The sequence below is a fragment of the Bubalus bubalis genome, chromosome 7 (assembly GCF_019923935.1).
Source record: "Bubalus bubalis isolate 160015118507 breed Murrah chromosome 7, NDDB_SH_1, whole genome shotgun sequence".
NCBI lineage: Eukaryota > Metazoa > Chordata > Mammalia > Artiodactyla > Bovidae > Bubalus > Bubalus bubalis.
Window position 1 is genome coordinate 31,383,231 of NC_059163.1, and position 72,089 is coordinate 31,455,319.

Genomic DNA, 72,089 nt, shown 5'->3' on the forward strand with positions numbered 1-72,089 from the left:
AGATACCAAATGGACATTTCATGCAAAGATGGGCTCGATAAAGGACAGAAATGGTATGGACCTAACAGAAGCAGAAGATATTAAGAAGAGGTGGCAAGAATACACAGAAGAACTGTACAAAAAAGATCTTCATGACCCAGATAATCATGATGGTGTGATCACTGACCTAAAGCCAGACATCCTGGAATGTGAAGTCAAGTGGGCCTTAGAAAATATCACTACAAGCAAAGCTAGTGGAGGTGATGGAATTCCACTTGAGCTATTTCAAATCCTGAAAGATGATGCTGTGAAAGTGCTGCACTCAATATGCCAGCAAATTTGGAAAACTCAGCAGTGGCCACAGGACTGGAAAAGGTCAGTCTTCATTCCAATCCCAAAGAAAGGCAATGCCAAAGAATGCTCAAACTACCGCACAATTGCACTCATCTCACACACTAGTAAAGTAATGCTCAAAATTCTCCAAGCCAGGCTTCAGCAATACATGAACCGTGAACTTCCAGATGTTCAAGCTGGTTTTAGAAAAGACAGAGGAACCAGAGATCAAATTTCCAACATCTACTGGATCATGGAAAAAGCAAGAGAGTTCCAGAAAAACATCTATTTCTGCTTTATTGACTATGCCAAAGCCTTTGACTGTGTGGATCACAATAAACTGTGGAAAATTCTGAAAGAGATGGGAATTCCAGACCACCTGACCTGCCTCTTGAGAAATCTGTAAGCAGGTCAGGAAGCAACAGTTAGAACTGGACATGGAACAACAGACTGGTTCCCAATAGGAAAAGGAGTACGTCAAGGCTGTATATTGTCACCCTGCTTATTTAACTTATATGCAGAGTACATCATGAGAAACACTGGACTGGAAGAAACACAAGCTGGAATCAAGATTGCCGGGAGAAATATCAATAACCTCAGATATGCAGATGACACCACCCTTATGGCAGAAAGTGAAGAGGAACTAAAAACCCTTTTAATGAAAGTGAAAGTGGAGAGTGAAAAAGTTGGCTTCAAGCTCAACATTCAGAAAACGAAGATCATGGCATCCAGTCCCATCACTTCATGGGAAATAGATGGGGAAACAGTGGAAACAGTGTCAGACTTTATTTTTTTGGGCTTCAAAATCACTGCAGATGGTGACTGCAGCCATGAAATTAAAAGACGCTTACTCCTTGGAAGGAAAGACATGACCAACCTAGATAGCATACTGAAAAGCAGAGACATTACTTTGCCAACAAAGGTCCGTCTAGTCAAGGCTATGGTTTTTCCTGTGGTCATGTATGGATGTGAGAGTTGGACTGTGAAGAAAGCTGAGTGCTGAAGAATTGATGCTTTTGAAGTGTGGTGTTGGAGAAGACTCTTGAGAGTCCGTTGGACTTCAAGGAGATCCAACCGGTCCATTCTGAAGGAGATCAGCCCTGGGATTTCTTTGGAAGGAATGATGCTAAAGCTGAAACTCCAGTACTTTGGCCACCTCATGCGAAGAGTTGACTCATTGGAAAAGACTCTGATGCTGGGAGGGATTGGGGGCAGGAGGAGAAGGGGACGACAGAGGATGAGATGGCTGGATGGCATCACCGAATCGATGGACATGAGTCTGAGTGAACTCAGGGAGTTGGTGATGGACAGGGAGGCCTGGAATGCTGCGATTCATGGGGTCGCAAAGAGTTGGACACGACTGAGCAGTAAGACTGAACTGATTCTTAAAAACCTCGGTTGCCTTCTCTGTATTATCTAAGGAATATTATCTAAGCTCCTTAAGATAATTCCTTATCTAACCCTCCCCTACTTTACCAATATTATCTTCCTACCCTTGCTTCTGGCACTAGTGGTAAAGAACCCACTTGCCAATGCAGGAGATACAAGAGGCACAGGTTCGATCCCTGGGTTGGGAAGATCTCCTGGAGGAGGGCATGGCAACCCACTTCAGTATTCTTGCCTGGGGAATCCCATGGACAGAGGAGCCTAGCAGAGGTCCATAGGGTCACAAGGAGTCTGACAAGACCGAAGCAATTTAGCACACACCCACCCTTGCCTCTGGATAAACGTTTAACTTGTTTGACATTCCTTATATTGCCACACCCACTCTTCCCTCCTGATTTTACACAGATCTTCCTTGCCCTCTGTAAGTAGAGGTACATGCTTCTTTTGAGGTCCCAGTGTATCCTGTTAATGGCTGTCCCATAGGCAGTTAATGGCTCTAAATGTATTATATGTCTCTTTCACCAATGTATCTACTCCTAAAGTTGACATCTTCTAGTTTTTCCTTTTAACAGTGCACAAAATTTACTTTTAAAAAATAGTTCTCATGTCCCTACCTCCTTTCCCCACCCCCTTTTTCATTTAACAATTTCCCTTTTTATTAACATTTCCTCTTTCTAAAATCCTACCAAAATTTGATCCTGTGGCCATCAGAGACCTTGAATAGAAGTGATTCAGGAAATTTGGACTGAATATGAAGCTTAAGGTATAAACATTCATTTGGCTGCAGTTTCTTTTTGTGTATGTTCAAGCATGATATGATTAGAAACATAAGTGAAAGTGAAAGTCGCTTGGTTGTGTCTGACTCTTTGTGACCCCCATGGACTATATGTCCATGGAATTCTCCAGGCCAGAATACTGGAGTGAGTAGCCATTCCCTTCTCCAGGGGATCTTCCCAACCCAGGTCTCCCACATTACAGGCAGATTCTTTACCAGCTGAGCCATCAGGAAAGCCCCCAAGAAACATAAGTACTGTATGTTTAAAAGAGCTTGCTTAATAAATATGAAGAATTCTAGGAGCTAATAAAATTTTGTTCAGTCTTAAGTTTCCCATGAGGTCCAAGGATTTCTAGCTTCAGGGAGTCCAGGAGCCCAATGACATCATATGTAAAATATTGTGATTATATTCTAGGGAAGAAAAAATCTGACTCCATATTGGTGTGTTTCTTTTACTTTAGCCTTTGTAGTCTATTCAGGGACGGGGGAGCCTGGTGGGCTTCCGTCTATGGGGTTGCACAGAGTCGGAGAAGACTGAAGCGACTTAGCAGCAGCAGCAGCAGTCTATTGCTTTTGCTACAAGAATGTTGCATATGGTCTGAAATAAACAGAAGAGCCCATTCTCAAGTTTCTGACCTTTAAAAATGTAACATTTTTCTATTCATATATTGCAAGGGAAAGAGCAAGACAGATCTCCTGATGTTTATCTGCTTACATCTATGATTGACCTCTGAATCATTCATACCTAGAATAGACTCAGCCCGGGCCAATTAATGGCTTCCCAGGTGGTGCCAGTGGTAAAGAACCCACCTGCCAGTGCAGGACTGAGAGATGCAGGTTCAATTTCTGGGTCAGGAAGATCCCCTGGACGAGGGCATGGTCATCCACTCCAGTATTCTTGCCTGGAAAATCCCTGGAGCCTGGCAGGCTACAGTCCATAGGGTTGCTAAGAGTCAGACACAACTTAAGCGACTTAGCACATTCACATGGAGCTAAAATCTGCAGAACAGAGAATAACATTTGCCTTTGTATGTATGTGCTTGTGCGCTCAGTCGTGTCTCTTTTGCGACCCCATGGACTGTAGCTTGCCAGGCTCCTCTGGCCAAGGGATTTCCCAGCCAAGAATATTGGAGTGGGTTGCCATTTCCTTTTCCAGGGAACAGTTGTCTTTCTGGAGCTTTGTAGGAACTTTGTGATCTGACCTACGAGGATAGTTGCAAAAGCAAAGGATTCCCACACTAAGAAGTTTGTGACAACCAACTACACCCCCTCCTTTTTTAGTAAACAAGAAGCCTACATTCTAACTTGGGTAAGGTATTTCCTTGGACACCATCTTCTTGGTCTGACAGCTTTCCAAATAAAGTTAAATAAAGTTCCTATTCCTTACCTCAACAACTCCTCTCTTGATTTATTGGCCCATCCTGTTGTATGAGCTTGGACTCGGTAACAATTAGGCCTATGTTATTGTTCTGAGGGGAAGGTCTGTTCCTTTCAACAAATTCTCTACCCTAGAGTTTTTATAGTCTCATGATGCATAATACCACATCATATTTCATTTTTGCAATTAATTTCACTCACATGCCTAAAAGTGAAGAGAAACCTAAAAAGCTGTGTTTTCAGAGCAGTGTTTCACATGTTTTACTGATCTTTTAGGTGAGCATCCTCAGAGGTGTCTCTTAAAAATACAGATTCCTGGGTCCACACCCAGGATTGCTAAATAAGCAGTTGTGGAGGTGGGGCACAAGGATCTGCATATTAAACTTACCAATTGGTCCCTAGGCATTCTGGTTTAAGAACCATTATGGTAAAACCACAAAGAAAATGAACTCTTTCATGGGGAGTAAATTCATTTTTTTTTTGATGGATTAATGGTAACAATAAACATTTACTACATACCATGTGCTATCCTAAATGTATGTGATTTAACTACTTAAATGGTTATATAACAATCATATATTATTCAAGGTGAGGAAATTGAGACAGAGGTTAAATAGACCAAAGACACAAAGTCAGTGGTAAAAGTGGGATTTAAATTCTGTCCTAACTCCAGAGATCAAGCTCCTAATTGCTACCCTATATTGTTTCACTTAAGAGAGTACATTTTTATTACTTTCCCCCTAAGTTTTTATAGTTTTAAAAAATGTTCATTCTTAATTTTACTGTTATTCAAAGCTTCCCTTTGAAGCAAATATAAAAGATCAGTTTGTCTTCACAAGTGACTAGCTTAAAGAATATATATGAAAGAAAACATTTTCTGGAATACATAGCTAAAGCAACTACATTCAATTAAAAACTTTGATATGAGACTAAGCAAAATTTAAAACATGTTTATATTTGTTGATGTGGGTGGTGTTAAATTTTCTATACTGTTTCTATGTTTAAACTTGTGATGGCAGACAACAAATGTTTTTAGAAGAATCAATATTTAAAATATTTTTTAAAACTTTGATTATTACCTGAAACAATATTGTTCACATGGTTTGAACTCTAGTTGAATTTTACATGATTTTTTTGGATCACCTACCATCCAGACAGTGGTTACATGTTCATCATTGTGACCGGAGATTATATACTGATTTTCGCCTTTCCTGAATTATTTTGGTAGTGTTAAATTACTTTAACATATTAAAATTCTTTTAATTCATACAACCAGTAAGAAAAAACAAGCAACTCTTATCTACTTCTCAGATACATCAACTATTTTGTCAGGTTTGTGAATATATTTACATTACCTAAGCTACTTTTTAAAATCACAGAAAGTAATTTCTCAGTTTACCAAAAGTTTTGGCCTTTAAGGTGGTTTTAGAAGTCTGACAAATTTATTTCTACAAGAAAAATTAAAGGGATATGTTTATTTAGCTCCATAAGTAAGACAGGTGAGAAACTATGGCTTAGAGAATTGACTAGCCCAAAGAAAGCCAGTCAGCTGGCTAGTGGCAGAGTAAGTTACTGGATCACTATTTTGACATTTTCTTCTTTAATTTTTAATATTTTGCATTTTCAATAGCTGCCTATAGCTTACAACGGTGACATAAAACCAACAGGTTGTTGCTTTTTGTTGATGCCTGATATTGGTAATCTATTTTATTGGAACTCTTATCCATGAGACTCTACAGTTCATGATGTGAGTCTATGAAAAATGGTCATGTTGAATAGTTAACAATTTATTATTCATGTGTTAGGAAAGTATCCAGCACATCTAGGTGCTCTTTAAATGTTTCTTAAGTGAATACAAAATTTGGAAGATGTAACTATTAAACCCAGTAATTTCCGTTCCTTCATTTACTATTAATTCAGTACCATCTTGTCCTAGTTATTAGAATGAGTTCATATTTAAAGTGTTGTGATCATTGAAAAAGGAAGAGTTCCAGAAAAACATCTATTTCTGCTTTATTGACTATGCCAAAGCCTTTGACTGTGTGGATCACAATAAAGTGATTGATTGATTGAAAGATGAGTAGAAGTCACACAAAAAAGGGAGGACTACAGTCTAAGACTGGTCAAAATGGACAAAAAGGGGAGGGCTATGGTCTAGTAATGCTCAAAATTCTCCAAGCCAGGCTTCAGCAATACATGAACCGTGAACTTCCAGATGTTCAAGCTGGTTTTAGAAAAGACAGAGGAACCAGAGATCAAATTTCCAACATCTGCTGGATCATGGAAAAAGCAAGAGAGTTCCAGAAAAACATCTATTTCTGCTTTATTGACTATGCCAAAGCCTTTGACTGTGTGGATCACAATAAACTGTGGAAAATTCTGAAAGAGATGGGAATTCCAGACCACCTGACCTGCCTCTTGAGAAACCTATATGCAGGTCAGGAAGCAACAGTTAGAACTGGACATGGAACAACAGACTGGTTCCCAATAGGAAAAGGAGTACGTCAAGGCTGTATATTGTCACCCTGCTTATTTAACTTATATGCAGAGTACATCATGAGAAACACTGGACTGGAAGTAACACAAGCTGGAATCAAGATTGCCGGGAGAAATATCAATAACCTCAGATATGCAGATGACACCACCCTTATGGCAGAAAGTGAAGAGGAACTAAAAAGCCTCTTGATGAAAGTAAAAGTGGAGAGTGAAAAAGTTGGCTTCAAGCTCAACATTCAGAAAACAGATCATGGCATCTGGTCCCATCACTTCATGGGAAATAGATGGGGAAACAGTGGAAACAGTGTCAGACTTTATTTTTTTGGGCTCCAAAATCACTGCAGATGGTGATTGCAGCCAGGAAATTAAAAGATGCTTACTCCTTGCAAGGAAAATTATGACCAACCTAGATAGCATATTCAAAAGCAGAGACATTACTTTGCCAGCAAATGTTCGTCTAGTCAAGGCTATGGTTTTTCCAGTGGTCATGTATTGTATGTGAGAGTGGGACTGTGAAGAAAGCTGAGCGCCTTAGAATTGATGCTTTTAAACTGTGGTGTTGGAGAATACTCTTGAGAGTCCCTTGGACTGCAAGGAGATCCAACCAGTCCATTCTAAAGGAGATCAGTCCTGGGTGTTCTTTGGAAGGACTGATGCTAAAGCTGAAACTCCAATAGTTTGGCCACCTCATGCAAAGAGTTGACTCATTAGAAAACTCTGATGCTGGGAGGGATTTGGGGCAGGAGGAGAAGGGGACGACAGAGGATGAGATGGCTGGATGGCATCACCGACTCGATGGACGTGAGTTTGAGTAAATTCAGGGAGTTGGTGATGGAGAGGGAGGCCTGGTGTGCTGCAATTCATGGGGTCGCAAAGAGTCGGACATGACTGAGTGAACTGAAGTCTCTAAAGGAATATGTGATACATTTGGAGAAATATATCTTAATTGCTCTCCTCTTACTTCAAACTTAGAATATTAATTTCTTAACAAGCATTTTTACATAGACAAGTACACTTTATTCTCTATGTTCCTGTAATGAACAGGAATCACTATGCTATTTGTTGTAATTTGTTTAGTATCTGCATGTCAGATGTGGATCCTCACAACCTATAAGAACCAATACCTATGAGGTGTGTGCTGCCTAACAGGCATTGTCCTAAGTGCTTTGTGTCATGTGTATGTGCTTAGTCCTGTCTCACTCTTTGTGACCTCATGGACTGTAGCTGGTCAGGCTCCTCTGTCCATGGAATTTTCCCGGCAAGAATACTGCAGCAGATTGTCATTTCCTCCTCCAGGAGATCTTCCTGACCCAGAGATTGAACCCAGGTCTCGAGTCTCTAGCATTGGCAGGCAGATTCTTTACCAGTGTGGCACTTGGGAAGCCCCTAAGTGCTTTAAGCTTCCCTTGTGGCTCAGCTGGTAAAGAGTCCGCCCACAATGTGGGAAGACATGGGTTCAATCCGTGGGTTGGGATAATACCATGGAGAAGGGAAAGGCTTTAAATATACTAATTTTTAAAGTTTTAAATATACTAATTCACTTTACCCTAATAACTATGAAGTACGTACGTACATACTACTATCCCCAGTTTAGATGAAAAGACAGAGAGAGATCAAGGATCTTGCCCCGTCACAGGTATTAACTGATAAAACTGGAGGAGGAGTCTGGGTAAAGCGTGCTCTCAAATTAGAAAAACCACTTTCCACCTGTATGTTTCTCCTTTATTGTCACACTATTATCACTCATAACACTTCTGACACCATGTTTCCCCACCAAGTAATTCTCTGCAACACCAGCTGGAGGTAGCATCAGATCCCATAGGTTAAGGCCTCAGTCCAACAAGACTGCCCCTTCCTCACTTCAGATGCCAATCACAAGCCCAGGTTGCTACCTGTGCTTCTTTTTGTCCATGAGTGCATGCTAAGTTGCTTCAATCATATCTAACTCTTTGTGACAATATGGACCATAGCCCACCAGGCTCCTCTATCCATGGGATTCTCCAGGCAAGAATACTGGAGTGGGTTGCCATGCCCTCCTCCAGACCCAGGGATTGAACCATGGCTCTTTAACATCTGCTGCAGTGACACCTGGGAAGTCTGAGGTCCCCACAACTCCCTCCTTGGGTTTGATTCATTTGCTAGTGTGGCTCACTTCATGTTTACACGTTACTAAAGGACATGATCTGGAGGAAGAAATGGCAACCTACTCCAGTATTCTTCCCTAAGAAAATTCCATGGAAAGAGGAGCCTCACAGGCTACAGTCCTTGGGGTGACAAAGTAAGACAAGGCTGAACATGCATGTGTCCACACACAAAGGACATGATAAATGCAGATAAACAGCTGGATAAATAAGTACACAGGGTAAAGACTGGGAAGATCCCCTTTACAGGAGTTTCTGTCCCCATGAAGTTGGGTACCTCACCCTCTCAATATGAGGATGTGTTCACATCCTGGCATGTCCCCAAACCTCCTACTATTGGGATTTTGTGGAGGCTTCCTCACACAGACATGACCAATAAACTTCATCTCTAGCCCCTCTGGGAGAAGGCAATGGCACCCCACTCCAGTACTCTTGCCTGGAAAATCCCATGGACATGGATGGAGGAGCCTGGTAGGCTGCAGTCCATGGGTCTCGAGTAGTCAGACACGACTTAGCCACTTCACTTTCACTTTTCACTTTCATGCATTGGAGAAGGAAAGGGCAACCCAGTCCAGTGTCCTCGCCTGGAGAATCCCAGGGACAGGGGAGCCTGGTGGGCTGCAGTCTATGGGGTCACACAGAGTTGGATATGACTGAAGTGACTTAGCAGCAGCAGCTAGCCCCTCTCCCCTCTCTGCAATGTCAAGGTCTGGGGCTGAAAACTACAAGCTTTTAATCATGGCTTGGTCTTTCTGGTGATCCGTTCCCATCCAGAAGCTCACCTAGAGTCCTCTCATTGTAACAAATGATATTCCCAGTGCTCCTGTTACTTAGGAATTTACAAAGGTTTTAGGAATTCTGTGCCAGAAACAAATATATGTATTTTCTATTATCTAACAGTTCTTAACCAATTACATGTATATACCTATACCTAAGGTAGGTATAATAGTACCATACAGAATAAGAAAATGAGTCAGAAATCAGGTACTTAACTCAAAATCACCCTAGTAACTTAGTTCCAAGACCTGTACTTTTTCTACTATATCAGAAAAGGAAATACAGGATAGGGCTCTTAATCCAGAAAGGCTAGAATGAAATCCCTGTTCTTCCCCTTAATAGCTACATGACCTTGAGAAAGTTACTTCTCTTTGCCAGTTTCTTCATCTCTAAAGTATGGATACTAGAAGTTACTACATGAGTTGTGAGGAATAAGGAGATAAATGCTTACAAAAGTATCTTTTCACTCAATATAAACTTCCAATTTTCCTTTTTTATTTATAGGAATTTGGCACATGCGCTATGCTGGCAGCAGCTGTAAGCCAGAGGTTAAAATAATGAAGCCTCAAGGTAAGCCAGCTTGGGTCCAAATCCCAAACACATTGTCCTTTAGAAATTTAATCTGGAATTTTGGCATCCTCATCTCTGATAAAGTTATGGCAAATGTTTTAACAAATATTAACCACTGACATCTCTACATTTCTAGCAGCCAGCACAACATTTAATGCATAAACAGTTAAGAGGTCCTTTATGCTCCTTCACTAGTCTTCTCATTTTCTCCCTGGCATCATCCTAAGAATTTTTAAGTTCACCATGTCATCATCTTTCCCCTACTGTAAAGATCAGAATAATTATATATATTAAAAAAAATCATGTAATTTTGAAGTTACCACTTACTCAGTAGTAATCTTATCAGATTTTCTGCAAGTGCAAAGTACAAAGACCAACCAACAATATGGAAGAAGAAATGGAATTTTTATCTTACCACATTAAGCACTATGAAAAAATATTCACTATTGATGTAATTAAGGCATATCTCTATTTTCAACCAAGTTCCTCTTCTTTCCTAAGCTTTTCCCACAATAAAATGTACAAAAATACTTAACATTAAACTCATTATTAGTAAGTTTCCTGCTCCAGAATTATACTTTAGGCAATGGAACATCAAAACTACTTTATATCCTAGCTTACAAATACGATGCCTACCAGAGCTGCATTCTCTTCACTTTATGTGAAAAATTACAAAAGTACTCTAAGTATAAATAAAAGACTGATACATGAGAAAAAAAAAGTACTCTAAGTCTGTTGCTCCACAACTAGCTATGTAATTTCCCCAGGCTACTGTTTGACAGAATAGTGGAGAACTTTTTTCCATCACCACCTTTTCCCACACATCTTCATATTGTTCCCACAGTTCTCTGTATGACCTGATTACAAATTAAAACACAAATAAATTGAGCAATAACCCTCAATAGGGTTATATAGGAAATTTTCCTATTGTCAGAATTTTTAACATTTAAGGCTAAGCATTAAGTATTAATACACTCTCATCACCAGTTAAAAATAAAAATTTATTAATCCAAAATTATTGCCAGAAGACTTAAGCTAAGCAAAAACTTTACTTAAGCTTAATGCTCTTTTTAACTCCTGCACGAATGCCAGACAGTTCACCAGTATAACGTTGCTCTTCCCTGCGAACTTCACGAACCTGGCCTCTTCGGCGAATTTTGGCTTTTCTGAACTTCTCCCGGTGTTTGACTCTGGGATTCCGATCAATTTTCTTTCTCCTAGGTGTAAGTCCCCTATTTTTAGCAATCTGATAAGTAATGGCTCTCTTTGCATTTTGATCTTCAAGAGCCTGTTCTTCGGTACTATTTTCTTCTTTCTTTCTCTTTAATTTTTGTCTCTCTTCCATTTCTTTATAGTATTTCAGTGCAGCTTCTTCATCAAAATCAGAATCATCAGAAAGGTCTCTAACAGCCAAGGCAGCAGCAGAAGTCTCTGAAACTGATTTTGGCTTGGCCTTCATAGATTTTGCTTTTAAATTCAGTTCTTTCTTTCCAACACCATCTTTAAGTGTGAGCAGATAACGAATTTCAGAGGACAGCTTCTGATCCACAACCGACAACTTGTTGATCAAATTTCGGTAGGTTACAAGCCTTTCAATGACAGGATGTCCATGTGCTGGGACTCTCCTAGCTTTCAGGATCAGATAAAAACTAATGTTGGAGCAGTAGTTCAAATAGAGATTGTATTTGGTCCTCAGGTATTGGCTTCCTTTTCCAGGGGGGATGATCTTTTGCTCCACTAACTGTAGCAATGGCTCCAGCTCATCCTTCATCTCTGCCAACTTAACTTTCAAGTCGTCTATCAGCTCCAAGAGCTCTGGAGATTCCTTTCGCAGCATTTTCAGCTTCTCTTTCACGGAAACTTTCGCCAAATCCTTCACGACACGTGTCTCAGCCTCATTTACCTGAGGTACTGGTTTTGCAAAAGCCTCCACCCAGGTAACTCCAAAATCGTCCTCTTGCAGGGCCTGGGCTAAGCGCCGCTGAATGAGCTGTGCCTCCGCCTCCTCCTCTCTTTCCTCTTCCTCTGCTTCTTGTTGACTCTGCCGGCCTCGGGACTTGGAGCCATAGTCCGTGTCGTAGTAAAGTTTTTTCCTCTGACCCCACGACAAACTGGGATCCACAGAAGCCTCAGTCTCACTCTGCACGGAGCTCCCACCATCATCATCGTCACCCTCCTCACTCTCTCCATCTTCATCGTCCTCATCGGCAACATCTAGGGCAAGCACCTCCTCCTCCTCATCGCCATCATCCTCGTCCCCACTCTCTATTTCGCTCCAGCCCTTAGCCAAGGCGGCCCGAGATCGGGCCTCATGGAAATCATCTACCTTATCTTGGTAGTAGCTCGAGTCTCCCGGTGAGGGTGGAGATTCTAAGTCCTCTCCATCGTCCTCCGCTGGGTCGCGACTTGCCTTAGCTCGCACAGCTGCCCACTTGGCCGCTCCACGCGCGCGCCGCCCGGATCTTCCCACCATAGTTCGCGGTCTCAGCTTCTACACCGACGTCAGGCTTTCAGCCCCTCTGACCTCTGCGCACGAGCCACGCGCTCCAGCAACACGCCGCTGTAACAAGCACGCGATCTCTCACCACGCTCGTCCTGCGGGGGCTCCAGTCGGATGCGGCAGTTTCACCTCCTTCCGGTCCCCAGGATGCTCTCCGCGGAGCGTTTGAACCAGAACTTCCGGTTGGTCTTTCGGGCCTTTCCGTGTGGGAACAGTAGGTAACGAAGTTCGGTTCCGGGACCTCTTTGGTCCTGTTCTTACTCTCGCGAGCCTGGGCGTGGCTAGGGTGACCGCCCGGTTAACCGCAGGTGAGGTAGCAGTGATCATTAGAGGGCGCTTTACCTCTACGCCTAGGAGAGGCAGCCAGGCGGGGGGGTGCCGTGAGTTGTCCTGCTCCTGTACGAACGTCACCGGCCCGGAGCCGAGTGCAGGTGTATAAGATTTTCTTGTTTGCTGAAGTTTTGTTTTCGCCTATCTGTCAGGAAGTTAATCAGATTGTTTTTGTCTACGCAACGTCCAAATATGACATTTCTGGGCACTGTAGGCGGAGGTGGCGGCGGCGCCGCGGCTGACTGGAGCAATCGCTTGCGGGCGCCGGGAAAGGCGCAGGCCTCCGGCGGGTGGCAGCTCGTCTCCAGCCCCCCCCCCCCCCCCCCCCCCCCCGCCCGCAGGGCTCGGTGACTTCAGGGGATTGGAGTTCCCGAGGAGTTTCTGAGGGGTGGTGACAGTGGGGAGGCAGAGCTGTGCTCTGCAGTCTGTTTCCGAGGAACTCAAGTTGCCTGCAGGAGGCGCTGCGATTTCTCTTCCTTCTAGTGGAAGAAGTTCTTCAAGGTATTTTGGAAATGACACATGTTAACCCTCAGGAGCGGGCCCTTAATAAATTCTTCAGCCCTTAATAAGCACGAGGCAGCGTGTTAGGCTCTGGGAGAACGATAATGGGCAGGAGCAGACGCTGTTCTCGCAATGGTGGAACAGGTGGTTTAGTTAAACCAAATCATCACGCGAAACGTGCCGGATCATAAGTGGTATAAGTACTGTGAACACTTATCCTGTGTTTCCCACCCTTCAGCTGCTGAGGACACTCCACGTGCCTTTCACATCACTGTCTTTTTGTACACGCCATCCAGCCCCCTTACTAAGAAGAGTTTAGTGCTCCCGGCCAAATTTGAGAAATTCTGCTGTAGTGAAGAGACAGTCTAAGCATCACTTGTTGGACTTTTTTTTTTTAACTCCCTTACTGCCTTTTTCTCAGCTCTTTTGTATCACGTCGTAGATCTCAACAGAACTGTGGTATTGCAAGCACGCAGCACAGCGTCTGGCACAGAGTAAGTGTTCAATGAAGATTTGTTTAATGAATAAGTATTGAAGTTACAGTACTTGATCATGTGTTGATCTCAGGTGCTAAATAAATGGAGTGAATGCTGCTGCTGCTGCTGCTAAGTCGCTTCAGTCGTGTCCGACTCTGTGCGACCCCATAGACGGCAGCCCACCAGGCTCCCTCGTCCCTGGGATTCTCAAGGCAAGAACACTGGAGTGGGTTGCCATTTCCTTGTCCAATGCATGAAAGCGAAAAGTGGAAGTGAATTCGCTCAGTCGTGTCCGACTCCTAGCGACCCCATGGACTGCAGCCCACCAGGCCCCTCCGTCAATGGGATGGAGTGAATAAAGGATGCCTAAACCTGCGAACATCCCTAAGAGATAACCTGAGCTGGAATGGATTTTAGAAATCATTAATTCCAGTTCCAGTATCTTCATTGTCTACATGTGGAAACAGAGACTTGGGAAGATTAGGTTAGCAAATTTAGCACAGAAACCTGAGACAGGACTCCCACACCAGGCCCTCACACCCAGCTGTTAGCAGTCCTTTGCCAGTTCAATGTGAATGAGTTTCATTCCTTTTCCAGAGGGTAGGCTGTACTGGGTGGATGAAAGAAACTTTAAGAGCTCAGATGAAAGTATTTCAAGAGAAAGAGTGGTAATAAGGGAAATATCGGTCAGATTTGTCTGTAGAACTTTTTCTAGGTCTGTAAGTGTGAAAGGACTGCCCTGCAATCTTAGAGTAATTCAGGGTTTTAAGTTTTCAGACATTACATATCAGTTCATATTCACTATATATTTTAGACATTATGCTTCCTTCAAATGTAGCTAGTTTAAAGTTGAACTGTAATAAGTTGTTAAAGTTAATGGTGACATACAGGTTCTTTGTAGAAAGTGCAGTCTTATCAGGTTATAAAAAATAATAAAATTTTTTAGAAAAGTGACATTTTGAACTAAAATATTTTTAAAGTGCTACAAGTTATTATAAGCATTTAAAAACCTGTACAGGATTTTAGGAATTTAATGAATAAAAAATGTGTAAGTAAAAGTCTTTATGTTCTGATGCTAAGTGCAGAATTCATTTTTGAATGTAGACTTTAATAGGTTTTTGTCATCAGCAAATATTAACTGCTTATTAATTGTTGCAGAATGCTATATGCTGTAGTAGATTCAAAGGTGAATTATCCATAGTCTCTTCTAATGAGTTGGTGATGGACAGGAAGGCCTGTCATGCTGCAGTCCATGGGGTTGCAGAGTTGGACATGACTGGACAACTGAACTAAACTGAACTTCTAATGAGGAGCTTCCCAGGTGACACTAGTGGTAAAGAATCTGCCTGCCAATCAGTCCTGCCTGCAGGAGCATGAGAGATGAAGATTCAGTCCCTGGGTGGGGAAGATCCCCTGGAGAAGGTAATGGCAACCCACTCTGGTATTCTTGCCTGAAGAATCCCATGGACAGAGGAGCCTGGCGGGCTACAGTCCATGGGCTCCCACAGAGTCGGACACCACTGAGCGACTACATCTTCTTCTAATGAGGTAGAAAAGGAGATATGCATACAGATTATACTAAAATACAAGGCAGTATGTCATGTAAACACAGTGCTGTGAGAGATCAGAAGGGTGAGAGATCATCTCTGGATTTTGTTCTGGAAATATTGCTTAAAAGAGTATGGCATCTAAGCTAGGACTGTAATTATATCTTTGCTTTAAATGTATTAAATTTGCATTTTATCTAAGTAATTTTTTCTGCTCATTTTTATTGCTAATTATTTAAGAATTGTAGTCATACTCAACAAAATGCATATATTGTTATAGAGAAGATAGAAACTTATTTTGGATATTTTTAATGGGAATGATCACATTGCTCTAATATTTATTTGGTTTGTACTATACATTACATTTCCTAACTATATATGAAATAATGCAATAATATCCAGGGTATATTCACAGAATGTTGTATTCTAACATTCTCAGATATTTTTGATGAACAGTTCAGAAGTCAGTTCTTCAATTCCAGCAGTTCCTGTAGTATAAACTTCCATAACCGGATCTTGGAATTACTTGCCATTTAGGTGAGGAAATTGTTTCCTTAAAAATTTATATCACTGAAAAGACATATTAATGCTTTATTATATCATAAGGCTATGCCAATTACAAAGAAAAACGCTGAGTCCTTAGAAAATGAACACATATTAAATAGCATTTAACCATTATATTTGTGGCAACTGTCATGCATTGTCAACTTGAATCTTTGTTACATTATTGTGATGCCTGACTCAGGAGTTTGCAAACTGGACCTAATGAGAGCCAACAGATTTGGGAGTTTTTGTTGTTGTTGTTGTTTTTTCCTGTAGGAAGTAGGGGTTTATGAATGACACACTAGGTTATATTAGGATACTTCCTTCAGGGCATGAGTTCAGGTTTTTAAAATTCTACCACCAGATTAGCTTAAACTGATCTCACATGCTTGTGGACTATTGCAGCAGTAATAGCTAGCACTGAGAGTGGGTATTATGTTCCAGTACTATTATAAGCTCTTGACATTCAACCCTATGAAGAAGTACTATGATAATTTCTAATTTAGGATTCAAAGGCACCTGCAGTTTATCTTTAAATAATTAATTTATGACTGTCCTGGGTCTTTGTTGCTGTGTGGGGGTTTCTGTAGTTGCTGCTAGCAGGGGCTGCTCTCTAGTTGCAGTGCATGGGCTTAGTTGCTCTGTGGCATGTGGGATCTTCCCAGACCAGGGATTGAACCCATGTCCTCTGCATTGGCAGGTGAATTCTTAACCACTAGACCACTAGGGAAGTCGAACCAGATTTGAATCCGGACTGGCTTTGGAATTTCCACAATGCTGTAGCTAACTGCTGTACTGTATTGGCTTTCAAATATTCCCTTAATAGGTCTTTTTACTTCCAGTCTCTGCTGTACATTTGATTCAGCATCATGAGATACGTCTTTCTAGAATGCTATTAATATTTCCATCATTCTATACCCTTGCTCAGAACCTTTCAATGACTCTCAGTTACTATCAAAATAAAGTTCACAGCATGTATAGAATGCATAGCCCTCCCACAGTTTGCCTCAAGGCAGTCTTTCCAGCCGTACCTTTCATTGAATTCTCTACCACTCTTTATTCTCCAAATATTGCTTTGCAGTCTTCTCCTCTGTTTTTAGCTCTTTTCAGTGTTCCCATATTGACTTATGTAAGAAATTTACAGATAACTACAGACATCCAGGGACGGGGGAGCCTGGTGGGCTGCCATCTATGGGGTCACACAGAGTCGGACACGACTGAAGTGACTTCGCATAGCATAGCATACAGACATCCTTTTGGCTAACAAATTCCCACATAGATCCATAATGGGACCTGTATGAGGCTGTTTCAAAAGCTGTTATTGAAAGCATGGTGTTGGAGACAACCTGGATTCTAAAGAGAGATCAATAAATATCACGGGTAAGCAGCATGGAATTTGGACACATAAAGTAACTATCCATCTTAGTTTGCTTAGTACAGCCCTGTTGAACTTGTTGTTTCAGTGTAATTGTTAATAGCACCCCTTTTGTGATTTAGAGGATAAATTATATGGGTATCTTAACTATGCAGTAATTGGAAAAAGTGAAAGTTGCTTCGTTGTGTCCAGCTCTTTGTGATCCCATGGACTGTAGCCCACCAGGGTCCTCTGTCCGTGGAATTCTCCAGGCAGGAATACTGGAATGGGTAGCCATTGTCTTTGCCAGGTGAATCTTCCCAACCTGGGGATCCAACTGGCATCTCCCACATTGCAGGCAGTTTCTTTGCTGTCTGAGCCACCTGGGAAGCCCCAGTAGTTAGAAACTGGATTATATATACATAGAGTAACATGAATGGGTCTTAAAAACAGTGTGCTTAGGAAAAAAGGTTAAAAAAATGGAGTATGTAATAAGATGTGCAACTATACAACAGTACACATTTTATAAGAACATATGCAAACAAAATAATGTACATTAAATACAAAAGAAGGTTGCTTACGGAGGAGCAAAGAATGGGATAAAGCTTGACGATCAGAAGAATTAGGAGAGGTACTTACTGTGGACCAATAATGATAATGTGCCAGGAACTGAGGAGGATAGTTAACTGTTTGCATCTGAGGTTCAATTAAAAATAAATAAGCAGACAAAAAATGACTACACATCTCTAACTTATAAAGTCCTTTAAAAAATTCCCAACATCTATAGACTCAAGTTCATACTCCTATGACCTGACTCCTGCATACATCTTCAACTTCTTGCCGTACTGTCACTGCTACCATGTATGGCATAGCCTTGCATGTGTATATACTACGTGTAATATATGTAAATATTAGGCTAAGAGCTAAAATCTTTATTGTATAGCAAATGAGGGCCGACTAAAAAAGCTTTATGTGGATTGTGTTTCAAAAACCTTTATCATCAGAGCTGTAATTATCATTTTATCAGTAGTTAATATAAAAATAATTGTATCTACAAGATTCCTCATTAACCTGGTGCAGGCTATGTTCTTTCTTGCTGCCTTTGCTTTATTATACATATTGTTTTCTTGTGCTTTCTAGGGAAGTCTTACTCATCATCTAAGACAAATGTCTTTTTTTTTTTTTTTTGCTGTGCCATGCGGGATCTTAGTTGCCTGATCAGGGATGGAACTTGTGTCCCCTGCAGTAGAAGTGCAGAATCTTAACCACTGGATCCCCAGGGAAGTCCAAGATTGATTTTAAATGTCACCTTAAAAGCCTTTCCTGCCTCCTCAGGCAGGATGAAGAACTTTCTCTTTTTCATTTCCATGCTTCATATCTTTATTTATACTTACTGCTTTCCCTCCATTAAGTGTATGAGCTAGGTTAAGTCTGGATCAAGTTGTTATTTTTTAAATCTTTAAAATCTAGGTCAGTATTTGAGAAAATATATTTCTAAATACAATGTCAGCATACAAAATAGTAGCCTTTAACAATGACTTACAATGTCTTTTGAATTGCTCTGGTTATCAACACAGGTTTTTTTTTTTTTTAAAGTAACGTTTAGAAAATGAAATAGTTGATATATGCCTTTTGTGAACTTAAGCTAATAATCCAACACATATTTACTTTTTATCCCAGTGTCACAAAGTTATGGTGACTAAATTTGTCAAAGAAGTAGTTTTGTTTTTTTAATGCTCAGAATAGTAGTAATAGTAAAAATAATTGATATGAGGTAATAATGGGAAAATGTATTCTTGGTAATGTAATACACTCACAGAAACTCCTTGAACTATTTTTTGAGTACAAAAAAAGAAGGATTATTTTTAGATATAAGAAAGAAAATAGAAAAGGTGAAGCATAGTTGCCATCTGCTTTCATTTCTGTGGGAAACCACTTACTCTGAAACCAGTAGGTTATAGATTCTTTTGCAACTAAGGTCTGTATCTATTTAAAGACACAGAAATCCTAAAAGTGACTTGGGAGTAAAATATAGAACTTACCCTGAAGTATGAGCTAAACATATGAACTCTTCTAATTCTTTAATTAAAAATGACTAGGTTTGGTAGTTGTAATTACAAAATGAAGAATGTAATGAAATTGTGACACTACTTTTCCATACAAATTCTAATCCTTTGCAATTACTTTCTAAACATTATTTTAATCCCTTTTTATTTTTTCTTGTCATGAGGAATCTTGTAGATATAATTATATATATATATATACACACACACACACACACACACACACACACACACAAAATACATATATACACAGAACTGTTGATTCAATGATACTTACAGCTTTGATGTTGAAGGTCTTTTGAAACACAATTCATGTAATTTTTTTTCTCTTTAGTTGATCCTCATTCTCGAAAGTGTAAAGCCCTAGCTCTTAACTTAAGTCACGGCCTGCCTTTATCTGACCCCAATTCTTATTTTTCTAGCTGCTGTCCTACTACTTTCATTAAAGAACTTTACATTCTAATAAAACTGATACACATTGTTCTTTTTTGCTTTTTGAGATTTCTTTCCCTTGGCCTTTGCTTATGCTGCCCCACATCTCAATTCTTAGACGACCTACAAGGCCCAGCTAAAATCATATCTTCTCAGGGCTGTATTCTCTGATACACTTCCTTCCATTGGCATCTAGTAGCCCTTTAACTGTTTGTTAGGAATTTTTTTTTTAATTGAGTATAATTGATGTACTTTATTGTGTAGTTTCATGTATTCAGCAAAGTGATTCAGTTTTTTTTCAGTTATTATATGTTAGTACAAGATACTGAACATAATTCCCTGTACCAGATAGTAAATCCTTATTGCTTATCTGTTTTATTTATAGTCATTTGTATCTGTTAATGGAGAAGGCAATGGCAACCCACTCCAGTACTCTTGCCTGGAAAATCCCATGAATGGAGGAGCCTGGTAGGCTGCAGTCCATGGGGTCGTGAAGAGTTGGACACGACTGAGCGACTTCACTTTCACTTTTCACTTTCATGCATTGGAGAAGGAAATGGCATCCCACTCCAGTGTTCTTGCCTGGAGAATCCCAGGGACAGGGGAGCCTGGTGGGCTGCCATCTATGGGTCGCACAGAGTCGGACACGACTGAAGTGACTTAGCAGCAGTATCTGTTAATCCCATACTCCTCTAATTTGTCCCTCTCTCCCTCTCCCCTTTGGTAACCATAAGTTTGCTTTCTATGTCTGTGAGTCTGTTTCTGAATTGTATGTAGATTTATTTGTTTTACTTTTCAGATTCCACATACAACTGATATCATATAGTATTTGTATTTCTCTGTCTGACTCACTTCACTATGTGTAACATTCTCTAGCTCCATTCATGTTGCTGCAAATGGCACTTTTTCATTCCTTTTTATGGCTGAGTAATATTCCATTCTCTCTCTCTCTATATGTGTGTGTATGTGTTTGTGTGTATGATAATGTATATATACACATACTCCAAGGCTTCCCTGGTGGCTCAGATATAAAGAATCTGCCTGCAATGCAGGAGACCTGAGTTCCATCTCTGGGTTGGGAAGATCCCCTGGAGAAGGAAATGGCTACCCATTCCAGTGTTCTTGCTTGGAAGATTCCATGGACAGAGGAGCATGGTGGGCTATAGTCTCTGGGATTGCAAAAAGTTGGACACAACTGAGTGGACTGACACAACTGAGCAGATTAACACAATACATGTATATCATATCTTCTTAAGTCAGTAGTCTGTTGATGGGCATTTGGGTTGTTTCATGTCTTGGCTATTGTAAATAGTGCTGGTATGAACACTGAGGTGCATGTATCTTTTTTTTTTTTTGCATGTATCTTTTTGAATTAGAGTGTTCATATTTTCTGTATGAACATATGCCCAGGAGTGTGATTGCTGAATCATAAGATACCTCTATTTTTAGTTTTTTTTAGGAACCTGCATGCCATTTTCCTTGGTGGTTACACCAATTTGCATCATCACTTATAGTGTAGGAGGGTTCTCTTTTCTCTACACCCTATCCAGCATTTATTATTTGTAGACTTTTTGATGATAGTCATTCTGGTGTGAGGTAACATCTGATTGTGCTTTTGATTTACATTTCTCTAATAATTAGCAATGTTGAAAATCCTTTCATATATCTGTTGGCCATATATCTTTGAAAAAAATGTCTATTTAGGTCCTATTTGCAGATTTTAAAGTATTTTCTCCCTTGTGTTAAGACTTGATATGCTTAAGTTTTCTCCCAGATATATCACCATTCATCTCTGTAGCTTTTATAATATCTAGTACAGTTACATACACATAGTAGGTACCAATAAATAGCTAATCAAATACAGAGTTAAATTGAGTTCTGTTAAATTTCAGTAAAGTATTAGAAGTTAATAAAAATAACTTAAGAATTTGAGTTGGAAAATGTGACATTTATCTGTATCTTTTTGATATTAAGAGATAAACAGACTTTATGCTAGGATCAAGGAGAACCACTGGAAGATTTTAAACAGGGTAAGATTAGAGAATTGAAGGAAAAAGATAAGATTATAGAGAAGTTAGTGTGACACTGCTCAGTCATCTAGGTGATGAATTTTAGTGTCTAAACTAGGACCTGGAAATAAAGATATAAAAAATACACAGTTTAACAGCTATTTAAGAGATGGTTTTATAGGACTTAGTGTCTGATTAAGAATGAGGGGGTGAGGAGTGATAGTAACTCACAGATTTTCTTGCACAATTGAGTGGATGATGATACCCTCTACTAAGATAGAAAACTCAGGAGGAAAGAGGTTAGCAGGGGCCAGCAAACAAGGGAAAATAAGTTTTGGACATGTTGCATTTGAGATTGCCTGTGAAGAGATTTAAGTGTCTAATCTCTTCTGGACAGTATGATATATAGTTTTGAATCTTAGGAGAAAAATATGAACTAGAGCAAGAGATTTGGGTGTCTTCAACATGAAAAAATACTAAAAACAACAATACATCTGAATAAAGCTTCCATGTGTGCTCAGCTTACATTTTTATCATGCCCAAAAGTTTTAATCCATGTCTGGACCTGGATTCTCCACTTGGTATTGTCAGTAACATTGAATATTTGGAGTGATATTAATTATGTATCAGGTACTCTGCTAGGCATTTTAAGTATATTATCTTATTTAATTCTTACAATATATCTATGATAAGGGTGCCATTATTATCCTCTTTTCACAGATGCAGCTCAGAGATGTGAAATAATTTGCTTGAGATTGTCTAATTGGTAGTTAAACCCAAGCCTGTCTCATTCTGAAGTTAGTTTTCATAACTATTTTATTATACTGTCTCTTAGTCTACATTTTATCTCAGTGAAAAACTTATAGAGTCTAGACATATGTATTTCTGTTTCAATATATCCTGAAAATACTTGAACTCTGAGATAAAAAGTCTATAAGACTAAGATTATTCAGAGATATGGTATCAATTTCAACCTATACAATGGCAGAAAAATGGGAAAATCAGGAGGCATCAGCCATATTATATCTCTATTTTGGGGCCTGGGAAAGCATGTTTAGTAGATACATTCACAGTACTGGGAAATATGGTAAAATTATAATTAGAGGATATCATTCAGAGATTGATCTATTTTTCATTATTTTGGGGTAGGTTTATTCTGGTTTTGTCTTCTGTGATTTTGGTAAAATTGTTTATTTACTGTAAATTGCTTTATTTCAGTTTATTTTTGTTTCCACTAATTGCCATATCAGAGCATTACTTCACATTGTGATTACTAACTACTGCAATTAATGTTTTATTATACTATATTTAAAATAACAATGAACTCATCATCTATTTTTCATATAACTGTAAATCACTGATAATATTGTGTTGTTATATTTGGAAACTTGTTTCATGTTGCTTAAGAACAGAATTGAATGCAAATATTTAATAATCAAATGTTATATAGTTATCTATGCAAAGTCATTACTCTACAAGCATATCTTATAATAATGCTAAATTTACACCCATGTAAATTATTTTAATTTTGCACAGCATACAGCACTGTACTAGGTGCTTAAGGGTAGGTGTGTTGAAACTTATGTAATATATGGTCTCCGGACTCATACTGCCGTATTGAACTTTCATTTCCTCCAATAGTTATGTTTTCTCTCAGCTCCAAATTGTTGACATTTTATTTTTTCCTAGACCATCAGTCAGTCAGTTCAGTCACTCAGTTGTGTCTAACTCTGCGACCCCATGGATTGCAGCATGCCAGGCTTCCCTGTCCATCATGAACTCCTGGAGCTTACTCAAACTCATGTCCATCAAGTTGGTGATGCCATCCAACCATCTCATCTTCTGTCGTTCCCTTCTCCTCCAGCCTTCAATCTTTCCCAGCATCAGGGTCTTTTCCAATGAGTCATTCTTCATATCAGGTGGCCAAAGTATTGAAGTTTCAGCTTTAGTATCAGTCCTACCAATGAATATTCAGGACTGATTTCCTTTAGGAAGGACTGGTTGGATCTCCTTGCAGTCCAAGGGACTCTCAAGAGTCTTCTCCAACACCACAGTTCAAAAGCATCAACTCTTTGGCACTCAGCTTTCTTTATAGTCCAACTCTCACATCTATATGTGACTACTGGAAAAACCATAGGTTTGACTGGATGGACCTTTGTTGGCAAAGTAATGTCTCTGATTGTTAATATGCTGTCTAGGTTGGTCATGGTTTTTCTTCCAAGGAGCAAACATCTTTTAATTTCATGGCTGCAGTCACCATCTGCAGTGATTTTGGAGCCCCCCAAAATAAAGTCAGCCACTGTTTCCATTGTTTCTGCATTTATTTGCCATGAAGTGATGGGAGTGGCTGCCATGATCTTAGTTTTCTGAATGTTGAGTTTTAAGCCAACTTTTTCACTCTCCTCTTTCACTTTCATCAGGAGGCTCTTTAGTTCTTCGCTTTCTGCCATAAGGTTGGTGTCATCTGCATATCTGAGGTTATTGATATTTCTCCTGGCAATCTTGATTCCAGTTTGTGCTTCATCCAGCCTGGCATTTTGCATAATGTACTCTGCATACAAGTTAAATAAGCAGGGTGATAATATACAGCCTTATATATAATATAATGTACTTCTTTCCCAATTTGGAACCAGTCTGTTGTTCCATGTCCAGTTCTAACTGTTGCTTCCTGACCTGCATACAGATTTTTCAGGAGGCAGGTCAGGTGGTCTGGTATTCCCATCTCTAAGAATTTTCCACGGTTTGTTGTGATCCACACAGTCAAAGGCTTTGGCATAGTCAATAAAGCAGAAATAGATGTTTTTCTGGAACTCTCTTGCTTTTTCCATGATCCAGCAGAGGTTGGCAATTTGATCTCTGGTTCCTCTGCCTTTTGTAAAACCAATTTGAACATGTGGAAGTTCACAATTCACGTACTGTTGAAGCCTGGCTTGGAGAATTTTGAGCATTACTAGACCATAGCCCTCCCCTTTTTGTCCATTTTGACCAGTCTTAGACTGTAGTCCTCCCTTTTTTGTGTGACTTCTACTCATCTTTCAATCTCAGCATAGATAGTACTTCTTCTGGGAAGATTTCCATGACCCTTCCTACCTCTCTCTCAACATCTGTGCTCCTGTGGCACTTTGTACTTGACATCATGTAAACTTGTTTGATTAATGGTTCTACCTATTTTGTTCACTTGAATCCCTACCATGTAGAGTAGATGCCAAAAGATGCTTGTTGAGAGAAAGAATAAATGAATGAACGATCATTTGAATTAGGGGCCAGGTAGAACAGGGAGGCCTGGCGTGCTGCGATTCATGGGGTCGCAAAGAGTCGGACACAACTGAGCGAATGAACTGAACTGAACTGAGGCAGCATTGGGCTTCCCTGGTGGCTCAGATGGCAATGTGTCTACCTGCAATGTGGGAGACCCAGGTTTGATCCCTGGGTCAGGAAGATCCCCTGGAGAAGGAAATGGCAACGCACTCTAGTACTCTTGCCTGGAAAATTCCATGGATGGAGAAGCCTGGTAGGCTACAGTTCATGGGGTCGCAAAGAGTTGGACACTGCTAAGCGACTTCACTTTTTTCTTTCTTTCTTAGGCAGCATTAGCCTTGCAGACCACATATACATATTTGCCATAATGGCAACTCTATTTCAGTGTCATGGAGAGAAAATAAATTTAAAATTTATTTTAAAAATTTAAAATATATAGTTGTTTCCAATTATATGAGAAATTATTAGCCAAAAAGATAGCTATATTAATTTCCTATTTGTACTGTAATAAATGTTGGTGCTATAAAAATGTTATTTGGGAAATAATTATTGCACACCTTTTGGATGAAAGCAACTTATTTGAAACTCTGAGAGAGATTCAAAAGAATTATATAATAGTCTTGAAAGACTATTTAAATCAGACATTAAAAAAAATTTTTGACTAGATATTCCTCATCATGAATTTATGCTTTCTCCTTGTTATTGAGGGAAACACACTTAGTACAACATTTACACATGCTGTAAAACCTCTGAGTAGAAGAGCTAGAAGATGAAAAAGTTCATTTTCTTAAACATTTTCCTAACTGAGCCTCTATAGTTCCTTTTGGTGCTTTCTTATATCCTTTTATGGGTGTCCAATTGCTACCGCTCTTTATTAACCTCTCTCTGCATCTAGAAAGTGTTAATTTAGTATGAGATAAATTGTACACAAATGAAGAAGAGTGATAACAATGTAAAGTAACACGCCAATTTGTATAAAATGATAAATTTATTAGCAATGAAGAAACAGTAATGGAGTGAACAGAATGGGATGCCATTAAGCAGAGAAGACTTATAAAATTAGTTTTAAAGGTTTTAAAATTTTCTAAAAAGGTTGACAGGAAGAAAATCTAAATTTTTGGTGAGGAAAAACAGAGTAAAAAAAGATTCTGAAACAGGAATTAGCAAATCATATATAGGAAAAGGAAAGCAGACATATTTGACTGGATCAGAGGCCCCCCATGAAAATAAATTAGACTTTCCTTAAAGCAGTGAGGGACCAGACCACTGGAGTTAATGGATTAGAAGGAGCATATTGTTTGAGGGGTTTCCTGGAAACCTTGTTTATTATTGCATCTCTAAAATTATCATGAAATCTAAACCGTTTTTTTCAAATGACTTTTTGGAGATAGGGTGTTTGTAAATCAGGGACAAGCCCAGAAGGTAGTGTGGTGAGGAGGAAGTGCTCTGTATATGGTCAAATATCTGACATGTAGTATCCCAAATAGCAGTTCTGTGAAAAGCAACTGCAGGTGCGAGTTTATTTTAAAACAGACCACATCACAGGTGCAATTCTCTTTACAAACATTTAACCACAAACCACCACACTAAAAGTCTATGTGGAAAGCTATTGGAAAAAAATTTTGTTTGTTTTAATTTTTAAAAGAGTTGAGGATGAAATTTCTTACTAATATTTTGAATTCTTTTTAAATTTATTTTTGCCTCTGATATCTAAGATATAAATTTTATGTATGCTGTGATTGGACAAAGATCAATATTTGAAGAAATTCTGTATGCAAGAACCAAGAAAATGTCAATTAGAAGAAATTTCTCCATATAGATGTAAAAAAAATACTATTGGTGACTTTTGGTTTTGTGGGAAGTAAAAGAGACTGGAAGTTAAGAGGCTTAATGCTCCATCACCATTAGCTTTAGAATGACTAAGATTGATTCAAAAATTCAAAATAGATTCTAAACTTGTACAATTCAAATAGGAAAAAAGTTAACTCATGTAAGGAAGTGTATGATGTCATTACTATGGTTCTCTCCTTCACTTTGCTATGGCTCTGGGGGCCTTTTTTGTGCTATTTGTCCTATTCAGGCCAAGCTCTTTTCTATCTTAGGCCTTTTGCCTGCCGTTTCCTTTCTTCTTGGGGTAGTGTGTGTCTGAGTCTGTGGAAGGCAGAATAAGGTCTCCTTAAAAGTGTGCATGCTCTAATCCCTAGCACTTGTGAATCTGTTACCTATTACATAGTATGTGTGCTGTGCTCAGTCGCTTCAGTGGCATCTGATGCTTTGCGACCCTATGGACTGTAGCCTGCCAGGCTCCTCTGTCCATGAAATTCTTCAGGTAAGAACACTGATGTGGGTTGTCATGCCCTCCTCCAGGGGATCTTCCCAACACAGAGACTGAATCTGCCTCTCTTGCCTCTCCTGCATTGGCAGGCGGATTCTTTACCACTAGCGCCACATGGGAAGCCCATTACATAGCAAAAGAGATTTACAAATGTGATTAAAAGTATGGGCCTTACAATGGGGAGACTATCCTCAGTTATCTGGAATGGGCCCAAGGTAATCACAGGAAGCCCCTAAAAGCAGAGAACTTCCCCTAGCTGGAAGCAGGAAGGATATGGGCGAAGCAGAGGTCAGAGACATTTTGAAGCATGAGAAGGAGTTGACCCACTGTTGCTGACTTTGAAGATCAAGGGGACCACTTGTCAGGGAGTGCTGTCAGCATCTAGAAGCTGTAAACGACCTCAGGCTGACAGCAGGCAAGGGACTGGGGACTTGAGCTCTAAAAGTGCAAAGGACTGAATTCAGCCAACAACCTGAATGAATTTGGCAGTAGATTCTCTACCAGCACCTCAAGTTAAGAGTCGGGCTGGCTGACCCATAATAGGTTTCCACATTGTGAAACCAGAGCAGAGGAGTTAGCTTACCCAGACTTCTGAGTTACAGAACTGTGAGATCATTCATTTGTGTTTTTTAAGCCACTCAATTTGTGATGATTTGTTAATAGCAGCATAGAATATTAGTACAGGCTCCTTCTCACTTATTCCTGTTTCAGCCTAGATGTGACCTCTTCAAGAGAGCCCTTTCCAGAGTGTCTCTTCTAAAGCAGGCTACCTCAGACCTCCACCAGATGCTGTCACACTACCATTGTCCTTCAGTATCTGTGGGGGGTTAGTTCCAGGACCCCTTGGGGATACTAAAATCTGCAGATGCTCAAGTCCCTTATGTAAAATGGGACTTATATAAAATGGGTCTGAATTGCAGATGTGGAACCTGTGGATGCGGGCTGTACTTTGGTTATCTGCTTCATTGCATTTATCACAAGCTGTGATTATTTTATTTTCCTTAGCTGTCTTCTCCACTACAGTATAATCCCTGGAAAGCAGGGCCAGCTCAGCTATATCTTAACACCAAGGATGCAGCATAACTGGATACATATTACATTGGCAACATACATTTTTAAAAAAAATTGTTTTTGGTGTATAGGCATGCCTTGTTTTATCATATTTTGCTTTATTGTGTTTTCTACAAATTAAAGGTTTGTGGCCACCCTGCATTGAGAAAATCTGTTGGTGTCATTTTTCCAATGTTTATTCATTTTATGTCTTTGTGTTACATTTCATTAATTCTCTCAATATTTCAGACTCTCCACCAGCAAAAAGACTACAATTTGCTGAAGGCTCAAATGCTGGTTAGTATTTTTTTTAAGCAATAAAGTACTATTAAAAAAAAAAATTGTCTTCTGGCTGCACCATGCAGCATGTGGGATCTTAGTTCCCTGACCAGGGATCAAGCCTGCATTCCCTGCCTGCAGTAGAAGCTCAGAGTCTTAACCACTGGACTGCCAGGGAAGTCCCTAAAGTACTCTAAATTAAGGTTAGTACTTTTTTTTTTAAAGACATAATGCTATTGCACACTTAATAGACTAAATGATAGTATAAACATAACTTATATGTCCTGAGAAACCAAGGCATTCATGTGACTCACATTTTTGCTGTGGTCTGGGACCAAAGCTGCAATGTCTCTGAAGCATGCCTATAATAGGAAACGAAGTAATTCCAGTGCTGTAGTAGAGAATTTGTGACAAACTATAATGTATCAACAGGATGGAATATTTTATAACTACTTCAAAGGTTAACATATATTCTATATCAATTTCTTTGAAATTGGTATACGAAATCTACAAGTGACAAAGAGGTACACAAAATAGTTTGCACAAATGTATGGTTCTATAAAAGTGAGTTCATATAAACTTTTAAAGATTAGAAGTTAATTTTGGAAATAAAGTTTAGTATTCTTAATTCTGTCCTTAATTCTAAGTGTTTGCTTAACTTCACATTATGCAAAATGTGAGGCCATTATTTAATTCTTAATCTGCAAAATAGATCCAGCGTTAAGATTCTGAAAGGGAAGAGATGGGCATGCACTGTTTGGAGTGATAATTGGTCTTTCTTTGGCAGTGAAAATATTTTAAATTTAATAGGAATATATAAGTTTTCAAGGATAATATAACAAACACATACATACTACTACTTGATTCAAGAAGTAAAGCATTACAAATACAATTGTGGTTGCTTGTTTACTTCTTACCATTAATAAGCATATCTTTAAAATTTTGTTGATAATGATTCTCAGTAAGTTAAAGTTGCTTTTGTAGAAGTGCTCTGCAGGTGTTTGGGGAAGTCCAAAACAACCCAGCCTGGAAAGCTTTCACCTTCCACGGGAGAAACAGTCAACAGTGGATCAAGGCCTTTAGCTTGCATTTGTCGTAGAAAAACTCCCTCTTTAATCTTTGTGAGTAACTTTATATGCAATGAATTTGTGAAATTTTGAGTGACTATGGGATGCTTTGGGACTTCTCAGATGTTTAAAATTAAGCTGACAACAATTATATATTTATTATTTATAAATATACAAATAATTTTCCACTTTTGAATGCTTTATCCTGCTTTGCTTCTCTTGGAGATAATTTTTGTAGTCACAGTTAGTGATTCTTGGATCTTTCCTTCAGTGATAATAGGATCTTCCCTCAGTTTATTTTCCTATGTTGATTCAAAAGTTACTTTGGTATTGTCTAGTGTCTCAAAGGTAAAGAAGGTAGATATACAATATATAGAGAGAAGGTATAAAGACTGTGTTGCTGATAACTGTAACATATTTTAGAAGTTATGTTTTTGGAGCTGATTACGCAGTCCTGTTCATAACCAAGACTTGTTCTTCAAGTTCAAGGACAAATGGGAATAATGAATTGTTACAATGAATGCAGAATTCAATCCTTTAGAAGGAAAATCAAGAGAGTTCAGCCACTTCTTGGATTTAAAGCCAAGAAGCCTATTAAAAAATACCATCATCCTTTTAAATGTTTAACTGGCAAAATGCCAGGATATTAAGGCTCCTTTTATGTTATGAAAGACTTTCAAGGAGAGAATATTAAAGATAGAGGCAAGGAGAGACAGGATTACTTATGATAAGTATTCATGCTGTCCTTGCGCTTCCCAGATGGCACAAGTAGTAAAGAATCTGCCTGCCAGTGCAGGAGATTCAAGAGATGTGGGTTTGATCCCTGGGTCAGGAAGGTCCCTTGGAGGAGGAAATGGCGACCCACTCCAGTATTCTTGCCTGAAAAATTCCATGGACAGAGAAGCCTGGTGGGCTACAGTCCATGGTGTCACAGAGTCAGATATGACTAAGCGATTGAGCACTAGGTTATCCTTATGGATGAAATGGAGAATTGTAGTTCGTGTGATAGTATGGTATAACTTGATGGTATGAGTTAACTTGAAATTAACTACTATACCCAAATGTGTTTATTAATGGATCTTGTTAGCTTGGAGGTGAGACTTCAGGTGTAAGCCATAGAAATTTTTTTAGCAGTATGCCATTGTACATTTTTATTAATGACTTAAATGAGGATTCTGATGGTGTATGTACTAAGTTTGTAGATGCTGTGAAGCTGAGAGAAATAACAGATGTGCTAGGTTTCAAAACCTGGATGCAAAAAGAATCTAGTTAGTTGTAATGTTGGTTTGAGTTTAGTAAGAAAAAACTTAGGGACCAGTGCTAAATCTCATACCCAAATCCCAACTGTTTAAATGTGAAGAAGTAATTACTTTACAGAAACAGTGCAAACACTTTTTTAAAAGAAGATTTTAGTTGATTGTACTGGTTAATAGAAGCCAATAGTGTAACATAGTTGCCAAGAAAGAGATACTATAATCTTAAGTAGCATTTACTGAAAAATGTTATAGTCCCTCTATGTTTTGTACTTGGTCACATAACACTTGGACAATTGTATACATTTCTGAAAATTACACTTTAAAGTGTAATTTTAAGTGACATTGACAATATAGTCTGTCCTAAAAGAGACTAATAGTAGGAAAAGACTTAAAATTAGACACAGTTTTCAACGCCTTATGAAGATGTTCTCCATTCATCCTTTGTTCAGCTTATATATTTTAGGCATTTGTGCTTAGTTCTTGGAAGTGAGCAAGACAATGCAGTTCTCAAGGAGCTTTTATTCTAATGAGGAGGAGACAGATGCTAAATAAACTAAATAAGATTTTGAACAATGATAAATTTTATGAAGAAAATAAAATAGAGTAAATGACAGTGACTAGTAATTAGGATGATTAGCAATCAGGGAGATTCTCTCTAAGGCAATGACATTTGACTTGAGACTTGACTGGTAATGAGGGGCCAACCATGCAAGGATATGGGAAGTGTCAACTGCAGAGAGACCAAAGTACAAAGGTCCTGCCCAGGAGTGACTGGAGGGTGATGGGTGAAAGGGAGAGTTGTGGGCAATTGAGGAGATAATGAGTTTGAATTTATTCTAAGTGTAATGAGAAGCCAGTAAAGGGTTTTAAGTCAGATATATCTCATTTACCTTTTAAAAAGATCACTGCTCAGTGGACAATGAGTTATGGGGGTAAGACAATGTAGAGAAAAGTTTGGGGCTATAAATAGTTTAATGAGTTATAAACATGAAATCACTTTTTTCTCCCAATCATTGCTTCCAGTTACCATAATTAAATTTTCTTTGCCTTACAAGGTTTTAAGAAGATTCAATAAATTTGATCATTTTCTATTATTAAATGTGTAGTTTGTTTGCTGTGAAACTAAAACAGCTCAAAATGCAGTCTATTAAAAAAAGTCCTTGCATGCATGCTCAGTCACTTTGTTATTTCTGACTCTTTGTGACCCTTTGGATTCTAGCCTGCCAGGCTCTGCTGTCCACAGGATTTTTCAGGCAAGAATTCTAGAGTGGGTTGCCATTTCCTCCTTCAGGGGATCTTCCCGACCAAAGGATTGAACCCATGTCTCCTGCGTTTCCTGCACTGCAGGTGGATTTACAGGTGAGCCATTGGGTTAAGTCTAAAAACTTACATCTCATACTTTATAGAAATACTTATTTTTTACAAGAGGATGTTAGTTAGCTGTATAATTATTAGAAGCCAATAGTGTAACATAGCTGCCAAAAAAGGATACTATAATTTTAAGTAGAATTTATTGAAAAATATTATAGGCCTGTTGTTCAGTCACTAAGTTGTCTAACTCTTTGCAACCCCATGGACTACAGCTTGCCATGCTTCCCTGTCCTTCGCTATCTCCTGGAGTTTGCTCAAATTCTTGTCCCTTGAGTCAGTGATGCCATCCAACCATCTCATCCTCTGTCATCCCCTCTTCTCCTGCCTTCAGTCTTTCCCAGCATCAGGATCTTTTCCACTGAGTCAGCTCTTTGCATCAGGTGGCTAAAGTATTGGAGCTTCAGCATCAGTCCTTCCAATAAAAATTTAGGGTTGATTTCCTTTAGGATTGACTGGCTTGATCTCCTTGCTGTCCAAGGGACTCTCAAGAGTCTTCTCCAGCCCCACAATTCAATTCTTTAATGCTCAGCCTTCTTTATTATCCAACTCTCATATTCATATATGACTGCTGGAAAAACCATAGCTTTGACTATATGGACTTTTATTGGCAAAATGATATCTGTCTCAGCTTTTTAGTATACTGTCTAGGTTTGTCATAGATTTCTTTCCAAGGAGCAAGCATCTTTTAATTTCATGGCTGCATTCACCATTTGTAGTGATTTTGGAGCCCAAGAAAATAAAATTTGTCACTGCTTCTACTTTTTTTCCCTTCTGTTTGCCATGAAGTGATAGGGCCAGATACCATGATCTTAGTTTTTTGAATGTTGAGTTTCAGGTCAGCTTTTTCACTCTCCTCTTTCACCCTCTTCAAGAAACTCTTTAGTTCCTCTTCACTTTTTTCCATTAGAGTGCCATTATATGCATATTTAAGGTTGTTGATATTTCTTCCAGCAGTCTTGATTGATTCCAGCTTGTGATTCATCTACCCTGGCATTTTGCATGATGTACTCTGCATAGAAGTTAAAGAAGCAGGGTGACTATATACAGCCTTGACATACTCCTTTCCCAATTTGGAACCAGTCCAATGTTCCATGTCTGGTTCTAACTATTGCTTCTTGACCTGCATACAAGTTTCTCAGGAGATAGGTAAGGTCCTCTATCCCTTTAAGAATTTTCCAGTTTGTTGTGATCCATAGTCAAAGGCTTTAGTCAGTGAAGCAAAAGTAGATGTTTTTCTGGACCTCCCTTGCTCTCTCCATGATCCAATGAATGTTGGCAATTTGATCTCTGGTTTATCTGCCTTTTCCAAACCCAGCTTGTACAGCTGAAAGTTCTTGGTTCACATTTTGCTGAAGCCTAGTTTGAAGGATTTTGAGCATAACTTTGCTAGCATGTGAGATGAGCACAATTGTATGATAGTTTGAACATTCTTTGGCATTTCCTTTCTTTGGGATTGGAATGAAAACTGACCTTTTCTAGTCCTGTGGTCACTGCTGAGTTTTCCAAATTTGCTGTTATTGAGTTCAGCCCTTGAACAGCATCATCTTCTAGGATTATAAATAGCTCAGCTGAAATTCCATCATCTTCACTAGCTTTGTTTGTAGTAACGCTTCCGAAGGCTCACTTGACCTCACACTCTAGGATGTCCAGCTGTAGGTGAGTGACCATGTTTTGTCAGAACCCTTCACTATGACCTATCAGCCTTGGTTGGCCCTGTGCTGTGGCATGGCTCATAGCTTCATTGAGTTATGCAAGTTTGTTCACCGTGGCAAGTCTATAATCCATGAAGGGGGTTATAGGCCTGCTTTTTTGTTAATTTCAAGTCTTTGACATCTAATTCAAACAAAATGAAATAGTAGAGACCACATTTACCCTCCTGCTTGGAACAGCTGACAAAATCTATGAAAGTGATTTTTAAGACATTGGCCATTAGGCGACAAAGGACAGTGATCTCTGAGAAATAGAAAACAGATGAGGAGACCTTTGCAATTGCCCCAGCTTGCTTTCTTGAGAGAATTTCTAGACCATGGCTTCACTGGTAAAATCTGCCAAACATTATAGGGAAAATATTGCTAATTCTATAAACTCTTCTAGAAAATTGAGAGGAGGAAATACTTCTAAACTTTTTCTGTTGGGCCAGCATTATCCTGATAAAACCAGGCAAATATAAGAAAAGAACATTTCAGACTAATATTCATTATGAACATAAAAGCAGAAATTCTAAGCAAAATGTTAGTGAGTTGAGCTCATAAGTTTATAAGAAGGATATTACATCATAATTAAGAGGGTTTTATACCAAGAATGCAAGTTGAGTTTAAACTTTTAAAATCAGTGCAATTTACCACACTAACAAACTAAAAAAAAGGAAAATCATATGGTCATCCAACAGAGAAAAAGCATTTGAGAAAAATACAGTATACATTTCTGATAAAGAAAAAAAGTCTCAGCAAACTGGGAACAGAAAGGAACTTCATCACCTTGGTAAAGGGCATTCAAGGAAGGTCTAACATCATACTTAATGTAGCAACAACTCATTCTCATTTGTTTTAAAACTGCATTCACAGATAGTTTTAAAAATAGACATTTAGGTTGCTTCCAGTTTTAGTCTATTACAAGTAAATAACACTTTTCCCAAGTGTCTTCTGCCTCCTCATCCAAGTCAGAAAAATTCTGGATATATATTCTGTTCTTCCTTTTGGCTTCACTGAGAAATAATTGGCATATAATGTTGTATAAGTTTAATATATTTATCACATTTCTTTATCTGTTTGTCTGTGTGTGGACACCTAGGTCATTTCCGTGTCTTGGCTATTATGAATAATGCTTCAGTGAACATGGGTATGTAGATGTCTTTGAGATCATGGTTTAATTTCCTTTGGATATATAACCAGAAGTAGGCTTACTGGATCAAATGATAGTTTTATTTTTAATTATTTAAAAATCTTCATATTGTTTTCCATAACCATTGTATCAGTTTACATTCTCACCAGCAGAACACCAGGGTTTCCCTTTTCTTCACATTTTTACCAGCATTTGTATCTCTTATCTTTTTGATAATAGCCATTTTTAGCAGCTATGATGTGATATCTCATGGTTTTGATTTACATTTCCCAGGTTATTAGCGATGTTGAGCACCTTTTCATGTACTTATTGGACATTTATATGCCTTCTTTAGAGAAATGTGTATTTAAGTCTTCTGCCCACTTAAAAATCAGATTTTTTTTTGCCATTTAGTTGTATAAGTTCCTTCTTTATTTTATATATATTAACTTTTTATCAAATATGTGGCTTGTAAATATTTCTTCCCATTCAATAAGTTGCATTTTCATTTTGCTAATTGTTTCTTTTGTGCAGAAACTCTTTAGTTTGATGGTCCCTGTTTTTTTTTTTTTCTTTTTTTTTGCTTGTGCTTTTGGTGTAATATCCAAAATATTATTGCCAAGAACAATTATAAGGAGTTCTTTTCTGTATGTTTTCTTTTAGGAGTTTTAAGGTTTAGGTCTTACATTTAAGTCCTTAATCTATTTCAAATTAATTTTATGAGTGGTTTAATAGGGGTCCAGTTTCATTATTTTGCATATGAATACCCAGTTTTCCCAACACTATTTATTGAAGAAACTAGTGTTTCTCCATTGAGACTTACTGTCTCTTTTGTCAAATATTAGTTGACCATATATGTGTGGATTTATTTTTGGGTTCTCCCTTCTGTTCCAGTAGTCTGTGTGTTTCTTTTCCTGCCAGTGCCCTACTGTTTTGATTACTCCTAAAGGCAATGGCACCCCACTCCAGTACTCTTGCCTGGAAAATCCCATGGACAGAGGAGCCTGGTAGGCTGCAGTCAATGGGGTCGCACAGAGTTGGACACAACTGAGCGACTTCACTTTCACTTTTCACTTTCATGCATTGGAGAAGGAAATGGCAACCAACTCCAGTGTTCTTGCCTGGAGAATCCCAGGGACGGGGGAGCCTGGTGGGCTGCCGTCTTTGGGGTCGCACAGAATCGGACACGACTGAAGCGACTTAGCAGCAGCAGCATAGATTTGTAGGATATTTTCATGCATACCTTATAAGGGTCATGTAACAGGAGCCCATATCAGTTTCTATGTTCCTACATGCCTGCAACCCCAAGGGGATATGTCAGGCTCTCCCAGGAGTGTTTTCCTTAAATTTCATTGCAGTCAATAGCACCAAGTTCGATTTGCATTTTCTGCAACCCAGCAAGTAGTGACCAACATAATGCTGGTGATAATGATGGTGATGATGATATAATCACTAGTACCTATATAGCACTAAAAAGTAGACATTTACTTTGCTGACAAAGGTCCATCTAGTGAAAGCTATGGTTTTTCCTGTAGTCATGTATGAATGTGAGAGTTGGACCATAAAGAAAGCTGAGCACCGAAGAGCTGATGCTTTTGAACTGTGGTGTTGGAGAAGACTCTTGAGAGTCCCTTGGACTGCAAGGAGATCCAACCAGTCCTTCTTAAAGGAAATCAATCCTGAATATTCATTGGAAGGACTGATGCTGAAGCTGAAACTCCAGTATTTTGGCCACCTGATGTGAAGAACTGACTCATTTGAAGAGACCCTGATACTGGGAAAGATTGAAGGCGGGAGGAGAAGGGGATGACAGAGGATGAAATGGTTGGATGGCATCACCGACTCGATGGACATGAGTTTGAGTAAGCACCAGGAGTTGGTGATGGACAGGGAAGCCTGGTGTGCTGCAGTCCATGGGGTCTCAAATAGTTGGACATGACTGAGCGACTGAACTGAACTGAACTGATACAGCACTTACCATATGCCAAGATCTGACTTCTTTATGTGTGGCGGTATATGTTAAGTCTCACAACAATTCTGTGAAATATGTGTTATGCATTATTATTGTCCCCATTTAATAGAGAGGGGAATTGAAACATAGAGGTTGAGCAATTTGACCAAGGTTTGCCTCGTGTCACAACTACTAAGTGGTGGATTGTGTGGTGAACCCAAGCAGTTAGACTCAGAAGCTTTTCTCTGAATTATTATATATATTGTTTCTCAATTTCCCCTTCTTGCAGGGTCCCTGATTTCATTATTTTCTTGATCCTCTCTCTCACTTTACTTTGGGGAGAAAAGAAAACCTTATCCTGCCCTCTCTCAAAAGTAAAAGGAGGAAAGTCTCTTACCACAAACCGTGCTATTTCCATAAGCTTCTTTGATAGCATTCCTCTTTTCCCTCCAAAGTTCTCTAAGGACTGGAGGAGATAGCTGGGAGTACTGGGGGCAGTGATAGCAGTAAGTTGAGTTCTGTTGCTTCTTGTTAAGTCTTGGAGGAGGTATCTAACTCTCTTTAGAATTTAAGGTACTTTAGCCTTTTAGCTGTGAGCCCTCATTGCCAATTCTGGGGCAAAGGGGAAAAAATCACTTTTTATTACGAGGCTATTTTAGTAGTTTTAGGAAAGAGGATGGAGGCTTGAACTAGAGTGGCAGTGAAAACGGAGAGAATTAGATAAATTTGGGATGTATTTTGGAAATAAAACCAAGTAAGACATGGTGGCAAATTGAATGTGAGGGAGAAGAACAGAAACGAATTAAAGAAGAGGATTTTGTCTTGAGCAACCTAGATGGAGGTGGTAGATGGAGGTGCCATTTACAGAGATGAGGAAGAGCAGAGACAGAAAGTGATTAGAGTGGAAGTGTGAGGGTGGCTTGGTCATCAAGAGTACTGTTTTGCCTGGTTAAGTTTTAGATACCTGTTAGACTGCCCAGTGAAGAAAGTTGGATATAGTTTGCAGCTCAGTGGGCAAGATAAAGTCTACCATCACACATCTGAAGATCACAGCATGTCTTAAATTCAAAGCCATGGGATAAGATAAAATCAGTTAAGGAGAGGATAAGAGAAAAGAGAAGGCTGAGGATCAACCTTAAGATTCAAAGGAAAATTCAGAAAGATCCTGAACAGGAGTTGTCAATGAGATAGTAAGACGACAAGAAGAGTGTATTTTCTGTGTCTCAAGATTCAAAGGAAAATTCAGCAAGATCCTGAACAGGAGTAGTCAATGAGATAGTAAGACAACAAGAAGAGTGTATTTTCTATGTCTCAAGAGAATCAAGTGTTTTTTTGTGATTTGAGTATCCTAAATATAATAAGCTATGTACAGAGGAAGTGAAGCATTGACCTTTCTCAGACGGTTTTCTGAACTCAGCCTGTCTGCTGTATAGGAAATTGAAACAAAACTTGAGCTGGAGTAGAGAAGGTGGGACTAAATTACCACAAGATCTCTTTCATTCAAATGAATCTATCACTGAAAATCTTACTGTAAGAATTTTATATATAAATGTGGAAAAATAAACCATTTTTGGTGAAAAATTGAGAACATTGAGCCAAGCTCCAAATTATTTAACTTACTTGAATGAAACTATTTACATTTTTTCAGTGGGAAGAACAAAACCAGAGATGAAGTAGTTTAAAAATTAAACCAGACCTACTGAAAAGGTTATGAGACAATTCACCTGTAAAACATAGATACAGATAAATAGAAGCCTCAGCTAAGTGATTTTCAATGTAAACCCATTTGTTACAAAGAAATTACCTTTATTAACTTCTTGCTCTTCTGTAGTTAATGCTGCTAGTTACTCTCCTCCTCCACAGGCTTCTTAGTCTACCAATTTTCAAATTTTAGTGTACATCAGAATCAACTGGAAGCTTTTTTAAAAATACACATTTCAAGGCCACATCTCTGAAAATTCTGGTTGGGTGTAGCCAGAAAGTATGTATTTTGACTAATACTTCAAGTGATCCTGTACCACACTTGACAGAACACTTGTCCTGACCCTAAATTACATGTATAAGTAACTCTTGACTGGTGGCAAAGTGCTACTTGGCACTGTCCACACTTTATTAAAATAATTTGTTATAGATGCATGGTTTATATAATAGAATTACAAAGTTATAAGGTTGAAAGAATCAAAATATCAAATACACAGTGTTTATTTAGCTTAGTAATTATATGTCAATATTTGCTCTTATAAAAAATAAGTTTCCAGGGGAGGGGGTTAATTTGTATCCAGGGATTTATCCAACTTGCTTTGGGAAGGCAGTCTACCTGAGTTTATTTTTCAAGGAAATAATGGCTTAAAAATATATCCAGCTAACTTCTATTTACTGTGTTTTCTTTTTTTGAGTGTTATAATAAATCTGTTATTTAGATGTCAAAACAATTATCAACCACTTAAGACTTTTAAGTGGTTGATAGTTATTTTGACATCCTGACCACACACTAAATTGCAGAGTTCAACCGCAGTTGTGATCTTAGTTTGTTAGCTGCCTGGAGTGTTATTTTAAGAAAGCAGAAGCCCCATCATTTGCACACTCCTTATAGCTCACACACCTTAACCCTGACTTCGTAGCTCCAGTTTTTCAAAAGAAGTGAAGTCAAGATGAAGAATTGTTTGCTTTTTGGGGGAGTCCTGGCCATTTTTGTTATGGCTGTTCTTGTGACAGGTATGTGGTATTTTGAGCATGAACCCAGGTAAAAGGAAAAATAGAATACAGATCTGTTCTTCAGATTAAACATTTATGTTTGTGTTTTGGTTGGACACCTAGCTGGCTATGTTCTTCTAACATGTCTTAATTTTTGTATGGGCAGTGGTCTTTAACATGGACAAGACTCATTGTAATTCTTTTCATTCTTTTTTCTCTTATATGTCTGCCTATTAAAACCTAGAAAATAAAATAGATAATTTTTAGATAAGTATAGATAGTTATACTATACAAATACCCATATTGAATCTTGAAAATCAGATTTCTCTCCTTGAGTGTCTCAAATTTATAGTCTGGAGGAATGAGGTAATAATTGTTGTAAATACAATATAGAGGCATTAGGATTTTATTTCCCCAGAGAGGCTGGTATTAGTTCTAACAACTTTCCTGGATCCAAGCCTACAAATTTATTATGACCCTTTAACAATGTTTAATGTTGTACACATTTCCTGGAACTTGATGGCTGAACTTCAGTTATCTTGTTTATTAACTTTTCAAACTATTGTAGAAATGGATTATTTTCTGAATATAAAAGTATAGTTTTAGTAATTTTCATCTAGAAAGGTATGTGAATTAGAAATGATATAATTTGATATATATTGTTTTAAGACTTAACTGAGTTTATTCCTTTTTTTTTTGAGCTTATTGTTCTTTCAGGACAGTATGATATAATTAAGAATAGTAATTTTACATATACTTTTCACTAATTTAGTATTAAGAATAATGACTTTCTAATAATATTTAAAACATAAAGATAGAAGTAGTAAACCATGTGTAATATATGTACCTATATATAAAAATACATGTGTTTATGAACATATTTATATACCTATAAACATATACATGGAACATATATAGCCATTTATATATAAAAGAGCTGTAACTTATTGAGTACATATTATATTCTAGACGTTATGCTACTGCTTTACATATTCTATTCCATTTAATTCTCACAGTAACCATTTGAGGGTAAGTACTATCATTATTTCTGACATATCCTTGAGCCCATTGACATTTAAAGAGGTGAAGTAACTTACCTAAGGTCACACAACAAGCATGTGGTAGGTGGAACTCAGGCCATCTGACACCATTCTGCCTGTATAAGAGAATCACCTTTTTGGTAAACTCATTACATTCATAACTAGTATGTGTTGTCTATTTTCTCACTTGAACTGAATTAAGTTATTTGACAAATATTTATTGAGCCACCTACTCTGTCTCAGGTGCTCTTGGAATAATAAAGTAAGGCATAGTCTATAATAACAGGTGTATTAGGAAAAATATTTCCTGTTGATGAAACAGAAGTTAGACTCTTATAAGTCTTGGTGAATTGAATGTATTTTTACATTTTCCTGGTAGGTATATTAGGCTACCTAGTATTCTTATATAATAACAGTAAAGATACTTTCCCCCTAGGTTTCTGGCAAGAAAATATAATATGTGCCACAAACAAAACATATATATTTTCTATTTAAGACTTAATAGTCATCATATACTCAACTCCATCTATAGTTTTGGTCAGGTATTGCCTGCTTATTTGTATTTTAATGAGAAAAACATTTAAAAGTCACTAATACAGGAGTAGGGAAGAGAACACCTTTTAAATCATCTTACTCTTTTCAAAAAATTAAGAATTATATCATTATCTTAAATTGGCTTCATAATGGTTTTTCTCCAATACCGTAAGACTTTTATCAGAAGATTTATCAAGAACTTATGAATAAGGACATAATAATGCATTATAAAGTACTTAAAACAATTATAAGTACAATAACAATGATCTTACATTGTTTTTGTAATGACTGTATCATTAAAACTGAAATACTGCAGTTAGGTCCTTTCTGCTCTGAGATCAGGAATAATTAGATGTCCAGTTACAATTTATTTCCTTATCATTTAACCTTTATAACTTGAATTAATGTGCTGTCTATTTTTTAAATTGAGATTTGATGGAAGGAAATTTTAAAGGTCACTTAGCTAAAATTATAGGAATAAAAAAGATTTAATATCATTATTGTTTAATTATCACTGTTAAATAAAGCTATTTATTGTTACTTCCTCAAATATCTGTTAGTTGATCTAAGTACAGATAATAAGAAATTTTGTTAATTCTTTGCAGCACTTACCAGACATTTTATCTAATATTCAGATTGGACAGTAAATGTTGACATTTACAGTTACGGCTTTAATAGTTATTTGTGTATTCACTCATTTGTTATTTTTTTCTGTACACATGCATATTATATTAAATAGAACTTGTACCTAACAACATATTCTAAACTGTTTTAGCAAGTTTATAGCACTTTAAGTCTATAGATACTATATCTTTAAAAATAAGTCTTATAAGAAATATTAATAAATATTGCACTTAATGAATTAAATCATTATGCTATAAACCTGATTGTTATTATGAAAAGGAAGAATATAATTAAGTTTAGGGAAATTTTAATGGAGAATTTTAAAGTCTTAGAAAATTAGGTTATCTCGAGGAAAATGTGCATGTTCTTAGCATAAGGGAAAAAAAGTATGAATGGGTGTTCAGGAAGGGTGTTTTTATTATAAAAAACCGGTTTATTTGTTCACTTTTGAATAAATTTCTCTAGTCTGAGAGAAATTCAGTCTAGATGTTTGTTTTCTCTCTCATTTTGGCATTTGGCACTAATTTTTTTACAAAGCTCTATCATTCAGAGGGTTGTGCCTCCATTAAAAGCATTTGATTAAAACCAGAATTCTTTCAGTTCATGTTCCTATAGACTGGTCCAAGGTAAAATAAGAAAATTCCTTTTGGAGTTTATCTGTATTTCCTTCACTATGCTGTGAGATTCCACTTAGCTAGTTTAGGTTAGGAAAGAGAAAAAATGGAGAAAGCTGAAACTGATCAGCCAATAAACTTAAGTTTTCTGTTGGGGAGGGTGATAAATTAACTTGATACAAAGTATGAAATTAGACTTTTGGTTACCTTTCTTCTTAAAATATTTATCTTTCAAGCCCAAGATGAAAATGAAAGGATTGTTCTTGTTGACAACAAATGTAAGTGTGCCCGGATTACTTCCAGGATCATCCCTTCTGCTGAAGATCCTAGTCAAGACATTGTGGAGAGAAACGTCAGAATTATGTATGTGGTATTTCGTGCTTCATATTTTCATTTTGTAAGCAGATACTTTCTGATATTAGTGGTTGTTTGCATGTGATATCTATATCTTTGCTTCTCTTTTTGGTGGGTAACATTTGTGGTGGTTATTTAGTCTCTAAATCATTTCTGACTCTTGTGACCCCATGGACTGTAGCCTGTCAGGCTCCTCTGTTCATGGGATTCTCCGTGCAAGAATGCTGGAGTGGGTTAGCCATTTCCTGCTCCAGGGGATCTTCCCGACCCAGAGATAGAATCCAAGTCTCTTGTGTCTCCTGCATTGACGTGTCTTCTGCATTGACAGGTGGGTTCTTTACCACTAGCGCCACCTGGGAAGCCTAAGTATAACAGCTTAAGTGAAGTCGCTCAGTCGTGTCTGACTCTTTGCGACCCCGTGGACTATAGGCCGTCAGGCTCCTGCGTCCATGGGATTTCCCAGGCGAGAATACTGGAGTGGGTTGCCATTTCCTTCTCCAGGGGATCTGCCCGACCCAGGGATCGAACCTGGGTCTCCCGCATTGCAGGTAGACGCTTTAACCTCTGAGCCACTAGGGAAGCCCGTATAATAGCTTACATGAGGTTGAATCTGGGTAATGGGCTTAAGCCAATTATGTAGTTGCGAGCAGAGACAGACGTTTCCAGGCAACCTAAAACCAGTCAGCTACATCAAATAATAACTGAAGGTTCGGATCTAGTCATCAACCTCCCCTGTTTATATGGAGTTATTTCAGTTTGAATCAGAACTTATAGTTGCCCTTGATCAGTTCAAAGTGAAACTTGAGATAATTTTAAAAGGCTTGTTTTGCACCATATATGGACCACAAAGTACTTCACCTTGTATTCAACTTCATTTGTCTGCATAAAAGTATGGTAGACTAATTAAATTTACTACATTGATTTCATCTCCACTTGTATATTGGACTTCAGATACTCATTTCATTTCACACATAGTCTTAAGTTATAAACTATGAGTCTTATTCAACAGCAAAACCACTAATAATATTTAAGAACTGAGATTTCTATTGGATCCAGTCATTAATGTCTCCTTTGTGAAGTACTTCTACTACTTCGAATAGTTTCCATCCCGAATCAAATACCTCTTAGTGAAACAGATCATAGCATTCAATCCCATGTAATCAATAGGAGAAGTATAATATGCTTATGAATTTGTTTTGAGTTCTGGCTGTCACTAAATATTAGTAGCTATGTGCTATGGTATGCTAGTTACTTAACCCTTCTAAACTTGAACTTTCTCATCTCTAAATATTAATAGGAAAATAATATGTATTCATCAGGTTATTGTAAAGATAAACTGAGATATATTCCTTTTAAAGACTATGTAGTTCCTGGCACATTTTCAAAAAATATTTACTGTTATTATTCACCTAACCTATGTGCCAGTTATCATTATGCCACTACCCTTCCTAAAATCCTTTTGCTGGTTCCCCCAATGTTGTTACTAGGATAAATTACGAATGTTTCAGCCTAACCTACAGTGCTCAGCATAACTCTCAAGCTCTTCCATGGCCACTTCTTTTTCATTTTATGTTTAAAAATTCAGTATGTTGCAGTACCTCTTTCTTCCTCTTCTGTTTTTGCATAATCTAGTTCCTCTGCTTGAAGGACTCTTTCTTGCACCCCTCTTAGCCTGGTTAACTCTTCAGCCTGCATGTCTTAGTTTAGACATCACTTCCTTAAGCAAGTTTTCTTTGACCACTCAAGTCCATACCACTTAGTTCCCTGTTAAGTGAGTAAGTAAGTATTAGTCACTCAGTCATGCTTAACTCTTTGTGACCCCACAGACTGCAGCCCACCAGGCTCCTTTGTCCCTGAGATTTTCCAGGCAAGGATACTGGAGTGGGTTGCCATTTCCTTCTCCAGGGGATCTTCCCAACCCAGGGATTGAACCTGGGTGTCCTGCACTGCAGGCAGATTCTTTATCGACTGAGCTACAAGAGAAGCCCCAGTTCCCTGTTAAGGATAGAATAATTGGAGAAGCGTGTATCTTAAGAGAATGGCATCAATGACACTGGCACCTAAACAGTGTTGAAGAGGAGTGTCTCTCTTATATTTAAATCTCCAAGGGCAGATTTAAAATGATACTCTGGGATTCTCTGATTTATCTTTTTTTTTTTTAATGACATGATCCTTTTTATGATATTTTATTTACTGAAATCAGGCAGTTCAGTAACTTCTGCCATTTCCCTGATGTATATTGATGCTTCTTCAATTTTATTTCTGAAAGTTCTTTTATCATTGCTGTGTCATTATGGCATTATTCCCAACTCCATCACTTAATGATGTTGTGACTTTGGGCAAGTTACTTAACTAATTTGAACCTGTTCCCTAAACTGAAAAAAAAGGGATATGTATAGGTATGTATATATACACATATACTTCATAGGGTTGTGAGGATTAAATATGATAATATATAAAAGCACTCAGAACAGTAGTCCTCAGTGAAACATTCATATGTGTCTGTTCTCTTACTTTTCTCATTATTTAAAGCATTTTCTGATATTACTAGAGATTTTGTAATGTAATAAAGAATAGATATGTTCATTCATTCATTTATTAATTTGACAAACATTTATCGAGTGCTTCTGAAAGCCACTGAGGATTGCAGCTGGGGATACAATAATTTATATAAAACACAGCCCTTGCCATCAAAGAATTTACAGTCTAATAGGAAGCTGTAAATAACTGAAAGGGCATTTACAATGCAATATTGTACATGCAGTGACAGGAATAGGTATAGGATGCTACAGGAACACAAAGAGGGGTGCCGAGGCCAGTCCCTGGGGAAAGTGGGAGAGAGGCAGGTGGAGGTAGGAGAGGGTATTTGGAGTAAGTGGTAGAAATGTGTGTGGGTGATGACAGAGTTGATAGAGAAAGCAGATAATTCCAAGAAAAGGAATCAGGGTTTCTGTGACAATTGTATGGGATCATCACGTTAACATGTTCATCATAGTACCAGGTAGACTGTAAGTTTTTAGTAAATGTCAGGGCTATTACTGTTTTTGTTATCTTTAACGCTTAGAGATGAGAAAATCCTGGTAAATTTTGTACGATAGCAAACAGTTGTTTACATCTGACACACGGTGTAAAGAGGGTGGTGTGGTGAGAGATGAGGCTGGAGAGTTAGAGGCACATCATGCAGTGCCTTCTATGCTGTCTTAATGATTACCTTGTTTTCTGTGGGGAGACACTGTAGGCTTTAAGCGGAGAAGGAAATTAGGCTTGTAGTTTAAAAAGACTATTTTGGCAATAATGTGGCCAACGCATGGGAGGGGTCAAGAATGAAGGAAGGTATTGCTACAAATTAGGAGAGAAGGCTGGTGTCCTGAATCAAGTTCAAAGATGCAAAGTGTTAGAGCCAGTTGAACTGTGAGATGGATTTAGACCTAGGTGGTGACAGAGAGGGAAGACTGAGGGACACAATCCAACGTTTTAGTTTGGATACATATGTGGATAATGTTGCTAAATACTGAGTTAGGAAAACCTGAGGTTTGGGGGGATCTTTTGGTATGGAGCAGTGCATGTGAAGAGGAATGATGACATAGATGAAAAAATGTAAAAGTTGATGAAATCACCTGAACTAGTTGATGAGTTATCTAATTTTTCATGGAAAACCTCCAAATCAAAAGGTCTGGATTCCAGTTCCAGCTGTACTACTTAGTACTTGTGTGAATTTGAGTAGGTCACCAACCTCTCTGATTTGTAATTACTACATTTCTAAAATGTGATCCTTAGTATCTTACTGTCCATTCATTCACAAATATTGGACATATTCTATATGACACACCTATAGCAAGGCACTGGGATGTGTAAGTGTTTTTGGCTCAAGGAATTTATAGAATCTAGAAACAGCTATTCTGTAGGTAAGCAACTATAATATGGCAGTATAGTAAGGGTATATGAAACATTAATGAGACTACAGATGAGAAGTTTACTGAGGGGTGGAAATGGGATCAAGGTAAAAATCACAGAGAAAGTAAAACTTGAGCTTATTTTTAAAGGAAAACCAGGGATTTACCAAATAATAAAAGATAATTGATAGAGGAGTTGTTGTGAGGTTTATTTTGAATGAAATTGTTTAAAATATAGCAATTACTGTGAAATGTGAGTAATAGTGTTACTAAAGAGTGTTTATAGAGTGCTAAATGTCCTAAATGTCTGAATGAAATAGTAAGTACTGTCCTAGCAATATACCTATTACCAAAAACAGCAGTATCTGCTAATTTCATTATTCTTCATTTTCTTTTTTTCTTTTTTTTAGTGTTCCTCTGAACAGCAGGGAGAATATCTCTGATCCTACCTCACCAATGAGAACCAAATTTGTGTACCATTTGTCTGACCTGTAAGAGATTTTCCTTCACACTAATGAAGATACCTAAGTCAATAACTTTTCATTAAACTTGTTAGTAAGAATGTTTTTGAAAACATATTGGGGTATAAACATTTACCAATATCATTTGAACTTTTGAATACATTAATTCATATGTTAATTATTGCTGTGCTATCCTGTCCTCAGTTGTGTCCGACTCTTTGCAACCCCATGGACTGTAGCCTGCCAGGCCCCTCTCTCCATGGGGATTCTCCAGGCAAGAATACTGGAGTGGGTTGCCATGCTATCCTCCAGGGGATCTTCCCAAGGCAGGAACTGAATCCAGGTCTCCCACACTGCAGTTGGATTCTTTATTGTCTGAGCCACCAGGGAAGCCCATGTTAATTATTAGGCATCACAAATTCATAAAATTTCATAAATAAAGGTTAGCTCTAAATTTATTCTAAAGACAAAATTATTTCCATTAGTACAAGAAGGACCAATTTGTCTTTTTAGTTCAACAATTCAGACCCATTAACATGCAGGTATTTCTTTGGAAACCATAGAATCCAACATAAAAAAAAAAAACCCTTCCTTCTTCATTACTGTAAATAATTAATTTAATCCTACTATGCAGTTGGGAATAAATTTAACAGAGTAGAAGTTACTGAATAGTGTACACAATCATATATATTAATTCATTGCTTACTTTCAATTAAAGGTTGAAAAATTACATAAATAATTCTGTATTATAGAGAAGTTGAAGTCTGAAAGGAGTCATCCTTTGTCAGAACTAACTGATTTTGGATAGAAATGTATAGTCACTCAGATTCTGAGACAACATTTGATGGGGAGTGTCTAATGTGTGTATTTGTTTTTCAGGTGCAAAAAATGTGACACTACAGAAGTGGAGCTGGAAGATCAAGTAGTCACTGCCAGCCAGAGCAATATCTGTGATAGTGACGCTGAGACCTGTTACACCTATGACAGAAACAAGTGCTACACAAACAGGGTCAAACTTAGTTACCGTGGTCAGACCAAAATGGTGGAGACAGCTCTGACCCCGGATTCCTGCTATCCTGACTAACTCAAGTCATGCTGACTGCACAACTGCTTATCTTGAAGGGCTCTCCATTTTGATCGCAGGTAGTTAATGTATTTACTCCTGATGAATTTGAAACCATGATTTTTTTGGGATGGGGATAATATAAAATTAACTACCCCACCCCTACCACTGGCAAATAATTGAAATAGTAACACTGTTAATGTTTTTAAGGTAAATTTCTAGCATTTAAAAAAATAGATGAGGGGAGAACATAAAATTCAAAAAGTAAAAAATCAGGAGGCATAATTAAATTTTGCTTTTTTTTTTTGGCTTTGCCCTAGAGAGCCTGAGCTTTTGCACTTTCCATACTATTCTCTTTAAAAAAATATCACTGTGCAGAGAATATTTATATATAAATAAAGGTCAATTATTTGTCTTCACTATAAAAATAATAATTGGAGAACATGTTTTGGAAATATTCATAAAATAATTTAAAATGAGATCTCTAATATTTATGAAATAAATTAGCTGAAAGTGACATAATTAAATGTATAATTCAAAAATACATTTTGACATAACAGATTTGGGAGCAAATGATAAAAATTTTTTTAATAAGTAGGACAGTATAAGAAATTCCCATTGAAATCACCTCTGTTGTAACTAAATCTAACAAATTATGTACTCCAAAATATGTATTCTCTAGCACAGTTTGAACAATTAAATAGATTCATAAGCATATACCTGTGTGAAATAATTTATTGGTAAAAAGTTTGCTTGTGTTAACTTTGCTGTATGTAAGTTAAAATATCATTTATTACTGAGAAACAGGTTATAAGTATAATCTAATTATGCATTAATCACTAAGTTCAAACATGATATTTGAGATAGCTTTGTCATTTTATACCTAAAACTAAATAAAAAGACAAAGTCCCTTCTGACAAATATGTTTATTATGGCACATATATACTTTATGGCAGAAAGTCAAGACCAATTGGCATAAATATGTAAGAGTACTGTGGAAAGTAAATGCTGACTCTGAGTTTAAAATAATGAGAGGCTGATTAGTAAAATCAGTTTCTTGAAGAGACATTGTTATGTTTTCTTTTTTTCCTCCAAGGGTAATAGTCATTTTTAATAACTTCCACTGTGCTCGTACTGATTAGTGTTTTCTTTTAGGGATAAGGCTCTGACACTGGTGCTTCAGTAGGAATCATAGTTTTGACATGCTAAAGACAAATCATTCTTGTCCAGTCTTCAATTTCGTATGTTTTAGACAAGAGCTTGAACTTTGTTTAATCAGCACACAATCATTGATTATTTACCACATGCAGGGAACTCTGCTAGATTTTTGGTGATTGAGCTGTGATAGTCACTATCACTACTCACTTTCTAGAACTCTGCTCAGTTGGACCCCAGTTCATTTTGGTAATGATTTTCTCCATGAAATTCATCCTGACCACTTTTAAAAAATTGCGAATCCCATTCCCTTATCTTGGTTTATTCTGCCCCATGTACTTATCACCCTCTGGCAGACTACATAATTTACTTATATATTATGTTTATGCTGTCTACCCTAACAACTGTATAAGCTCCACAAAGACAGCCATTTTTATTTTGCCCATTGATATGTCCCCAGCACTGGGAAGGGTGGAAGGGTGTCTGGTGTGTAATGGAGCTCAATAAATATTTGTTGAATGAATGAATATGAGTACAGCCTAGATGAGGAAAAAAGACATGTACATAATTATAGTCACTTGGCAGAACTGCATAAATCAAAGAAATAGGTTTCAAAATGTTCTGAGAATTTATAGGAGACTTCTCCCCCAGTTTTATTGAGATATAAGTTTTAAGGTATACAACAGAAGGACTTCACATACTTACCTATTGTGAAATGGTTACCATGATAAGTTTAGTTAACATCCAGGAGAAGGCAATGACACCCCACTCCAGTACTCTTGCCTGGAAAATCCCATGGGCGGAGGAGCCTGGTAGGCTGCAGTCCATGGGGTCGCGAAGAGTCGGATACGACTGAGTGACTTCACTTTCACTTTTCACTTTCATGCATTGGAGAAGGAAATGGCAACCCACTCCAGTGTTCCTGCCTGGAGAATCCCAGGGACAGGGGAGCTTGGTTGGCTGCCGTCTATGGGGTCGCACAGAGTTGGATATGACTGAAGTGACTTAGCAGCAGCATCACCTCATATAGTTACAGTTTTTTTTTTCCTTATGATGTGAACTTTTAGAGGAAGACTGTTTCTGAAGAGGCTTCTCTGTTTTTTTTTTCCATCTTGGCCTTAGTTTCTCTGCATACCCAACAGAAAAAGTTTTTGGTGCCATGTTGAAGATTCTTATAGAAGAGATCTCTATGCCAGTATAACTGCCTCATTAAATGCCAACTGGAAATCTTCCTTCTTTGTGAAATTTAATTATACTCTCAGTTCAGTTCAGTCACTCAGTCGTGTCCAACTCTTTGCGACCCCATGAATTGCAGCATGCCAGGCCTCCCTCTCCATCACCAACTCCCGGAGTTCACTCAAACTCACATCCATCGAGTTGGTGATGCCATCCAGCCATCTCATCCTCTGTTGTCCCCTTCTCCTCCTGCCCCCAATCCCTCCCAGCATCAGAGTCTTTTCCAATGAGTCAACTCTTCCCATGAGGTGGCCAAAGTACTGGAGTTTCAGCTTTAGCATCATTCCTTCCAAAGAACACCCAGGGCTGATCTCCTTCAGAATGGACTGGTTGGATCTCCTTGCAGTCCAAGGGACTCGCAAGAGTCTTCTCCAACACCACAGTTCAAAAGCATCAATTCTTCGGCGCTCAGTTTTCTTCACAGTCCAACTCTCACATCCATACATGACCACTGTAAAAACCATAGCCTTGACTAGACGGACCTTTATTGGCAAAGTAATGTCTCTGCTTTTCAATATGCTATCTAGGTTGGTCATAACTTTCCTTCCAAGGAATAAGCATCTTTTAATTTCATGGCTGCAATCACCATCTGTGGTGATTTTGGAGCCCCCCAAAATAAAATCTGACATTGTTTCCATTGTTTCCCCATCTATTTCCCATGAAGTGATGGGACCGGATGCCATGATCTTTGTTTTCTGAATGTTGAGCTTTAAGCCAACTTTTTCACTCTCCTCTTTCACTTTTATCAAGAGGCTTTTTAGTTCCTCTTTACTTTCTGCCATAAGTGTGGTGTCATCTGCATATCTGAGGTTATTGATATGTCTCCTGGCAATCTTGATTCCAGCTTGTGCTTCTTCCAGCCAGTGTTTCTCATGATGTACTCTGCATATAATTATACTCTAGGATTATCATATTAATAACAATTTCACACTTATGCCAACTGCTAGGCACTAGGCTAAGTGCTTTATTAAGAAATAACTCATTCAGTATAAACCTAGAGTAGTTGGTGACTCTTAAATGAGAGCTACTAAAGAGTGATTAAAGCCTTTTCTGTTTGTTTAGTTGCTCAGTTGTGTCTAACTCTTTGCTACCCCATGGACTGTGGCACATCAGGCTTCCCTGTCCTTCACTATCTCTTGGAGTTTGCTCAAACTCATGTCCATTGAATCAGTGATGCCATACAACCATCTCATCTTCTGTCGACCACTTCTCCTGCCCTGAATCTTTCCCAGCATCAGGGTCTTTTCTAATGAGTAGGCTTTTCACATCAGGTGGCCAAAGTATTGGAGTTTCAGCTTCAGCCTAAGTCCTTCTAATGAATATTCAGGATTGATTCCCTTTAGGATTGACTGGTTTGATCTCCTTGCAGTCCAGCAGACTCCAAGAGTCTTCTCCAACACCACAGCTCAAAAGCATCAATTCTTTGGCATTCAGCCTTCTTGATGGTCCACGTCTTACGTGACTACAGGAAAAACCATAGCTTTGACTAGACGGACCTTTGTTGGCAAAGTTATGTCTCTGCTTTTTAATATGCTGTCTAGGTTGGTCACAGTTCTTCTTCCAGGGAGCAAGCATCTTAGTTTCTTGGCTGCAGTCACCATCTGCAGTAATTTTGGAGCCCAAGAAAATAAAGTCTCTCATTGTTTCCGTTGTTTCTCCATCTATTTGCCATGAAGTGATGGGACCAGATGTTATGATCTTTGTTTTTTGAATGTTGAGTTTTAAACCAACTTTTTCACTCTCCTGTTTCACCTTCATCAAGGCTCTTTAATTCTTCTTCCCTTTCTGCCACAAGGGTGGTGTCATCTGCATATGTGAGGTTATTGACATTTCTCCCGGCAATCTTGAGTCCAGCTTGTACTTCATCCAGTCCAGCATTTCGCTTGATGTACTCTGCATATGAGTTAAATAAGCAGGGTGATAATATACAGCCTTGACACACTCCTTTCGCAGTTTGGAACCAGTCTGTTGTTCCATGTCCGGTTTTAACTGTTGCTTCTCTTCTGCATATAGGAGGCAGGTAAGGTGGTCTGGTATTCCTATCTCTTTAAGAATTTTCCAAAGTTTGTTGTGATCCACACAGTCAAAGGCTTTAGCCTAGTCAATGAAGCAGAAGTAGATGTTTCTCTGGAATTTTCTTGCTTTTTCTACGATCCAGCGGATGTTGGTAATTTGATTTCTGGTTCCTCTGGCTTTTCTAAATCCAGCTTAAACATCTGGAAGTTCTTGGTTCATGTACTGTTGAATCCTGATTTAGGGAATTTTGAGCATTACTTTGCTAGCATGTGAAATGAGTGGAATTGTGCAGTAGTTTGAATATTCTTTGGCATTGCCCTTCTTTGAGATTGGAATGAAAACAACATTTTCACATCCGTATGTGACTATTGGAAAAACCATAGCTTTTACTATATGGACTTTTGTCAGGAAAGTGATGTCTCTGCTTTTAAATATGCTGTCTAGTAGTTTCATTCATACATTTAAGTGAGAAATTTAGCAGGAGTTCATAAGGAGTGAATGCAGATGAAACAGTTATGAAAGGAATCTCTGCTTTGTCTTTGCCTTTGTATGAGGTTCCATGGGCTGCTCCCAGTCATTGATGATTGAGTGTGGCAAGAATTCCAAGACAGGCTTTGGGGGTGGCATTGTAGTATAGTGGGTAAATCCATGGCCTAGCTTAGAGTACTCTATGCTTAGAGTACTTAGGGAATAATAATAAGTCACTAACGGTTAAGTTTATTCAATGTAAGGTTGAAAAATGGAAGTAAAAATAGCTCTCTCATAAAATATCTCATAAAATAACTGTCTTATAAAAATAAGGATATATGCCATTGTATATGTTTATCATTAAGCACAGCTTTATATAGCACTCACTAACCTTCTATAAATTCTAGTTGGTATTGTGGGTTAATTGTCTTTTGGCTTTTCTCTGCCCAGGCAACAAATGAGAGAAAAATGTGGACGTGTATTAATTCAGTGATTCTCAAACTTTAGTGTGTGTGAGACTCACCCGGAGAACTCCTTAGGACAGATCATTTAGCCCCACTCTCAGAGATGCTGGTTAAGCAGTTCTCGGATACCACAGGAGAAATTAGAGGGTGCAGAAACTTCCCAAATGCTTCTGCTGCCCGGGAATTGCTTTAGAACTTCTCCTTTAGAATTGTTAATATAAACCTTCATCTCCACCTGGTGGTTGATTTAGGAAATACAATGCATATGCATTTTATTACATTTCATTTAATTCTTGTAAGTGCCTTGTGAAATAAGTACTCTCTTCATTTACAAATCATGAAACCAAGATGCAAAGAGATAAAGTGATTTTATTAAAGTTTGACAAATAGTACATGAAAAACTGATCATTGGATCCAGACTGTGAGGCTCCAAAGCCGATGCTCTCTTTCAGTTTGTTATGTCTAAAATACATTTTCCAGATCAGTTCCTGTAGTAATTCCACTTTTGAGGAAGTAATCAGAAATATGGACAAAGAGGCATAAAGATATTTATCACAACATTATTTATTATAGTGAAAATTCATAAGAAATTTTAAGTCCATCATTGAAGGGAATGATAATATAGTATATACTTCAGAATATTTTACAGACAACAAAAATGAAGCTTTAAATATTTTTATTGTATGGAAATTTGTTGCATAATGTCAAGAGGGAAATATCGGCTAATTCATAAAATAATTACTTCAAAATCTTCCTTCCCATATACATATAAAAGAGAAAATAGGCCAAAATATTAACATTGGGTAGTGAAATTATGTGTTATTTTTATTTGTTTATCTTTTCATTATTTGCCAAATAGTCTATGATGAGAATGTATTTTGGTAATTAGAAAAATTGTTATTTTAAATCAATAACATTAAAATTTGGGAAATTCTAAATTTCCATCCATTTACATGTAAAGGAAAAGTGACATTTATTTAGCATCTGCTCTGTGCTCAGCAAAATGCCAGTTATTGTGAGGGATAGTTACGTGAGATGAATAAGAACTGAGTCTCACTTTCTCTCTTCTATAGGTAGAACTAACTGGGAAAAACCAGCACATGATATAAAACAGCGAGGGATTAAATATAAAAAACTATGTGCTGTGAGCCTTAAGGGAAGCTGGGGAGTTTAGGGCTGGTTAATCTTGGAGGAGATATAGTATTAATGGAATAGGGCCTTCATGGATAGAAGTAGAACTTTTTAGAGTAGAACTACATGAGCCAAGCAAAGAGACAGGAAGAAGCATAACATACTTGTAAGAATAGAGACAGGATTGGCCTGCCCCTCTTTCTTTGTGTTCTCTTATCGAGCCTGTCACTTGCATGCTTCATTTATACAAACCCCCTCAAATTGGTAATATTCCATTTTTTCAGTGATCAACACCTTTCTGTTTCTTTTCTGGTGAGTGTTCAGTTATCCCTTAATTATAGGAAATAGCCTAGGACTTTGCCACTCCAACTTTGATCTATTGATACCATCTGGCTGATTTATTATCACCTGGGAGTATTTTCATAATACAGAATTGCAGGCCCCTCTCCAGATCACAGAATCAAAGTCTGCATTTTAAAAAGATCCATGTGCACATGAATGCCTAAGAAACTCTGGGGTAGCATGCAACACTGTCAAAAGTAGCTTGAATCCTAGGTAAAGGAGGCAGTTGCCAACAAGTTTAATAGCTGAGGGACTGACAAGGTCCTGACCAAACAAAGTTTTCTACCAGTATCCTTCTCCAAATATGCTGTGATTTGACTTACTCTTTAAGGGCATGACTACATGTTAACCAACACTGGAGAAGGAATGTTTTTGCCAGGTTAACCATAGCAAATACCTGCTTTATACAGTGCAGAAAGGAATGAGGCACAGTTATTTGATTAAGTGCAGAGGAAATCACTGTCCCATTTGGATGCAGCACAAACATGGAGGATGCGTGTCCTAAGGGAGATGACATGGAGCACTGTGATGGCAGAGGATCTTTGACTAGGGAGGGGATGGGGCACTGAGGGCAGCTTCATCTGTTTCACAGTTATATCTGTGTTGACCAACTGCTTAGTTTCCTCCTTGCTCCTTTTTTTGAAGAGTTCTGCTCCATCAGCATGGTATTCTGTTTTGTTACCTGTTTATTCGTGGTGAATTCAAAGAGAGAGAAGAAGATCCAGCGACTGATGTTTTGGGGCTAGGGATTAGGTGCAGAGGCATGGAAGAACAGGTGGACAAACCAAGAACTATAACTCATTGTGAAATGATGATTACCTATTTTCTACCAAGTACAGTTCTTCTGAGTTTTAGCTGGATACTTGGCCTGAGTCACAGTGAAACCTTTGAGGTTTTGTGAAGGAAAGACAGCTGTTGATTTCAAGTCCTTTATTTCTAGTTCCCTTTTGGGTTTTTAGAAATAAAGCTTGGTTTCCTGAGAGCAAGATGAATCTTTACGGTCCTCAGGGTCATGACTGAGGGAGACCAGTTAAATGAGGCCAGAGATGTGTCAAAACAAATGATAAAAGTAACTCACATGTCATGTCTTGTAAATTTCTTTTAAGATGTATAAAGTTAAAACTGATGTTAGTTCAGGGAACCCAAAAAGCCAGGGAATAATTTCTGTGATAATGGCTACTAGGCTGAGGTTTAAGGGGTGGTTCGACCCTATATTTCATTATCCTATTTAGCTTTTTGCTCAAAGTAAAAAAAATATATGTCTTCCTCTGGCCAACTGGCTCAGTGGCCAGGTACCCCTAGAGAGATCTATTATAGGCTGTGAGACAGAAAAGCTTATAAAGCAAGTGTTTGTTAGCCTTGCTGAATTATTTCCTATGTTTGTTATCCTCAGATATTATTTTCTTCTTCTTTAGTTTATCAATGAGTCATCACCAGGATATATCTAGTTATTTTAGAATCAGGAGGTGACGACCACTAGACATAGGAACTCAGCACAGAAATTGGGCCATGGTGGTGGGATGGGGGCAGTCAAGACAAGAGGGGGTCACTTGCAAGGCCTGCCATCCCCACTGTGTGCACCTTCATCTTAGAGCTGATTCTTTGCTTAGCAAGGAATACACACAAAATAATTTCTTTAAGAAACTCAGCCCTGGTGTCTGGGTTTATGGAAGAATGCCTGTGGTGGTAGTGATGATGGTGGTGAGATGAAGAGTTGTCTTCTACAGAGATGTTCCCTCCCCCCTTTTCTCACTGTGCATTCTCAAATTCAGTAGATGTTTTTGTTCCACTGTGCTTTTACATTTTATATTACAGTGGTCTCAGATGACAAATTAAAGCTGTGGTGCCTCATAGATAAAGATCAGTCGACATATCTGCCAAAAAAATATATGATCTATGCATTTTGAGGAAATACTGAAGTGAATGAATGTTTTACAGTCAAAGTATTTGTGTCTAGATTAAAGAAATGATTTGAAAAGAAGTAGTGAAACAACAATGCAGTTTTATTTTGATGAGGATAATTCTTGAGAGACAGTTTTAGATAGAATAAGTTAATAATTTTTCAACATGTGATTAAAATCTGGTGGTGGTGCTGGTGGATTTAAGCAACTAGTGGAATGGCCTAGATAATCTACCTCTAAACCCTGAGATTCTACAATGCAAATGTTGCTGAGTATATAAAGCTATGGAATATGGCGGCTCATTTAGCATCCCAGATGGTGTACCCACAGGACAAGCTTACTGTGGTATTTTCATGGGAGCTTTCAAAGCTATTTAAAAACCAATCAATAAATATTTATTGGCTATCTACTATGTGCAAGACACTGTGCCAGGGACTTGAGAAGACTCAAAGGGAAAGATTCCTTTTCTCAGGAAGTTTTCAGCATATTTTCCCAAGGGTCTGAGATCTTCTTATGAAATCTGTCCCAGGAAACTTTATCCTAATAAACTCCTAAGAGCCAACAGGTAACTTTCTGGATAATTTGGATAATTCTTCCTCTCTGGGAAGCAATATACAGAGAGTAGGCCAAAGTGCCATTAATAAAAACAAAAAAAACACCTAGATGTATTCTAAGCAAGGCAATATAGAAATATCTACTTCACAAAATAATTTACACTATTTAAACAAGATACAAAGAGAATGTGTCTGTGAATAATTCTACCAGGGCATGAAGAATAAGTCTATGTTAGTAGTAGAATACACTGGTAGGACCACTTATACTGTACTACTAAAGAAATTAACCTTTGGGTATTTCTCTTATTAGGATAGCGTTACCCTAAAGATATTCTCTAGATCCTGCAGATTATGAGTTGATGATGGGGTATGGCAAGTCCTACTTTTTTTATCTGGATGCTCAGTTGAAGAGAGGGAGTCCTTCCCTCTTTACCTTCTTAAGTCTTGTCCCCAGGCTACTAGGTCTGGGTAAATATCCTCTTTTCCCTTATTCTTCCTTTTGAATGTGTTCCTCTCACTGAGCTGTGTCTACTTGGTAAAGACCATATGAAAATTAAAAATAAAAGTATGTATCAGTGTCTACTATTTCCAAAATATGTTCTGCAATGATGGTTAGGCTGGGCCAAGAAAAAAATAAGTATGGAATTTAGAGTAAACACAAGGAGGGAGTGAGATGTCCATGCAGTCTTAAGTTATGCAAATGATATAGCAGAGAAAAAGATGAAGAAAGGAGTCAGAGAAGAAAGAGATTGACAAGTGATACACTGGGAAACAGAACAGAAAGCTGAGAAGAAAAGAAGAAAAAAATGAGAAATTAGATATAAAGACTAGTGATAGTTGAAGGTATCCTACTACATAAAAAGAGAGAGTGAAAGATGGGGAAGGAAAAATAAAAAGCTAAACACAGAGTGGTTGGTAGAAATAAAGAAGGAGGATTAAAAAAGGAAATGATAAAGGTGAAGAAAGAGGTAGTGGAAGAAAAATTGCAAAAGAGAATATTAACCAGGAAAAAGACCAACACAAGGAAGTAAAAAGTACAGTGCATTAGGATTATATTGATGTATAGATATCCAAACATAAAATGGCAAGTTCATCTGCTTTTCTGTCTTGCAAATGCAGACAATTTTGCAAGTATGGAACTTGGAGAGGAAAAGGAAGAATCAGCAAGCACAAAGAAACTAATCCAGACAAGTGGATTACAAGTTTCAGGGCAATGGTGGTCAGAGCCTTCCTTTTTTTTTTTTTTTTAAAGTCTGTGCTAATTAGTGACAATACTGACTCTAGCAAACCTCAGAGGCCCAGCCTCCTGTGCTGGAGTGGGGAAAAACAAGGATCACCAAGAAGGTGAGATACTTAATCAAGTCTTGGGGGAGAAAATGTCTGGAAACCACTGTAGAATAGCAGGTATTTTCCTTCCCCAGAGAATACTTGCTGGAGATGATTTCTAGGCCTGAAGTAGTAAGCAGTCTTGAACCTGGTCCTGTGGATTGGTCCCTACTTGAAGAGGATCAAATGGAGTGTGATCATCTGCATTAAGTGGGTCTACATTTATATTCTGAAACTGTGCCCCAGTGGCTAACTCAGCCAATGAGTTAGGAATTTCAGTAGGCATAATTGGATCCCCATCAAATGAGCCTTGCCTTCCAAGACTAGATGGAGTCCCAGTGCTGGAGGTGTAATACTTTGTTAATTTGGAGTCAAAACATGGTAACTTTAGGATGGTAGATGGTCTTCGTTGCTGCCTTTTGCCCTCATTTCCTTGCACTTCACTTGGAATTCCTTCTGGCTTGGGACCTTTGTCAGGTGTATCCATAACAAGCTGCTCAGGAGTAAGATCAACAGGTCTTTCATTGAGCTGGTTGCCTTCTAATGTTTGTTCCAAAACATGGTTTCCATCTTCAAGATCACTTTTGAGGCAAGGTATATTCTTTGATTGAAGGGAACTGGCCTCAGGAAGGGGCCTAATTCCCCTTTGGCTCAATTGATTATTGATAGAACACGGTGTGTTCCTCCTCAGAGTGGACACGTCATCTCTGAAAGGACTTGGGTTTTGACTTTCTCCAGGAAGTCTTTTTTCTGAGCTGTTTCTTTGGCCAGGTAGGATGCTTATTGGGGAAATAGTATATCTTTCATGCTTAGTATGACTGTCTTCTGTATAGAGAGGGCTGGTGTCTTGGTTTTCCCCTGGTGCAAGACCAAAAGATAGAGTGTAGTCTTGTAGAGCAAGTGGATTGTCCTTGGGCCCTATGGAGCCACCAGCACAGCAAGGGCCTCGCTGGCTTAGGTGAAATAGACGTGTTTCTTTTTGACTTCCTGGGTAATGTGGAGGAATTAAGTCTGGAAAAGCCAAATGTCCTCCCTCTGGTGAATTTAACCTAGTGCTTTGCATGCCATAATTCAAAGTCTCACCTTCATGCCATGTTGGATTTTTCTGAAGCCCAGTTGGGGAGTTACTGAAATAAGGCTGATTCTCCTTGTGGTATGGTGGACTAGCAGGGGCTTTGGGTAGATTCGTTGGCTGACCCCAGAAAGTTCTGGTAAAATATGGCCTCCTTTCTTTCTGCCCTTGGACTTGAATCATGTGGTCCCAGGAATTCCAAGAAGGAAACATAGTGTTTTCTTCTTGTCCAACAGCATTAGTAGGATAATAGCCCCTGTTCTCCACAAGCAGTATAGTGGGAGCAGTATTATATGATGGAAAATTCTCATCTGGGCTCCAGGGGTAAAATTCACCATAAGGAAAATACTCCCTGGGTTTTGGTAGATTATCTAAGGAATAGGGAGAGTATTCCTTTGGTTGGTTTGAGGTATATTGCTTGCCTTCATACCTAGCTGTTGGGGCTGTCTTAAAGGTCGACTCCTCTACACCCCATCTCGTTTGTCCTGGGAAAGGCTCATCTCCAGTTGGATCAGTTGGGTCTTCTTCATAAGGGATTGTCTCTTTTGGATCTGGAGTATTCATGGGATAGTGTGGATTTTCAGATTGCCCCATTGTATTGGGAGGATCATTTCTTTCATCCCAGGTATTACTTCTAAAGTATGGTGGGTTTTCCCTGCGGTCATAGGGGTTGTAGTCAGTGTAGTAAATACGTCCTCTAGAGCCATGGGAAGGTTGAGGTAAGTGTTCTTCCTTCCTTCCAGGATCTTCCTTAAAAGGTGGAGAGATTTCTTGTTGGTTCCAAGTATTTCTTCCAGCAGGAAAACGTTCCCTTGCAGGGGAAGGAGATCCCTCAGGGTACACAGGCTGATGTGTACCGTGCTTTATTTCTGGCTGATTAATTTCTGATTCATATGGAATTCTTCTTGGTTCTAAAATAATCCCTTTGGGCAAATTCTGGCTTTGGGTTTGTCCATTAGAATTTGGGGTTCCTCTGGAATCTCCTCTGGGGTAATAAGAGTTTTCACGTTGATCAACAGAATTAAAATTTGGGACTAGAATGTTACCCTCAGGGTGAGGCAGTTTATAGTTTGATTTACTAACTCCATAGTCTTGAGAGTTTCTCCAGGGGCCATTTGGATCCCTTGTAGGAATGACTGTTCTTTCTTTTTGACTTACTGGCTTCTCTTTTGGATTTTGGATGTTTTCATTGTGGCCAGTAGTACCATGTTTGGGACCCAGAGGGGCAATGGTTCCTGCAGGTTGTTTACTGGGCCCCTCAGGCTTTCTTCTGAAATTTACTGGATTTCCTGCATAATTGGGATAATTGCCCCTTGCGGTGGAGGCATAAGCTCTGCGATATATTGGATATCCTAGACGAATTGCTTGTTTGCCTTCCAAAACAAAGGAGTTCCACCAAGGAGCCCTTTGAATTTGTTGATTTCGGTAAAAAGGCCCATTACGTCTGTTCCCCATAGAGGTACCAGTAGGACGCCATTGTCTTCCTGCAGGAAAATATCGGATGTTAGGATGTGGATAATTTTCATGAACATTTGTCTGACTTGGTCTCCACGGGGTTTGACTTCTTGGAACTCCTTGGCCGGAAACATTTACTACAGGGTTGTTTTGAACTGTAGGGTTGCTCACAGTGTTAGGGCCCTGACCATTGTTTCCTGCTGGGCTGGTGTCATTTCCGCCTTGACCTGCTCTGGGACTGGGTGCACCTGGCTGGGTAGAGTTAGTCTCAGGAACTGTTGAATTAACAGAAGGATCTGTGGCTGGAGTCTCTGTTTTAGGAGGATCTTCTTCTTTTGGTTTTTCAAAATCTTCAAACATCTCTTCTGAATAATAAGGAGGACGGCCCCCAAATCCATGATATCCAAAAAATCCAAAGAAAGGGTTCTGTAGGAAGAAGATGGAAATAATAATTGCTCTCTGTTTCCCACTGTGGTGCTGCTTGGAATTTTTTGAAGGAATAGAAAAATCTATTAGTGATATATTTTTAAAATCACCACTGGTTATGCTTTCTTTCTTGAAATTTGATTCTTCCTTGGTTCCCATTACCTTTCCTCCTTCTTAAGTATTCTTACTTTCTGAGCAGTACTTAGTTTTCTCTTCTTAGGCCTGGATTCTAAATCTTAAGTTTTGTTTTGTTTTGTTTTTTCTTTAAGAAATCCATCCTCTATCCACCTTATTCTGTTCTCATTTAACACACCTGCTTTGAGCAATCTATTACAGGCCAGTTTTTCAATATGGATACATGCCAGTGACTTATAAAGCCATAATTCTGGTGCATGACTCTCTCCTGAGGTTGAGACAGCAAGACTGCTACAGTAAAGATCTTATGAGTACCTCTAACTGTATGTACCCAGACTAGACTCATTTCCCCCACACCTCATTCTCCAGTGTTCTATATGTAATGAGCATTCACCACTATCTACCCAGTTTCCTAAGTTTCCACTCTGTTTCCCCCAGACAATTAATGACCAAATCTATAAAATCTGAGCTTCCCTGGTGGCTCAGCTAGTAAAGAATATGTCTGCCAAGTAGGAGATCAGGTTCAATCCCTGGATCCGGAAGATCCCCTGGAATCTGAAGGAAATAGCAACCCACTCCACTGTTGTTGCCTGGGAACTCCCATGGACAGAGGAGCCCGGAAGGCTTCAGTCCATGGGATTGCAAAAGAGTTGAACATGAACATGAACATAAACAACAAACAACAACCCAGTTTCCCAAGTTTCCACTCTGTCTCCCCTAGACAGTTAATGACCAAATCTGTAAAATCTAAACCTTTGCCTTTGCCCCACCCCCTTTATCCCCAATAGCCCTGTGCTATTGCAACAAGTTTCTCACTGGTTACTCTGGATATAATTTTACTTTCCTCTAATCTTGCCTCTCAATTGCCATCAGAGTAGTAGAGGTTGGGGGGTGGGTGTTTGGGAAAGTTCTGTCACTTTCCTCAAATACTAACTAAAGTTGCCCTTACCTTACAGGATAAACTCTAAACTCATAGCATAACATACAAACCATGGTGCTAAAGAGTGGGGCTCTAGACAAATATAGGCTAAAATCTCTATTCCACCAGTCCTAATAGTATGACTCTGGGTTAACCTCAGTTTATTCACTTGTAAAAGGGAAATAATAAAATAATATCTACCTCATAGATTATCATGAGCATCAAGTGAGGTCAGGCACTTAAATGTTATACTATATATTATTATATTAAGCAGTATACTATATAATATAGTTTTATGTATATATATAAAAAACACTTGTCAGGCACTTATTAAGTACTAGGCACTGAGTTTTATATATGTTACCTCACTCGATGCTCATAATAAACCATGAGCTTCACAGGTTCTATGAAGACCTACATGACCTTCTAGAACTAACACCAAAAAAAGATGTCCTTTTCATCATAGGGGACTAGATTGCAAAAGGAGAAAGTCAAGAGATTCCTGGAGTAACAGGCAAGTTTGGCCTCAGAGTGCAAAATGAAGCAGGGCAAAGGCTCACAGAGTTTTGCCAAGAGAATGCACTGGTCATAGCAAACACCCTCTTCCAACAACACAAGAGACAGCTCTACAACACATGGACATCACCAGATGGTCAATGCCAAAATCAGATTGATTATATTCTTTGCACCTGAAGATGGAGAAACTCTATACAGTCAGCAAAAACAAGACCGGAGCTGACTGTGGCTCAGATCATGAACTCCTTATTGTCAAATTCAGACTTAAATTGAAGAAAGTAGAGAAAACCACTAGGCCATTCAGGTATGACCTAAATCAAATCCGGCACAATTATATAGTGGAAGTGACAAATAGATTCAAGGGTTTAGATCAGATAGACAGAGTGCCTGAAGAACTGTGGATGGAGGTTTGTAACATTATACAGGAGGCAATGATCAAAACCATCCCCAAGAAAAACATAGAAAGGCAAAATGGCTGTCTGGGGAGGCTTTACAAATAGCTGGAGAAAAGAGAGAAGTGAAAGGCAAAGGAGAAAAGGAAGGATATACCCATCTGAATGCAGAGTTCCAAAGAATAGCAAGGAGAGATAAGAAAGCCTTCATAAGTGATTAATGCAAAGAAATAGAGGAAAACAATAGAGTGGGAAAGACTAGAGATCTCTTCAAGAAAATTAGAGATACCAAGGAAACATTTCATGCAAAGATGGGCACAATAAAGGACAGAAACAGTCTGGACCTAACAGAAGCAGAAGATATCAAGGAGAGGTGGCAAGAATACACAGAACTGTACAAAAGAGAGCTTCATCGACCCAGATAACCACAATGGTGTGATCACTCATCTAGAGCCAGACATCCTGGAATGTTAAGTCCAAGTGGGCCTTAGGAAGTATCACTACGTACAAAGCTAGAGGAGGTGATGGAATTCCAGTTGAGCTATTTCAAATCCTAAAAGATGATGCTGTGAAAGTGCTGCACTCAGTATGCCAGCAAATGTGGAAAACTCAGCAGTGGCCACAGGACTGGAAAAGGTCAGTTTTCATTCCAATCCCAAAGAAAGGCAATGCCAAAGAATGCTCAAACTACCACACAATTGCACTCATCTCACACGCTGGTAAAGCTCAAAATTCTCCAAGCCTGGCTTCAACAATACATGAACCGTGAACTTCCAGATATTCAAGTTGGTTTTAGAAAAGACAGAGGAACCAGAGATCAAATTGCCAACATCCACCGAATCATCAAAAAAGCAAGAGATTCCAGAAAAGCATCTACTTCACTGACTTTACACTAAAACCTTTGTGTATATCACAACAAACTAGAAAATTACTAAAGAGATGGGAATACCAGACCACCTTACATAACTCCTGAGAAACCTGTTTACAGGTCAAGAAGCAACAGTTAGAACCAGATATGGAACAATGAACTGGTTCCAAACTAGGAAAGGAGTACATCAAGGCTGTAGATTGTCATCCTGCTTATTTAAGTTATATCCAGAGTACATCATATGAAATGCTGGGCTTAATGAAGCACAAGCCAGAATCAAGATTTCTGGGAGAAATATCAATAACCTCAGATATGCAGATAACACCACCCTTGTGGCAGAAGAGAAGAACTAAAGAGCCTCTTGATGAAGATTAAAGAGGACAGTGATAAAGTTGGCTTAAAACTCAACATTCAAAAAACAAAGATCATGGCATCCAGTCCCATTACTTCATGGCAAATAGATGGGGAAACAATGGAAACAGTGAGAGACTATTTTCTTGGGCTCCAAAATCACTGCAGATGGTGACTGCAGCCACAAAATTAAAAGACAGTTGCTCCTTGGAAGAAAAGCTATGACAACCCCCTAGACAGCATATTAAAAAGCAGAGACTGTAAGTTTGGAACTTTCCTGGAGAACTTTGCCTTTCAATGCAAGGGGTGCAGTTTCTAATCCCTCATCAAGGAGCTAAGATCCCACTGCCCAAGTAAACCAAAACCTAAAACAGAAGCAATACTGTAAAGAGTTCAAAAGAGACTTTTAAAATGGTCCACGGAAAAATAAATAAACTTGAAAGCTTAAAAGAAAAATAAAAGCAGAGAAATTACTTTGCCATCAGAGGTCCATCTAGTCAAGGCTATGGTTTTTTCCAGTAGTCATTTATGGATGTGAGGGCTGAACCATCAAGAAGGCTGAGTGCCAAAGAATTGATGCTTTTGAACTGTGGTGTTGGAGAAGACTCTTGAGAGTCTCTTGGACTGCAAGGAGATCCAACCAGTCAATCCTAAAGAAAATCAATCCTGAGTATTCATTGGAAGAACTGATGCTGAAGCTGAAACTCCAATACTTTGGCCACCTGATGCAAAGAGCCAACTCATTAGAAAAGACCCTGATTCTAGGAAAGACTGAAGGCTGGAGGAAAAGGGAACGACAGAGGACGAGATGGTTTGATGGCATCACTGACTTAATGGACATAAGTTTGAGCAAGCTCTGGAATTTGGTGAAGAACAGGGAAGCCTGGCATGCTACGGTCCATGGCATAGCAAAGAGTCAGACACAACTGAGTGACTGAAGAACAGCAACAACGCTTCAGTTTATTTGTACAATGAGAGTATTAGATGATCACTTAATTGCCTTCTGAGTATAACATTCTAAGATAATTTTTCTTCATTCCTGTTGACTAGTTGTTCTATCACTGTTCACAGTCTAGATTAGCCTTGAGCAAATGTTATTAGGCTTGCTTTTTAGAGAGGGGCAGAGAGAGAGAGAGAAATAGAGAGAGATTGGTTTCAATACATGTAGAGGAGAAATGATACATCACATTTATTTTAGGTTACTTGGTTAGTTTCACTTTTTAAAAAAATCATGGGTGCTTGAGCTACAGATTCATGTGTTGGATTTTAACTTTCTTGTTAAAGTGAAGTCGCTCAGTCATGTCCGACTCTTTGCAACCCCATGGACTGTAGCCTACCAGGCTCCTCTGTCCGTGGGCTTTTCCAGGCAATAGTACTGGAGTGGATTGCCACTTCCTTCTCCAGGGGAGCTTCCCAACCCAGGGATTGAACCCGGGTCTTTGAACCCAGGTCTCCTGCATTGTAGACAGACGCTTTACCGTCTGAGCCACCAGGGAAGCCCTTAAACTTTCTTGTTAGATAGGGATCAAAAAAGCAGAGACTTTCAGAATGTAATAACTCAGTGAAGAATGTAGCTTTACTTGTACTTACCCCACCTTCTTCATTGCTACCTGGTGGACGCCCAAAACCTGGTGGTATCCTCTGAAAGGTGAAAACCATAATGAGCACAGAGAAAACCACTTTTTATGCTGCCATTTGATTGTAAACGCCATGATGTTTTAAAAATAGTTTGTCAGTGTTAGCACTGTTGCTGATTTTTAGTTTCTGAGTCATTTGCTCTTACAGCCTAGCTATTAATAATTATGACATAACTATCAATGAATTCTTGTAAATTCAAAGACTTTAACTGGATCCTTGGTTATGTTACTCAAAATACCATGTGTGGCTGCATCTCCTAGCAGTCATCCTGTCCCATCACCAACACACACACACACACACACAGAAAGGGGAGAGAGAGAGAGATTTGAGTGCTATGAGGATCCAAATATCCACATTAGAATATCTAATAATGAGGATTAAATAATGATGTTATTTTAAAAATGTTTACATTTAAGTTGACAAACTGACAACCCATCCTGGATTATTACTGTAATATTTTTATACTCAAAACCAAGGTTATTTTCCTAATCAAACTTGGAGGTTGAGTTTCTGCACATGGGAGGGTTTGGAAAAGCAATTCAACTCCCACAGAAGTTTTGTGTAGATGAGATTAAAAGCTATTTCAGCCAGAGAATCATGTTTATCTGCTTTTTCAATCTTTACCTGGTACTGTCTTCATTTTGTTAGTTCATTATTGTCAGTAAAAAGGATGTCACTCTTACAGGGGAAAAAAAAAGTAAGGAAGTTTTACTCCTTGAAATTTTTCCTTGGTGATAAGAAGCCTTCTTGGTTGTAGAGTTGTAGACAAGAAAAAACGATGCCATAGCTGAATGAAGCATCACCAAATATTTATTATTGTTATTTTTGTTAGTTCAGTTGCAACTGACCTTTAATGTTTCTTTAAATAGTTTATTTTGCAATTCATATTTTTAAATGCTTGTCATGCAATTTCATTATTTTGCTTTATTTTGATGATTTTACACTTTACAGGATTCTTATAATTATTATTTTGCAAGATTCCTTATAATGTGTCTCTGGCTAGAAATTAGAAGATATTATGGAAAGATCTTAGTCTAGTCATTGTTTTAAAACTCTATTTGTCATAATTTCCCCATTACATTGAATGAGGATAATCTTTGTATTTTCTAATCTCTTGGGTGAGGAATAGTAGTGAAGGGGCACAGCCCTTTGAAATGAATTCATTAACTAAGTTATTAGTAGTGTTGGATGATTTAGGCTCTGTTCATGTCACCAATTTGAATAAAAGATCCATTTAAAAATTCCTCTTTTTCCAATAATGCATTATTACTGATGTGATGATTTTGTGTCCTATTCTCTACTCATTGGCATATGGCATTCTATTTAGAATGTATGAACTCAAATTAGCTTGAGATACAACATGATAATATTATTTTCAATTCTAATTTAAGGGAAAAACACTCACATGTGGAATATGCCACGGTGGCTGTTGATAGGGAAATAGCCCATTGCCGAATGGTGGGAATGCCTAGAACAAAGGAATCAGAGTGATGTGAAAATCAGAATAAACAAAAAATGAAACAAACCTATTAAAGACAATTGTTTGGAACTTGGAGGTCTACATCTTCCTTTGCATTAAACTGTGAACTTTTAAAGGGCAGAGATGATAATAATAATAATAATAACGCTTAGTATTATTGAGCACTTATGTTCTAGGTAATGTGTTGAGAATTTTATATTGGTAAGCTCATTTAATCCTCACATACCAATGTAATAAGGTGCTATCATTATTCTCATTTCACTTAAGATGCTGAGGTTCAGAGAAATTGAGTCACTTGCCCCAAATCTCATAGCTGATAAATGATTGAAGCCAGGATTCCAACCCAGGAGTGTCTTTTCATTCACCTTTGTATTCTCTACAGCTATAATAGGTCTAATTATGAAAGGTTAACCAACTCAAGACAATGTTTTATAAGCTCTACACTGGATGAGATTGAGAAACCATCTGCACATCTTGCTTTAAGTCAGGGCTGCTGCTGCTGCTGCTGCTAAGTTGCTTCAGTCGTGTCCGACTCTGTGCAACCTCATAGAGGGCAGCCCACCAGGCTCCCCCATCCCTGGGATTCTCCAGGCAAGAACACTGGAGTGGGCTGCCATTTCCTTCTCCAATGCATGAAAGTGAAAAGTGAAAGTGAAGTCGCTCAGTCGTGTCCGACTCTTAGCAACCCCATGGACTGCAGCCTACCAGGCTCCTCCATCCATGGGATTTTCCAGGCAAGAGTACTGGAGTGGGGTGCCATTCTACACTTATGCTAATCCTGAAGTCCTGGAAGCAGTTAACTTTCAGGGCAATGTTTTACATCATTGAAGAATAGATCTGTAAGGGACTTGGAGAACATTTCATTTACTTGTGATGAACGTGGAGTCTAGAAGGCAAAATGACTTGCTCAGAATCATACAACTAATAACGGCCAGGGTAAAATTCGAATCTGTGTTCCCTGATCCTCTGTTGGTGCGCTTGTTCATACCATGTTGCCTCTGTAGTTTAATAGGAGCCTCTTTAGGGCAACAGTACATGATTCTGTTTTGAACATTAGTTCAGTTCAGTCGCTCAGTCATGTCCAAGTCTTTGCGACCCCATGGACTGCAGCACACCAGTCTTATTTTGTGCATAGTGGTACCCATATTGGGGAGCACTGGAGAAAGTGTGTGGGGTGGCATTGTTCTCCCAATCCCTCTGAGGCCATTTATGACTCTGGTTTGGAATTTTGCTGGATGAGCCTCACCTGAGGTGTCTGGGTTTCCTCCTCTTGTGGCTGAGCTGTGGTGGGTGATGGCTGCTTTAAATGCTGGTTTGGTGGGGAATCGGTTGGTTGAGGCTGGTTGGGACTCGGGGTCTCAGGGGCTTGATCTGTCTTGCTCTGGTGTTTGGGTGCTGTGGGAGATGAAGGCTTCTGTGGGCTTTTCTTGTTGGGTGGTGGCTGAGGCCACATGGGCATCTGGTACTGTGGGAAGAGCTGAGGGAGCTGTATACCATTTCCATAAAAGGGACTCAGGTGTGCCAACTGTAGGGTAGTAAATAACAGTGAAGTTACATGAGGGCTGAGATTCCAGCTCTCCCCGCCCCCTTAAGTCCGTCTCTAAAACTCGGCCCAGGATGGAAGCTTTAAGCTCTTTAGCTGGAATTTCTTTACATGTTTTCTTACAGAAGTGAATTTCAGTCTTTCAGAAAACCAACCAAAGCAAAAGGCACAACTAGGTGAAAAACTTCAGTTAAAGAATTTGGCTTATAATTTTCTAACTCTGAAGCCCTGACTCAGGTAAGAAAGAAATGTATAAGTCAGGTTACAGAGGAGTTGATATCAAGTTCAAAATTCCTGTGACTTGTTACAAAAAGGAGACAGAAAGGAGAAAGAACAAAAAAGAAGACAAAGGAAGTGAGAGTGTTAAACAAAAGAAGGAGAAAGAAAGAATAAAAATGTTATGTGTGTAAACATCCTTATATGGGGCTATGCTTCTTGATTACTGGTGAATTCTCATAATTCTGTTTTCATAATGAAAATCTCCACAGTTACAAGGTGGCTGCTTCTAAAGGAAATCAACCCTGAATATTCATTGGAAGGACTGATGCTGATGCTGATGCTGAAGCTCCAATACTTTAGCCATGAGAAGAACTGATGCACTAGGAAAGACCCTGATGCTGGGAAGGATTGAAGGCAAAAGGAGAAGGGAACAGCAGAGGATAAGATGGTTAGACAGCTTCGCCGACTCAATGGACATGAATCTGAGCAAACTCTGGGAGATAGTGGACAGAGGAAACTGACATGCTGCAGTACATGGAGTCACAAAGAGTTAACATGACTTAGTGACTGAACATCAATAACAACAGGGAAGCAAAAGTAGTTATAATCTGAAAATGGTAATGTATGAATTAACCTCTTACAACAGTAGTTCCCATTCAAACATTCCCTCTCTGATATATCACCAGTCTCTATCTCCAGTCTTCATTAATCAGTCTTTCACTGTCTATGGTTGACATACACACAATAGTGTGCAAATGGCATGTGGATTAATGGAAGGTGAAATTGCAACCTTGCATTAAGATGTGAGATTTTATGATTAATTAAGTTGGTAAAAATTTCAAACCCCTGGCAAAGTTGCTAAAACTGAGATTGAGAGTTTGAAAAGTTGGGTCCCCCAATAGATAAAGAAGAAAAATTGACAATGATGATAATTTTAGGTGAGGGACTTTAAAAGAGAATGACTTGAATGAAAAAGATTAAGGTAAAATTGATGAAGTCGATTTTTTTCCCCTGCAGTGGGTCTCATGATCATGTCATAAAAGTTGAAAGTAAAAAAAAAAAAAAAGTTGAAAGTAACATATAGTATTATTGTACTATCATAAAATCTTTTCAGAAAAATTATGCCCCAAATTTTTACTCTAAATTAATAATGGATTAATTATTAATTAGTTATAAGAGTTAGCATATAGTGGGAAGTATAATATAAATTTTAAAAATTAGATAAAAATTAATTTCATAATTTTAGTGTTATCTTTCAAGATAATCCACATAAAACTTTATCCTTCCCCCCAGCATTTACCTATGTTATTTTTTTGTTCTCATTATTTGTAAATATATCTTGTGTGTCTTAGAACCAACTTTTCTCAGATATAAAGAAGCAGTGTAATTAATAAATGGTTTTTATCTACATGAAAGTACAATAGATGCAATGATTTTTCTTCTTTGAAATTCTTATAATGATTATTAAAATGTGAATAATGATTGGTATCTTTATTAGCTGAGACAAACCATATAATTATCTGTATATGAACAGGAAATCACTAGAATTAATATAAAGTGGAACTTACATGCGGGAAGTTCATAAAGTTGAAGTGACCATAGCGCATCATCTGTGACCAAAGGAATTCATTAATGTGGCAGAAAGTGAAAATTTTATTCAATGAAATCACAAGAAATAATTTTCTGATTTTTAGGTACAGCTGTCATAATATCTTTTACTAATTATGCATGAATTTAAAATAAGTATGCAATTCAGACTTTTCTGGTGGTACAGTAGATAAGAATCTGCCTGCCAATGCAGGGGACATGGATTCAATTCCTGGTCTGCGGAGATTCCACATGCCATGGATCAACTAAGCCCATGTGCCACAACTACTGAGCTCACATGCCCTAGAGTCTGCATGCTGCAGTTACTGGAGTTTGTGCACCTAGAGCCTGTGCCCTACAATAATAGAAGCCGCTGCAATGAGAAGCCCATGCACCGCAATGAAAAGTAGCTCCTGCTCTCTGCAACTAGAGAAAGCCTGCATGCAGAACGAAGACTCAGTGCAACCAATAAATAAATAACAAATTTTTTAAAGTTTCCTAAAAAATATATATATGCAACTGAAAAAATCTCTGTGGCACTTTAAGTCAGATTTTATTTTGACGAGAATATAGCATAATAGAGGATAAAAATAGTGTCTACTTTGAAGTTCTTTTAATGTTCTGCTCTCCTCTTTTGGCCTT

General features: G+C 38.4%; 3 protein-coding genes and 1 long non-coding RNA gene across 4 annotated transcripts; 2 read left to right on the forward strand and 2 right to left on the reverse strand.

Moving 5' to 3' along the window:
• Positions 1–10,816: 10,816 nt before the first annotated feature.
• UTP3 (UTP3 small subunit processome component) lies at positions 10,817–12,924 on the reverse strand. Its single transcript, XM_006069321.4, has one exon. It carries the CDS (start codon positions 12,305–12,307, stop codon positions 10,883–10,885), a length of 1,425 nt encoding a protein of 474 aa, XP_006069383.3. The 5' UTR covers positions 12,308–12,924; the 3' UTR covers positions 10,817–10,882.
• Positions 12,925–13,856: 932 nt separating this feature from the next.
• Positions 13,857–32,436, forward strand: LOC102400277. Its single transcript, XR_003110575.3, has 5 exons — positions 13,857–15,189; positions 15,628–15,725; positions 28,482–28,529; positions 29,496–29,632; positions 32,054–32,436. It is a non-coding gene; the product is annotated as an uncharacterized LOC102400277 (long non-coding RNA).
• Positions 32,437–39,533: 7,097 nt separating this feature from the next.
• Positions 39,534–48,970, forward strand: JCHAIN (joining chain of multimeric IgA and IgM). The gene is made up of 4 exons (XM_006069320.4): positions 39,534–39,691; positions 42,719–42,845; positions 47,140–47,220; positions 48,070–48,970. Exons 1-4 carry the CDS (start codon positions 39,628–39,630, stop codon positions 48,272–48,274), a joined length of 477 nt encoding a protein of 158 aa, XP_006069382.1. The 5' UTR covers positions 39,534–39,627; the 3' UTR covers positions 48,275–48,970.
• A 9,332-nt stretch (positions 48,971–58,302) lies between these two features.
• On the reverse strand, positions 58,303–62,005 carry ENAM (enamelin). The gene has a single exon (XM_006069319.3). The coding sequence runs from the start codon at positions 61,956–61,958 to the stop codon at positions 58,965–58,967; it is 2,994 nt and encodes a 997-aa protein (XP_006069381.2). The 5' UTR covers positions 61,959–62,005; the 3' UTR covers positions 58,303–58,964.
• Positions 62,006–72,089: the final 10,084 nt, after the last annotated feature.

Excerpts from the sequence above, each read along its gene's own strand:
- UTP3 (XM_006069321.4), bottom strand. The coding sequence starts at position 12,307 with ATGGTGGGAAGATCCGGGCGGCGCGCGCGTGGAGCGGCCAAGTGGGCA.
- ENAM (XM_006069319.3), bottom strand. The coding sequence starts at position 61,958 with ATGGGAACCAAGGAAGAATCAAATTTCAAGAAAGAAAGCATAACCAGT.
- JCHAIN (XM_006069320.4), top strand. The coding sequence starts at position 39,628 with ATGAAGAATTGTTTGCTTTTTGGGGGAGTCCTGGCCATTTTTGTTATG. Across the intron at positions 39,692-42,718 it reads TATGGCTGTTCTTGTGACAG|CCCAAGATGAAAATGAAAGG; the intron begins GTATGTGGTATT and ends TTATCTTTCAAG. Across the intron at positions 47,221-48,069 it reads GTGTACCATTTGTCTGACCT|GTGCAAAAAATGTGACACTA; the intron begins GTAAGAGATTTT and ends TTTGTTTTTCAG.